The sequence below is a fragment of the Arachis hypogaea genome, chromosome 18 (assembly GCF_003086295.3).
Source record: "Arachis hypogaea cultivar Tifrunner chromosome 18, arahy.Tifrunner.gnm2.J5K5, whole genome shotgun sequence".
In the NCBI taxonomy this organism is placed as follows: Eukaryota; Viridiplantae; Streptophyta; class Magnoliopsida; order Fabales; family Fabaceae; genus Arachis; species Arachis hypogaea.
The window spans coordinates 12,811,975-12,884,063 of NC_092053.1; the positions used below are offsets into that span (position 1 = coordinate 12,811,975).

Here is a 72,089-nt window from a genome sequence, read left to right on the forward strand (position 1 = left end):
AAGGCTGTTTTGGGCGTTCAACGCCAGGTTTGGGTCCATTTCTGGCGTTGAACTCCAACTTTTAATCCTTTTCTGGCGCTGGACGCCAGAATTGGGCAGAGAACTGGCGTTGAACGCCAGTTTACATCGTCTATCCTTGAGAAAAGTATGGACTATTATATATTGTTGGAAAGCCCTGGATGTCTACTTTCCAACACAATTGGAACTGCGCCATTTCGAGTTCTGTAGCTCCAGAAAATCCACTTTGAGTGCAGGGAGGTCAGAATCCAACAGCCAGCAGTCCTTTTTCAGCCTGAATCAGATTTTTGCTCAGCTCCCTCAATTTCAGCCAGAAAAATACCTGAAATTACAGAAAAACATACAACTCATAGTAAAGTCCAGAAATATGAATTTTTCCTAAAAACTAATGGAAATAAACTAAAAACTAACTAGAATATACTAAAAACTATATGAAATTAACCCCAAAAAGCGTATAAAATATCCGCTCATCACCGTGTCATCCACCTTCTAGAAGCTTGTCTGACCCAAATACTTGAAGTCTTCGGGTCAAGTAAAGGTTCTTTATCGTCATCCTCAGGGGTCAGAACGATCTTCCCATCAACCACTATGTTGTCCTGGTTGAACATGGAGAGATCGACCCCGGGACAAGGACTTGGACTTGAGCCTTCAAGTTGTTAAACATTTCATCCATCCCCTCGATAACAGACTCTTCAAGTGTGGCATATCTTTCTTTGGCCTTCTCCAACTCTTCTTGAAGGTCAAGTTTCTCCCCATATACTCGGGTGTAACTCTCCTCCACTCTCTTCTTCACCCCCTCCGCCATAGTCGCGACCGCCTCTGCCTTCTTTACCCGAGACTGAGCTTTCTCTAAGTCGGACATCAGTCCGACTTTCTCCTCCTCCAACTCCCTCCTTATTTCCTTAAGTCTCTCCACCTCAGCTCGGGCAGCCACAAGAGAGCTATAAGTGACACTAAAGGGAGTCTTTTGTAATTCCTTGGCCAAAGACGTACACACTCCAGCTATTCGAATTCTATTCCGGGTTATGAGTTGGAGATGGCTCTGAATAGCCACATCATCCATACTAATACAGCTATGAGGGAGAATATTTCTCTCTCTCCAGGTAATTCCGTCAAATCTTTTATCGCAAATACTCTCCTCTTTGGCAGTTTTTTGCTTTTTAGGAGGAGGCTCTAAAAATGAAGGAGAAGGGAGAACAACTGCACTCTCTAGAAGAGAGTCAGGAGGAATCACCCGAACAGAAAAAGTGGGAATAAACTTCTTTTAAGATGAAAGACCCAAATCCGACTTCTTCGGCGAAGATCGGACAGAAGCAACCCCGACTTCTTTTTCCTGAATACCTCGGGCAATGATGGTCTTCTTGGTTTGGCGTAGTTGTTTCATCACTGCGGATTTGGGAGCCATTTTTTCTATAAAATAGAACTAAAAGAGCACGTTAAACAATAAATTACAACCGAGAGACATAAAGCTAAAGGTCGAAAAACTACCTAGCTCGAACCGAAACTGACTAGGGTCCCCTAAGAATCTTTTATTGTCCAAGTGAGGAGCCTAGCCTCAGCACTCTTTCAACATGTCCACCACACACTTTTCAACATCATCTAAGGTCTCTATATTATACTTAGCTATTATAGGTTTTTCCTCCGAGTACAGTAGAAAAGAAGGCTCATCATTTTCATCTAGATAGAAAGGCCGAACACCCTCTACATCTCGGACATTAAAGAAATAGTTTTTAAAGTCGTGGAAGGATTCATCAAAAATGAAAAAAACCTTTCTACCCTGAACAGTGCAAAAGAAAAACCAAGAAGACTTTCCTTTCGAAGACCCGAGTTTTTTCAAGACAAAAAGGTGAAAGAAAACCTTGAGAGAAGGTCAGACCTCGAGCTCTTGACATAAAAGCTGGTAAATTTTCAATAAAACCCAAGAATTTGGATGAAGTTGGGAAGGAGCGACATTACAAGTCCAGAGGATGTTCATTTCAAAATCGGAAAAGGAAGCTTAATTTCTAACTTTGTAAAGAAGCAATCATATGCATAGAAAAATGGGCGTTTTGAGTCGTCTAAAGGAGGGAAATACACTCTCTCCTCGGGGTCGGATTCCACTATCTCGTAATTCCTCTCATCCTCTCGATTCTCACATAACCTATTGTGTCTATAGAATACCTCTGTGTACCCTTTATCGACTATGGGGATAGAGAAAATGACAGGAGTATCTACCCACGTCAAAAGATTAGGAAGGATTTTTGTCGACATATTGAGAATGACAGATCAAGACATAAAAGCTACACCTACAAATACAAATACAAATAATCAATTCCTCACTAAAGAGACTGGACATCAGTAAAGGAAATCAGGAAAAAAAAAACAAATGCAAAATGCAATTTTAAAAACATCTTTTTCAAAACCAGAAAATGCAAAAATAGCATCTCTCCTGTACTAATAGCAGCGACACCATTGGGGGCAACACAAACACATTTAACAAGTTACAAAAGGCTACAGTCCCTCAAAACTCTAGAAACATAGTTCAAACACACCACAAATGACAAAAAGCAGTTTCAACAAGGAGTTCTTTATTTGTAGACAAAGCGGCAGCAGCAAACAATTTTTTCAAAAAAAACTTTAAAGATACAAACAAAACCAACAATACGAAGAACCTCTACTACTACCCATAAGGTCGCTTCAATACAAATAGATTCACAAAGACCAAAAAATAGTTACGCAAAAAGGAGCCAAGAGTCAAGGATACCAATCTTGTTGAAGAATTCGAAGAAGGAAAGGGGCACGTCAAGTAGCAAAGACACGGACGATCCTTTTCACTAAATGCTCTTTCGAACGAATCAAGATAAAGAAAATCTTGAAAAAACAAAAAATAGTTGCGAAAGAAACAAAGAAAGGAAGTGAGAAAGTTTTTTCAATGAAGGGAGCAAGGAAAACCTTTTTCAAAAATGGGAAAAGAAGAAGAAGAAGAGCTGAAGCATTTTTATAAGAGAGAAAGGACAAAATAGTCCTTTCATGCCCTTCTTTAAAGACGTGCTCAGATCTCAAGGAAACTGTCGCGAAATGTTCGCCCCTCATTAAAAGAGACAGCATTCAAATTTTCAAAAGTATGTCGAGTACTCGACCTCTTGAAGATGGCGTACCCGACGTCGAAACTGAAGCCACTAAATGCTTGAACTCGACCTCATATAAAGCTTGGATTCACACAGGGACACTGTTCATACCCTGGCCCAAATTCATAAAAGCCGGGTCCAATAAAGGTAAAAGGCCTAACCCAAAGAGGTGGTCTCTACCGTATACCCAACCTCTTTGAAGAGGTCAGACACAACAAAGGAAACTCAACTCTACTTGTCCAAACAAGTAACTACCTCTGCGAATCTCTCCAACTATCTCTATCTTCCCTGAAAGATAGATTCTAACAAACTCCTAAGATAAAGAGAACAGTTATCCATCAATAAAGGTGGAACTACTCCAACAAAGGTGGTTATCAACTCTACTATAAATGCACTGACACCCCTCAAGTATATTCATGTTCTAATATGCTAAAAACCTGCCTAAACCCCCCACCTTCTCACGAGGAACTCGGACAGCAGCACCTCGACACAAGAACAAATCAACCGATGCCTCATAAAAGGTTTAGACCTCACGTTCAGGTCCAAATCATCATTTCAAGGTAACCCTCGTAACAATAACTTTAACGTTTATATTCCCCCTAATACTCTTGTTAATGGGAAATAATGTTTACATATTTTTTAAAATATTTTTTATACATTTTTTTATAATATAAAAGATACTTCTTTTTTTTATTTTTATAAATTATTTTTAATATCAAAAGTAAAAAGTGTACAAGAAAATATACATGTATATTAATGCATAATAATATAGGTTCCTCCTTGCATTGCTTAATTATTAGGTTATGCACTCTAACAAAAAAAAAAAAGGTAAGAATATAATTCTTCTGTTTATTGTCTTGTATAAATAGTAGCCAGGAGAGTGAGCATGATTCTATAGCATGCACTCTCAGACCCTAAATTGAGCGTTTCCCATTTCAAATTCGTATATAACCTCTTGATCACATAACAATATACATATTATCATCATTGTTGCATGCATGGCAAATACGAATAGAGGACGAGTTTTTAAATTATGTGTAATTCTTATGTTGATGATCTCAACCATGTTGATGAGTCTGGAGGCTAGGAATCTGGAAGGGCAGCGCCTCTTGCATAATCTAAGGTTTGATCGAGCAAAGCATATGAAAACTCGGATTTCTTTTGGGGATAGGGTCTCACCCGGAGGACCAAACCCTAAGCATAATGAGTAGTGATGACCATGTCCATTATCCATACTTGTTTTTGCAGAGTAAATGTCTCCCTTTACTCTTTTTTCTTTCTTACTCATATTTTCTAATAAAATTGTACGTTCATCAAGAGAATGAATATATTAATGAGGGTGAAGAATTAGATACAATTATCTATATATGAAATTGATAGATGAAAATTGTTAAATAATTTAACATATTTAATTAAGTAGTTATTATCTAACAATTTTTAATTATTAATTTCATATAAAGATAATTAAATGTGAGTTTTTACCATTAGTTAGGTTTTTAATTTGCTCATTTATAACTTTTTGCATTGTGCCTTTTGATATCTTCTGCAATGAGATATATAATATAATATTATAATTATTTTTCGTATCTAATTTACCTGTTATGCAATTTATTGTATTATTTATCTGTTTTCATTTAGGTAGTATTTATTTTCAAATATTGAAATTGAGATTGAGGGACTAAAATTTAATATTGTGTTTGATAGTTAGAGACTATAATTAAATTTATTTTTGAGACACAAAATTTCAATTTTTTCGGTATCTCTAGAAAGTAGAGATAAAAGAGACTAAAATTTTAAAAGAGACAAAGATTGAAACTTTAAGGTTGTGTTTATTTTCTAATTAAGATCGAGAGACTGAAATTGAGTATTGTATTTGATGACCATAGATTAGAACTAAAATTTCAATCTTTTCGTACCTCCAGCAAGTAAAAACACACGGGACTAAAATTTTTAGAAACAGAAATTAAAACTTTAATAACATTTATTTTTCAAAATACTCTTGTCTAACATTTTAAATTTTCATTTTATTCTATCCCTACTCCCTTATTTTATGACCACACCTACTCCTACTAAACCAAATATTGAAATATGACTGTACACTTTATACCAAATATAATATAAAAATTTTTACTTCGGTTTTTGTCTCTTGGTCTATAATTCTCAGTCTTAATTTCTCTTCTAAACACTACCTAATGTATGTTCGTTGAGATATTTTATTATGAACACAGTCTCATATATTCTAATTTTTATAGTTCTTACCATTGTAATACAATAATAAATAAATAATAATAGAAATTTTACCCTAGATAGATATAAAGATTGCTAGTTTAATTTGTTGTGGTTTTTAATATTATTCGAGTTGCACTCTTTCACATTTATGTATTTTAACACTTTTGTGATAAGTGAAATGGTTTCATCAATTTTTTATTGTATGCTAATTAATTATTTTTAACAATTTTTTACTTCTCCATGGTTTCCATATATATATATACAAGGGATTGAAGATCCTAAGAAAATAGTAATAGGACATGCAGAGGCTATAATTCTTGAGACTTTATGGGATTGATAAGATGGTATTTTAATCATTTAATCAGAAATTATTTGTGTTTGAGAGACTCCTACTCGCTTAATGAAACACCAATCTAATTGAGTTGACCGAGTTAATTCACACACACTTCAAAAAAAAAAGAAAGAAATACAGTTATATAATTACTCATCTTCTAACCGGCCAGTTCACTTGCTTTCCACCTCAAATAATAAAATGCGACATTTTTTTTTTTTGATAATTTTGCAAAGATTTCGACACCAAAAAAGAGAATGACGAAGTCTGATAAGTACAACTATAAACAAAACATCACTATATATACTTACTAATTATCAAATAAACTATTTAATTAATCATCCTAATATTCAAAGCAATATCAAACTTAGAACATCCATTATCTCTTTAACATTGTCATTAAGATAAACATCGTTCCAATTGATGTACAGCCAAAAGAAAACACCTTAAGTTACACTTACACAGTTAAATCGCTAATTATAATTACACCAAAAAATAATTAAATGCGACCATTTTGAGACATGTTTCTAATACTCAACTTGCATTCGTGTTGAGTAAATGATAATCTAACATACACAACTAAGCAATTCTAATTAAATGACCGAATCTAAAGTGAGATCTACTTAATTTTCATCGATAGACTTAGTTGGTAGCTAGTGATGACTCAGTTTGATGAAAATTACTTATATTGAATACATTTAATTTTCTATAAAAGGGCGGCATTCAAATTTGGCCAGTTGTGCATTTGAGGATCTTGAAATTTTAACTTGATATATTTTTAGGCTTAGTCGGAAACAAATATTTAGGCTTAAATGTTTTTTTAAAGAATTAAAGATAAATTATAGAAGTTTAATATTTAAATTAATATAATTATATAACTTAAAAAGTATTTTATCAATATAATTTGTTTTAAAAATATGGATTACAAATATATTTTGAAATTAAATTGATATACTTCTAAAATTTCAAAATTTTGTATATATGCATATACTTTAAAGTAAATATATATTAAATAATTTTATACACACACACACCCAAATATTAAATTTAACCTAATTAAGTCCTTGTCAAGTTAAGTTTAAATTAAAAGATAAGAGGCAAACCCATCATTTATATGCCCTCACTATGTATACATACACTAACTAAGTAGTAAAGTAGCAATATTCTAGAGTTCACCACTTAGCTAGGAAATTTTAATTTGAAGTCCTATTGATGATGTCAAAGGCATATATAGGCAATAGTGGTGATTGTGTTTTAAAATTTAAACCATTTGCGGCGATTTAGTTAGGATACCCTTTAATGCAAGCCAAAGTACAAAGTCAAAATGGCGAAGAGAATTAAGGAATGGGCAAGGCCATGTCTTAGCACTAAAATCTTCTTTAAATTAATTAAAGAAAGTTATATATGGTGTTTGTGTGTAGTACAGTGCTTAATAAAGTTTGAAACTGTGAAGCCACATGCATAATCTAATATAATAGATTCTCGTAATTCTATATATGGTTTATATATATGTTCCCTGTATATACATGTGTCTCCATCTCACAACTTTGTAAAGCAACCTCGTAAATTTTAAATGAACATTATTCGAGGATGGTGGATGTAACAATGTCAATATACTTTGTAATAATAATGCTAAGAAACTATACTATATGTTGTTACTGTTTGATTTGATTGTTTATTAGTATAATAATAAGCAATTGTTCAATCTCTGATTCTCTCACTTTCTTAAAAACTATGGTAATAAAAAAGTGAAAAAGAAAAAAAAACTGAAATAATAATAAGTTAGGTGATGGGAAAATTCATCATCTGAAAGTCTCCTGTTGCATTGTTATGATTGGAAATCAAAATAAAACTCAACTTGCAATTTAGTTGTCTAAAGTCTAAACCCTTAACCCTAGTTTATTTGGCCCTTAATTAAGAGTTATCCAGATTGTATATCTCTAAATATCTTAATAATTCGATTAGTTTGAGAAATTGTGACGACTTATAACAAGTCATCACTGTTAGGTGTAGGTATTAAGACCTTAATTATTAACACCCATTTACAACAATGATCATCCTTTAATGACAGAAAAATGTCTTGCAAGATCCAAAACGACTAAGTGAATTCGGGACAAAGTATTAATGATCATCTTGGTTTTTCTTAATCATGTAGATCAATAATAATCAACGGTGTAAGTGCATATACCACTTGCTAGCTAGAAGCACAGGTACCAAGTGTGTGTGTTTTACATAGCCGTTAATTCAGGTCATGAAAACTGTTTATACACAATTTATTTTAGACCATTAGACTACAATTGATTTTATATTCTTGTATATTTATATATAAAAATGTGATTCAATGAGTACGGAATGCCAAATAAAATGTTAGTGCTGTTTAATTAATACGATGCAATTTTTTATCCAAAATGCTAATAATCATTATCTATATATCTATCTACTTAATATATTAAAATTGGGTTTTCCTCCAACTTATAATGGTGATGTGTCATTTTTTCGTGAATCCATTTTCTCTTCAAAATGATTGCACTATTTCTCTCTTTTAAATTTATTTTTAAAAAATATCTTTAATTGATATAATTATATTATAATTAGTATTTAATGAATGATACATAATTATACTAATTTAAAAGATAATATCTTTATTATAATTATACTAATCTCTTTTAAATTTATTTCAGAAAATTATCTTTATTATAATTATATAACAATATTATACTTAGCATTTAATGAATAATCCATAATTATACTAATTTAAAAGATATCTTTATTATAATTATATAAAATCAATAATTAATGTATTATTAACCTAATTATCAATCAAAAATATTTTTAACTATTTTAATTATATTGATTTTAATTATATTGATATAATTCTATTTCTTATTCATTATCCTAAAATTTTATTAGTGACAAGTTATTATCTTAATGGTGACCTATATAATAATAATAATAATAATAATAATAATAATAATAATAATAATAATAATAATAATAATAATAATAAAAAGATAAAAAATTATATTTTAGAGAAATATAAATTAGTTATTAATAACTGGTTATTAATAATGATAATTATATGATTAATTTTTAATAATCATTAAATATATTTAATATAAATAATCAAGTTTAATTAGTTAACAAATAAAAAGAAAGATTATTACATGATTGTAGAAGCAACAATAAATATATATATGATTATATATATAAATAACCGAATAAGGACAAATGTCTACTGAAAGTTTGAGTTCTGAAGTAGAAAAAAGGTCACCAGAAGAAGAAGATCTGGTGGCAAGGAGTACCAAAAAGGTCAAGATGGATGAATTCATACAAGAAGAGAATCAGATGGAGGACAAAGAACAGACCATAGAACCGGCTGAAGAGACTATGGAGGAGGGACACAGCGTGCCAGAAGAAGTAGGTGTTCAGGAGACCATTCCGGAACAAGCAACGAAGGCTTCCTATAAAGACAGACTGATAAGCAATGGTTTAGACAAACTGAATCCAGAAGAGATTGTGGACATGGTAGCAGAAGATTATCTTTCTGAGGAAGATCTGATGGAATCAGAGGAAGATGAAAAGACTCCCTTCAATCCTATGCCAAAAATCGAAGTTACGCTCGAAGAGTATGACGAATGGTGTAGACCATGGAAGCAATCACTCATAGTGAAACCTCTGGGAAAGAAGCTGAACCTACCTATTATGGAGAGATGGGTTAATAGAAAATGGTCCAAGAAGGGGGCAGTCCATGTCATGGACTTAGAAGGAGGATATTTTTTGATCCGCTTCTCGAACCAGGGAGACTATGCGCATGCCTTCTTTGAAGGACCATGGATGATTGCTGATCATTATCTCCTTATTCAGAGATGGAGACCTTTGTTCATCCCGAAGGAAAATGAGGTTCAAAAGGTAGCAGTTTGGGTACGTATCCCAAATCTCCCCGCAGAATTATACAATAGATATTTCTTATGGAAGGTGGGTAAATCTATTGGAACTATGCTGAAAGTAGATGAACACACTTCTATACATTCAAGAGGCAAGTTTGCAAGGATTTGTGTTGAGATCGATATTCGGAAAAAATTGGTGCCGTCCTTCTCAGCACTTGGGAAAGAATTCAACCTTGTGTACGAAGGACTACATCAAATCTGTTTTAATTGCGGTAAATACGGTCACCGAATAGAGGGCTGTCCGGATGAAAATAAAAAAGGGCAGAAGGAAACAAGGCTTGACCAACAGAACCGTCATGCAGCTGCCGGAGATCTTCCTGCTCAGAACACTTCCGAACAGATTCCAATTCCAAACCAGAAAGGGAAAGAAATTGTGATGGAGAAAAATCAGGGGGCTGGTCTTGAGGAGAAAGCCGTTGCTAATAATGAGCAATCTTCTAAGATTTTTACCAAAAATAAGGTAGCTGATACAAGTAAGAAGGTGGGGTCCTTTGGCCCGTGGATGATTGTGAAGAAGCCCCAAAGAAGAAATAAACAGAGATCTGGAGAATTTAATGAGGAGAAAAAGAAAGCAGTTAATGCAAACAGATTTGGCATACTAGTCGATGAAGAAAACAACCAGAAAACAAATATGGAAAAACAAGATATTGCCAATTTGGGCAAGAAAGAAGGTGGGAACCAAACAAGCAAGGAAGACCAGCAAGGAGGTAGGGTGGAAGCATCTCTGAAATTACAAGGTGCAGGAAATAAGAAAAATATGTTTAACAAAGCAAATAAAGGAAAAAATACTGAGAATAGCAGGAAGTTCTCTGCTGTCCAACCAAAATCTGGAAGAATAAAAGATGTCCAGCAACCTTTAGCACCCAAAGGGGAAAAAGAACACAACCATAAAGAGGGATCAAGGAAACAAGATAAAGAGCATCAGGAATACTGGAATCAGTTCAATAATCTATTGAAGGGCATTTACAAAAGCCATCAGCAAGGAAACCACATTGACTTCAACGAACCTTTCAACCCTCTTCTAAGCAATCTTATTGCCAAGACCATGGGTGGAGGCAGACCGGAAGGAGAAAGCAGTGGTACTCTCAAGGACAAACCACCAGAAATAAATCAGGATGAATATATGAACATGATTATGGATGGCAGACATGACAAGCAGCCAGTGCAAATTCCGGTTGGAGAAGACGAGGAAGAGGAATATAGTCCCAAGCCTATGGATGACTAAGTCTGTCTCTTTGGCCAGGGAGCTTCTATACTCTTTGATTTGTCTTTTTTTACTTTTTTTCTTTTATGACGAGGAATATTTTAATTTGGAACTGCAGAGGTGCCTCAGCTAAGGGGCTCAATTCTATGATTAAGGATCTAACATATAGATATCATAGCTGCTTTTGTGTCCTTCTTGAGACTCATGTTTCAGGCAGGAAAGCAGAAAATATTATAAAGAACTTAGGTTTTGATGATTGGTGTGTTAGCGAAGCTGAGGGTTTTTCTGGCGGAATTTGGTGCCTTTGGATGAAAGATAAGTGGACGATAAAACCAATTATAGTACATAAGCAGTTCATACACCTTGAAGTGCAATGGGATAAGGATCAACGATGGATGTTCACAGCTGTTTACGGCAGCCCACAGGTGGGAAGAAGAAGGGAGCTTTGGAAAGGATTGGAAGACATTGCTGGAACTATTGAAGGACCATGGTGTTTAGGGGGTGATTTTAACTCTGTCCTCACTTTAAATGACACAGGGAGTACATTTAATTTATCTCAAGACTCTAATATCTTTCTTAACTGTATTAACAGGTGTGATCTTAACGATTTAAGCTTCACTGGCCCACCCTTTACCTGGTAAAGGGGCAATGTCAAGAGAAGATTAGATCGGTGTTTAAGTAACCTGGATTTTTCTAACAGATTTTTGGAAGTGGGAGTAAGACATTTACCTAAGTTAAAATCTGACCACTTACCTATTCTTCTTGATTTTCAGATGGCGGAGCATGACCGAGGACCCAAACCTTTCAGATTTTTGGCACTTTGGGTGCTTCATAATGATTATAAGAATATGGTGGAGAGGAGCTGGAACAATAGGAACAATTTATTGCAAAATATTGCTGATGTTACAAATAACATGAAGGTCTGGAATAGGGAAGTTTTTGGACATATATTTCACAAAAAATAGCAGATTATAGCTAGATTGGAGGGAATCAGCAATAAACTCTCGTTCTCTAGCAATCTCTTTCTAGAGAAACTACAAAAAGATCTATGTAAAGAGTATGAGAGCATAGCAACACAGGAGGAAGCCTAATGGATGCAGATGTCTAGATGCACATATATCAAGTTTGGGGATAGAAATTCTAAATACTTTCATCAAAAAGCTAATGGAAGGAGGAAGAGGAATAAAGTGATTGCTTTGAAAAATGAAGAAGGGAATTGGGTGGATGATGTGGATTACTTAAAGAATTGGGGTGTTAATTTTTTCAAAGAGTTGTACTATGCAGAATCAGATGGAACTCCCTTCGCAGTCAGTGGCTGCTTTCCAACACTAGAAAGAAGAGATTATGAGAAAATTGAAAAGGAGGTGACCTTTGATGAAGTTAAAGATGCGGTTTTTAGCATGGGTAGCTGGAAGGCCCCAGGAAGCGATGGTCTCCCAGCCAAATTCTACCAACACTCTTGGAACATAGTGGCTGAATCCCTGGTAACTTGGGTTAAGATGATATTTAGGGATCCTAGTAACATTGATGAGGTCAACAAAACTCTCATCTCCATCATACCAAAGATTCCAACGCCTGAAAATTTTGGACACTTCAGACCCATCAGTCTCTGTAATGTTTGTTACAAAATTATTACGAAGATTGTGGCTTCAAGACTAAAGAGCTTCATGCCTACTCTCATCTCAAATACTCAAGCGAGTTTTATTCCTGGACGAGTGAGTGCAGATAATATCCTTGTGGTGCAAGAAGTGATTCACACAATGAGAAATAAAAATCATGGTAAAAGCTTTATGGCTATAAAAATAGATTTAGAGAAGGCATACGATAGATTGAGCTGGAGATTTATTACAGAGACTTTGGAGGAGGCTAGAGTTCCAAATACCATCATTTCGGTAGTCAAGCACTGCATTACATCTTCTACCATGAATCTTCTGTGGAATGGCTCGCCGTCAGAGACTTTTACCCCAATGAGGGGTATTAGACAGGGAGATCCCTTATCCCCATATCTTTTTGTTCTATGCATAGAAAGACTCTCTCATTTAATTAATAAATTAGTTGTAGAAAAAAAATGGGAACCTATTACCCTTTCACGTAATGGACCTAAAATCTCTCACCTTTGTTTTACAGATGACTTGGTACTCTTTGCTGAAGCAAACATCAAACAAGTACAAGTGATCAAGGATGCGCTTAAGAAGTTCTGTGAGAGCTCAGGACAAAAAATTAGTCTGAATAAATCTTGCGTCTTCTTCTCAAAGAACGTGAACCACAATATCAGAAACCATCTGAGTCAAGAGCTAGAAATCGCGCTTACAGCTAACTTGGGGAAATACCTTGGTGTTCCACTCATCCATGAAAGATGTAATCAACATCACTTCCAATTTATCATCGATCGCATGCAGGCTAAGCTCGCGTCTTGGAAAAGAAGGTCCTTATCTCTAGTAGGTAGGTGCACGTTGATTCAATCGGTGTTATCAACTATCCCAAGTTACTGTATGCAAACTATGAAGATTCCCACAGCAGTTTGCAACCGCATTGACAAAATTTGTAGAGACTTCCTCTGGGGCAGCAGTGAAGAGGGGAAAAGAATTCACCTTATAAACTGGGATAAGGTGTGCAGAACCAAGGAAAAGGGTGGGTTAGGAATTCGAAAAGCGCAGGAAACAAATAATCTTTTCCTAATGAAGCTTGCTTGGGGTCTAATCCATAACCGAGATGCTTTATGGGTTCAAGTAATGAGGACGAAATATGGGTGTGGAGAGGAGATTATTCCTAAAATCCGTCTCAAAACCAGCAACTCAAATGCTTGGAGTGGAATTGCAAGAGTCTGGGAGAACTTTCAACAGAATTTAATTTGGCGAATAGGAGATGGTAAGAAGATATCCTTTTGGAAGGATCACTAGATTCCAGGGATACACAGGTTAGAAGAGGTTGCTCTAAATAATCCTAGTGAGGAACAACTACAGAAGAGGGTTGCAGACTATGCTACTAGCCAAGGGGAATGGAACTGGGAGGCAATTCGAAGTGTGCTACCAGAAGAAATCATAGACCATATTCAAATAATTAAAGCACCCACTGATAGGATCGGGGATGACACAACAGGGTGGCTACAGACCCCTAATGGAGTTTTCACTATAAAATCAGCCTACGAGTTCTACTACAACGGCAACGAGGAAACGGATTTCTCATTCAAACAGTTGTGAAAAATTAAACTACCTCAGAGGTTAAAAGCTTTTACCTGGTTACTCAGCCATGAGGTGCTTCTGACAAATTCAAATAGAAAGAAAAGAGGCCTTACCGAGAATGACAGATGCCCGAGGTGTCACAGAGAGGAGGAGACCTTGCTCCATATATTACGAGACTGTCCTTTTGCTTGTAGTATCTGGAAGAGCATGGTAAATAGAGATTATCAGAATATTTTCTTTAACCAGGACTTTAAGGAATGGTTAGGAACAAACCTGAATTTAATCTCTCATATGCAAAATGGGACTTCTTGGACCATCCACTTTGTTACAACCTGCAATACTCTATGGAGGTGCAGGAATGAGCTTATCTTTGACAACCAGAACATGCAAAGTAATCAACTTTGTAATTTAATCACTAGATTATCAGAGAATTATGTCTCAGCCTTTGGCAATACAGAGGGTTCAATTAATAATATGAGACTTACGAAGGAAATTCAAGTTGGGTGGATACCTCCAGAGGAAGGGTGGGTCAAGCTGAACGTCGATGGTTCTGTGTACCAGCCAGGAAGCAGAGGAGCGTGTGGTGGTGTACTTAGAGACCTGAACGGAGATTTCATTGCAGGATTTTGCATGAATATAGGCTGCTGCAGCATAACAACGGCGGAACTCTGGGGGATGTATCTTGGGATCAAGCTTGCAGTTGAGATGGGTATTCCCAACCTGGAGGTGGAATCGGACTCTCACTGCGCTATCACCATTGTTGGGGTGCCTTCAGTTGAAACTCACGCAAACTCGTCTCTGGCTCGTTCGATCAAGGAGCTTGAAACCAGGTTGGAAAAGCTAAAAATCAGACATGTCTATAGAGAGTCAAACTTTTGTGCTGATTCAATGGCGAAGCTCGGACACACAATGGAAGAGGGAGTCACCGTTTTTAGGCATCCCCCGTCACTGTTGATGATGCATCTTCTGGCAGATATAAGGGGAATTAAATTCCCAAGAGTAATTATTGTTTAGCCTTCTTCTTGTCGTTGGGCCTGTGGCCCCTTTATTATCAAAAAAAATATATATATATATAAATAACCAATTTAATATTAATGATAATTCAATATATATATATATATATATATATATATATATATATTATCGTTATTATTCAATAATAATAATAATAATAATAATAATAATAATAATAATAATAATAATAATAATAATAATAATAATCTTTCCTTTTATTAAAACATTTCTCTAACTGAATTAATATAAATATTTAATGAAAATAAAGGATGGATTTTTGCCTTAAAGGATAATACAATCGAATATTCTTGAAGATTTTAAAGTTGTGAGTAAATAAGTGATATAATAGAGAAATGCTTCTGAATATATATTCTTCCTATATTAATATACGCATGCATGTTACCTCATTTTTTTCATAAATGGAAAACAACGTTTATCCGTTAAATTTGTTAGTTGCTCAACCGATTCATCTTATTTATTGTGATTCATATATAATCATAAAGAAATCTATGACGTAAAATAAAATAAAATAAAGTCAGTATCTACATTTTTTCTCAATATTTTTTATATTATAGTAAATATTAAATGTAAAAAAATAATATTGATTATTATCTATTTTATTTATTTACGTTCATAATTAAATTTAATATAATTATAGTAAGTCTCTATAATTATAGCAATTTATATCTGTTACATATATATAGCAATTATATTATATATATTTATATATCTTCTCATTTATATATACTTAGCAAGTATCTCTATTTATATAATTTTTTTCTAATTGTGGCAAGTATTTCCATTAAAAATTCGTACCGTGTATAATTAGTGTGTGTGTGTATATATATATGTCGTAATAGTGAATTGTTACAATTATTTATCATCTAAAAAATTCATACCTCAGATATACTTCTCTTTCTATTTATTATTTTTCATACCCAATGGTTACTAACTATGATTCTATCAACAGTATTACCTACGGTAGATTATGTAATGAAAAAAATGGAAAATAAAGGCAAGGATTATAAGGTTATGGAAAATTCTATCCAAATTTGACAAGAGTAAGATGGTTTATACCTATAGAAATGGTTCTCATAGATGATAAATGTAAAATCCGGTTAATTAATGGCTAATTAACTCATAAATTAAAATATATTCTAGAAAGTGAGAAATAAGGTTTTTATGGTTTAATATGATAGAGAAAATTAAAACGAGAATTTCGACACCAATTTTAAAGAAATCGGCCCAAGATTGGGCTGAATGGGTCAAACCGGACCAACCGAACCCAAGTTGGGCCAAGGACCCAGCCAAGCCTCATTCATTAACGAAGCTCAGCTCTCTCTCCCCTCAAAAGTCAAAACACAACAAACACGCTGAAATTAAGAAAGGGAAAAGGGGAGAAGTTCCAAAATCCTTATTCCACATTCAATTGATCATAATTTTTGATCCGGAGCTCCGATTGATGCACCATTTGTGGCCACACGACCGCGGCATCAAGCTCTACAAAATTCATATCATTATTCTTGAGTTAAGCCATAGATTCATCTTCGAATTCTCAGCCCTCATTTTCGAAATTTTAGTGAGTAAAGTATTGAGATTTTCGAGTTTAGATGTTATAGGCTCAAATTAACTTGAAGGGAAGACTTGTTCTTGCTTCTTTGATCCTTGGATAAGGTAAGACATCTCAAACCCTAGTGAAAATGTTAAATTTAAGGTATTGGATATTGAGTTATTGTGTTTTGGTGTGATATTGTGGCTTAGGCATTATATATATGTGTATTGGAGTTTAATTGGTGATTTTGGAAAGCTTGGGAAGAAGTTTTGTGCTTGAAAATCTGATTTTGGGAGTTTTGGGACATTGGAAGTTGAGGAAAAAGTGAATCCAAGAGTGTTCCGAGTGGAACGAAAATCGGCCAAGGTATGGTTTCGGTTTCCTGTATCTAAAATATAATGTGGTGTGAAAACGTAGGCTAATGACCCTAGGATAGGGCTTTGGAATGTTGATGTGGTTATTGAATAAGTTAGATTGAGTTAAATATGCATGAAGGATGGAATTTGAATTGAGTTAAATATGTATGAATGATGGTAGAAATGATTGTGAATGGTTGAATTGGTGGGTAAAGTATGTAATGTTGTATGTGATATGGATAAATTGAATATTTGTTTTGAAGTTGGTATATGAAATGTTGATGTTGATGTGAGATTTGGCTAAAATATGATGGAATTGGGGATTGATGATTGAAAGAGGTTTGGAAATGATTGATGATTGGAATGGTTGAGTTTTAGGTTGATTTTGTATGGATTGGTAAGAGTATGTTTTGAAAATAGGGAGTTTATGAGTTTTGGTGAAAATGGAATTTTGATAAACTTCAACGGATCATATCTTGAGTTATTGTTTTCGGAATTTGATGATTTTTATATTAATTGAAAGATAATTTCATAAGCTTTAAATGGTTTAAACTTGGTTGAAATCTGAATTTCGTGGAAGGAAATATGATCGTTGGAAGTTTGGGCAAAAAATCTGAATTCTATAACTTCTGCAGAATTTATGATTTTTGGGTTGTGTGCATATACACAGCCCTGTGCGCACACACACCCCGCGGAATTTTGAGCCTGTGCGTACGCACAGTCCTATGCGTGCACACACGCGAAAACAGGGCTGCTGTTGGGAGCGCTAGCACGCTCTGTGCACGCGCATGGCCAAGGGAGCCTTGCGAGCTGCGCGCACGCACACGTTGGGAATGGCTTGCTGTTGGTGGCGCTAGCACACCTTGTGCGCACACACAACCCTGGAGATTTTTCTTTCTGTGCGTACTCACACGTTTAAAAATGCTTCTGGGCGTGCGCACGCACACCCCTGTGCGTACGCACGCGACCCAGTCCCTTTCTAAAACTACTGTTTTTAAGTCTTTCACATTCCCAACAAGCTTGTAACCTTTCGAGATGTTATTTCACACTTATAAATCCCCAATTTTATCCCCTAAATGTTAAATTGATGTAAAATGCCTAGTAAATGAGAGTAAACTAGGAAATAGGATAACTTGTGGAGGAAGAAAAGGGGATGTTGTGATGAGTATGGTGAATGATGATGATATGAGGTGTTGAGGAGTATGGTGGAGTGCTGTATATGATATGAGCCAAAGGGCTGAGTATGATATGAGCCGAATGGCGGTGTGTGATGATGATTACGGCTATGAGATTATGATTTGTAAGCCAGATGGCTGAGATGAATGTTAATATATGGCTGTGATTTATATGCATATATGCTGAATTGTGATTATTGTGATTGTTGCACTCCAACTATCTGAGATACGAGTTTCCCTGGGTGAAAGCAGTGGCTAGCCACCACGTGCTCTAGGTGGAGACTCGATACTCTGCTGACCCTATGTCGTAAGTGTGGCCAGACACTGTGAAAGTTCCGGATGAGCTCGCCCCCGTAAATATACACAAGTAAGGGTGTTGGATATATGTATATATGATGTTTATGTTATGAGATAACTCGAGTTGGGGATGCACGACAGAGGGACAGTCCAATGGTTAGCTACCAGGACTTGTCGGGCTGGCTTTATAACCGACAAATGAGACTCATCAGCCACTAGGACAGGCATGCATCATATGCATTATATGTGATTTGACTGGATTGCCTAATTGACTGCATCATTATACTTGCTAATTGCCTAATTGTCTTATCTGCTTCCTACTTGTGCATTTCTTTGTTTGATATACTTGTGTTTGCATCTCAATTACTGTTGGTGGTTGGGAGGTTTGCAGGAATTGGAATGGGGATTTGTAGTTAGAATGGAGACCCTTAGTTAGTTACCTGTTTTTGTTTCTTATGGATTAGAATTGTTCATACGCTTTGATTATGATCTGGAAGTTCTATGATTGCCTTCGGCTTTCCCAGGACATTACATGTTAGATATTTGACACTGTTACCATGCTGAGAACCTCCGGTTCTCATCCATGCGGATTTTGTGGTTTTCAGATGTAAGACGAGAGGCTGCTCCTCGCTGAGGCATGCTGGAGACTTCCTTTTGGCGGAGATCCTTAGCCTTGGGGATTTTATTTTGATTATTATATACTTGTTTAGATACTTACATTTTTTACTGTATATGTATTTTGTATTAACTCCTCTTAGAGGTTATTTTGGAGAAACAGGTTTTGTATTTTGTCTTTTGGGTTCTTTTGGGATTACCTTATATATATGTATATATACTTATATGCTCAGGCCGGTTATTTTCGCAAGCCGAGTCCTGAGTCTTGATATATGTATTTTGGCACTCTTTTGTGTATCTCTTAGCGTCAACTTACTCTTTATCTGTTTCGTTTACGTTATTGATCGGAGTGTTGCGCGTTTTGATTTAACGGTTTTGATTTACCCCTTTTTCTTCAAAGGCTCCTAGTTACAAATCTTTTTACACTACTATACATACTAAATTTTATTTTTAGAGGTCGTAATACCTCGCCACCTCTGTTTTATGACTTAAGCATAAGACTCTGTGTGGTAGGGTGTTACAATAAGGTAAGTTGATTATCCTCCATGATTTTTTCAAGTGATGCTAGGTCCAGTTTATAAATATTTTTTGTTCATATTTTAAGTTTATTTAATAGAGTTATAAGTACTAATAGTCTTTATTTTTAATTTGTTTTACAGTGTGATAAAATTCATTGTTCAATCAAGCATTATTTGGCAAAAATGTTTAAGAATGATCTGATCGAGGGGAAGGTTTATATCTTCTCAGATTTTCTTATTGAGGAATCAAGCGCAATTTATCTTCCGACTGCACACGTGTGTAGAATAACTTTTAAGAAAGAGTCACGTATAGTAAATACGGTCGATGATCGTAAAATTCCTAACAATTATTTCAATTTTCTCGATCATGCTGATATATTGGGACAAACAAATGAAAAATCTAACTTATTTGATACGTAGTTAATTTGTATTATTATTCTTATTGTGTTATTTATTTATTTGTCCTTAATTTCATATTTTTAATTTATTTTTTTTCAATTAGATGTTATTAGACTCTTGACCAGAAAAGAACTTATATCATGGTCAAAAGCAAGAAAAAGTGGTCATTACATTGTAGTTGATCTCCATGATTTGCAGTATGTAAAGATTTAAAATTTCACAAATAGAATTATTTTGTAACAATTGTCTATTCATATGCAAAATATTTTATTTTTTATTATATATTATTATTTATTTCTCTTAATTTTTGCTTTTATTTAGAAATGAGGAAAAAATAAGATGCACACTGTGGGATCAATTTGCAACTCAATTACTCAATTATCTACGTAATCACCAAGCAACTGAATACATACTTATTATCCAATTTGCAAAATTCAACAAGGGCATTGATAAGCATATTGATTTAACCTTTTATTTAACATATTTATTTATATTATATTTATAATCATGTTATATTTTTTTTATGAATATTCTTTTAAAAAATACTATTAATATTAACATATAATGTATTAAATAAATATTTAATAAATAACTATAACCTATAAAAAAATAAAAATTAACGTAAATAGATTTTTTTTTTTACGGGACACAGTCCAAATTGACTCTATTTAGCTCAAAAACTCCCTAAGCCACTCAAGCCCAATCACAGACAGAGCAAATACTCCCTAACCTAACTATTCAGTGATTCAACTCCCTCACCTACCCTCAAGGTTGTCAAACTCGCGAGTCTAGGTAAACTCGTGGAGCTGACCTAGACTCGACTCGTACGAGTTTACCTGTTATAAATTTTTTAATATCAAAACACATAATATAGGCATTCAAACTTAACAATTTTAATATCAAAACACATAATAAATTAACATAATACTACAATTATAACAAGTATTCTAGACCACAAATTCAAATCCTTCACAAATATGCATCTAGTTCAACATAAAACACACAATCACACAATCAAAGCTTCATATAACACAACCGAAAAACAAAAGAAAATAACAAAGCAACAATTAAATGTTCTAATAAAGTAAAAGTCTAAAACTAAAATCCTCCAATATCTTCATCTTCCATGGCATCAACATCATCATCTTCACCATCTTCATCAGAAACATCATTTGTTTCAGACATTTTGTATTTTTATCCCTAAATCAACAAACCAAATAATTAATTTAGCAAAGTTATCCAGAGTTTCAGATTTCAGATTTCAATAAACTAAACTAAGCTAAACTAAACTAAACTAAACTAACATTTCAGATTTTCTAAATTCAGATTTCAAATTTCAATAAACTAAACTAACATTTCAGATTTTCTAAATTCATATTTCAGCAATCAATAAACTAAACTAAACTAATATTTCAGATTTCCTAAATTCAGATTTCAGTTTTCAATAAACTAAACTAAACTAAACTAACATTTCAGATTTCCTAAATTCAGATTTCAGCAATCAATAAACTAAACTAAACTAACATTTCAGATTTCCTAAATTCAGATTTCAGTTTTCAATAAACTAAACTAAACTAATATTTCAGAGTTTCAGTATTTCAGATATTCAGATTCATTAACAAAAAAACATCTAAGTAACTAACAGCCTAACTGTCTAAGTATCTAACACCAGAGCTTATTCAGTAATCCATATTTCATCATTCATTAACAAATATGTAACTATCAGATATTCAGATTCATTAATCCATATTTCGTCATTCATCACACCAGAATTCAAACTAAAAAATTTTAAAAAGTTAATTTCAGAATCAAAATGGCATAAATCATACCATTATACCAAAATTATTATTTAAATTTGTTCAAAAAATTACCTTGGAGAAGGAAGCTCAGGCAGAATCAAAGAAGAAGAGAGGCAGCTCAGGCAACTTGCAACCGGAACCCCTTGCCGAAGTGAAGCGAAATCGGCAGTGCAGAATTTCAGAACCGCAGAACAGAGACGTCAGGCAAGGAACGTAGACCAAACTCCAAAGGCGAGGAACAGCGTGCCGTGAAGCGTCCCGTCGAGTGCTCCGGCGTGGGAAAAAACGAGGCGTCGAGGAACTTTCAGCGCAGTCTTCAGCTTCACCGAGGAACTGAGGAGTGGACATGAACGATGGTGACGGCGCTGTACCAAGAGGAAGAAGATGGCGGTGGATCTGTCCAGCCTCCGGCATGGCGGCGCAGACAATGGTGGATGGCAGCGCAGACAATGGTGGGGAAGAATAATGGGCTTGGAGAAGACTAGAAGAGAGTGACTGAGTGAGGGCTTGGAGAAGAGAGTGTTCTGTATGTGTTAGTCGTTTGAGAATTGGGATTAGGGTTACATGAATGACGCCCTTTTCTCTTTTTTTTTTCGGTCCAAAACGACGCCGTTTTGGCGAAAATGGGCACCGAAATCAAACTCATTGACTCGCCCTCAAACTCACGAGTTTGACCGATTCTGTTCGAGTCTATCCAAGTCTACCCAGAAACGAGTTTGTGTCCGAGTTAACTCGATTCTACTACCTAAACTCATAAACTCATAAACTCGTACGAGTTAACTCGCGAGTCTGACAACAATGCCTACCCTCATAATTCTACCTTCTCCTCTTCCCTTGAAAAGTCACGTTGTTGGGGTAGCAATTCCCCTCACTTACTATTGGAAACCTAGCGGCTACTCAATTACCTAAAGAAGAAACCAGTCGTATGTGCTTGCCATCGTCGCCCCGTTCTAGAACCGCTGTCATTGCATCTTACCGCTTCATATCTGTGTGCGCCCTTTCGCCATTCTAGAACAGCTATTCGTTTGTTTTTTCTTTCTTCATCTTTTACTTTTATCCTCTTCTTCATTATGTTTTTGCCTCTGTTGATATACTGTTAGTTTTGGCTCATTTGAGAATAATTTGGTAAAGTGATCTTCGTTTTGAAAAGTCTAATATTATTATTGTTTATGTAATGCAAGCAAAAATGGGAGTCTCAAATACAACATACAACTCTGTGTTGATGATCAATGCTGATTTGGAAGAAGTTAAAAAATTCAGACAAAGGTTAGAATTTTTTTTGGTTTATTAAAGTTACAGTTATATTGTAAGTATAATTGTGTATGGTTGCATCTTCAAAATTGTAACGCAAATTTGGTTTTGTTTGATTAAAAGATAATGGCTATTGAGACAGGGGCACCAACACCGGTTGCACGAATTGAGTAAAGAGCTCCATATTCAGAGGAAGATGATTTTTTGAATAAGACTCCATACAAACCAATTTCTGAGATTAGGGATCTTATAGATATTTTAATATAACTTGATTACAGACAAAGATTTTCTTTTTCCAGATTTTTTTATGGAGTGTAATTATTTGGTGACACTGATTTAATTTATTAAACTATTAAATTTCAGAAAACAGTTTGTGTGACCATTGGAGTAATGAAGGATTTTTCTCTGGAAAAGTCTTGGTGGTACAAGAGTTGCAATGTTTGTCCTTTGGCTATGAGAGAAGAAGGAGATGGTTACAAATATTCTAGATGCAAAACTGAATCACAGAATTTTACTCCAAGGTGTGCATTATTTGTGAAATAAACCTTATTCCAGTGTTTACTAAATGAGATTCGCGATAATATATTTTTTTTCTTTATTTATAGGTATTCACTAAATTTGAAGGTTGCTGATGAAGAATCCTATGCATCATTCATCGTGTATGAAACTGTTGGTAGTGAGTATCTAAATATTTCTGTTGCAGAGCTGAGGACAAAACATATAATGAGGGTATTAAAAAAAATTTCATGTTTACATACTAATTATGAACATTATAACTCACGTCTTAATATTTTATTGTTGACACTTATTGTTCTTCAATTCAATTTAATATAGGGTGGAAACAGGATTGAATTTCCTGAAGAGTTAAGTAAATTCAAGAATAAAACATTCCTTTTCAAAGTTTATGTGAAGTTGGAGAACATCAATTCTTTCCAACTGGTTTCTATTACAGTCGTGAAGTTGTGTCACGATGAGGCCATAATCAATTCCTTCAAATAGAAGTACAGTATTGAACAGGTATTTTAGCTTTAAAGTAAGCACGGTATATATGTTACTTTTTATTATACTCATTGTGTTTTTAAAATTTCATTAGGATGCCTTCTTCCCTGCAAATTCTGATATGATAACACTTCTAGCCGATTATTCAGATATGAATAAGGTAAATATATTTACCAAAAAAAAATTTCGTCAATTTAATTTTTACAAAACTGTTTATCCAATTCATATCTGTGAAAAAAGGTATGTGACAACATTAACATTATTAAACCATTCAGGTATTGACAAAATATTGAATTAATTGGCGGGATATAATGTACATCTCTTATTAGCATTGATATGTTTACCCCTTATATTTAAATAATATAAAAATCCCTAATTTCAGATGTACTTTCCTTATAATTTCAATTTTATAGAACGTTGATTCACAGGTAGGTGACAACCAACCTGAAATTGAATCTTCCAAGTCTATCACACCCATCATGTATGGACAAAATTCAAGTTCTACTGGTAAAAATTATACAGTTAATGAAACTGGTGATGGAGGTGCTATGATTACATGGGACAAGCATAACTTAGTTGCAAACCCAGCTTAATTTTTTACAGATGAATCTACAGCTACTTCTGGTGGTGCTTCTGAGGTTGCTCAGAGTGAAAACTGGATTTCACAACCAACTCATGATGCTGGAGAAGATTACAATTTTTCAGCAACAAAGACGAGGAAGGTTGCCAAAGAATAGCTCATCAAGCAGTTTTCATAATTATTTCTAGGATGATAATGCAAGTATTTTTTTTAATTGACTATGTGCCCAACTATCTTATCCATGTGATAAGTTAAATCTCTTCCTTTTGATTTTGTTTAGTTACAAATTACTTATATGATAATTACACTGGGTAAAGTTTGGAGGCTTTTAAAACATAGCATTGGTATTATGGACATGTTACTTTATATCTTGCCTTCATTTTATTAAAGAAAAATTTGTTGATCTGCGACCTTGACCTAAAATGGGGGCAAGATTCCGAAGAATGAGTTATAATTTGTGGCATAACTGTAAGGTTTTGAAACTTACAAAAAATATGAGATTGTCATTGGGTGAAAACAACAACGTACAAGAACTCAGAAATTTTGCTGAATGGCTACTGAAAATTGGTGATGGTTTGGCTAATGATACAACAGATGGTGAATCGATCGTTCATATACCATCTGACATTTTGGTTAAGAACTCTGAGACAGCTTTGGATGATTTCATTGATTTTGTGTATCCAGATATGTTATCCAATTTATCCGTTGAAAATTATTTCAAGGATAGAGCAATTCTTGCACCAACTCTGGATTGTGTCACTGATGTCAACAACAAGATGACTGCAGGGTTACCTGGACAAGAAAGAGTCTACTTAAGTTCTGACTCTGTGTGTGCTAAGGAGGGAAATATGGAATTTGAATTAGATGCTTTCTCACCGGAGATTCTAAATGAAATAAATTGTTCAGGTCTACCGCCACACAAGTTGGTTGTGAAGGTTGGCACTCTTGTTATGTTGTTGCGGAATATAGACCAAACTAATGGTTTGTGCAATGGAACGAGAATGCAAGTTAGAAGAATGGGAAATCAAGTGATAGAATGTGAGACTTTAACCGGTAACAAAGATGGAAGTATTGTTCTTATCCCAAGACTGAATCTAATTCTAAATAATGAAATATTACCGGTCAGGTTTCAAAGAAGACAATTCTCAATTATTATGTCATTTGCAATGACAATAAATAAGTCTCAGGGACAAACTCTATCAAAAGTTGGAATATACCTTCCAAGGCCAGTTTTCACCCATGGTAAATTGTATGTTGTGTTATCAAGGGTAACGAGTAAAGATGGTCTGCGAGTGCTGTTGGAAGATCATGAGCAGTTGGAAGATAACTGCACGATGAATGTGGTATATAGAGAAGTTTTTGAGAGCCTATAATGAAAAGGTAATAACGAAATCTCTTACTTAAATTTATTTATTTATTAAAATTTATTACTATCTATTAAAAAACTTGACAAATTCTAGGTGCTAATAGATAATGCACTCTTATTGTATATTAATAGCTTGAAAATATTAAAATTATCATAAAAATTTGTATTTTATTCTCCTGATAAACAATTTTATAATTACGTTAATCATATAATTTTATATACTAACATTGATATAGTGTGATTTTAGGTATATATTTTGCAGACATCAAAGAATAGTATTGAGTTATTATTTAGTAGGTTTAAATTATTTATTGTTTATTGCAAAACTTTCTGCATTAGTATTCTCTATTAATTTGTTGTTCATTTTGAGCTGATATTGATATGTTTTTACTTCACAATAAACCAACATATAAAATTTTGTTGGTGGATTTAAGTAATACTATATTATTTATGGTCATATTGAGTATATATGTCTGATTTATTGAAGAAAGTAGATTACTAATATCGGTTAATAACTATTTTACAGTTAATACAATTAACACTATATTAAGAAAAAAAATTACATAACATGTTATTTTTTTATTAATTAAAAAATTATCATTAAAATTAATTTTAACACAATAACTTAAAATTATAATTTCAATCTTATCACGTGCATGGCACGGGTTATTATACTTGTATTATTCTACAACGGGTAATATTTTGGTGCTAAAAAAATGCTTATTTGACGTATTCTGGTGCTAGTATGCATACCTCTCTCTTCTCAATTTATTTAAAAAGTATTTTTTTTATCTTTATATTAAAATTAATATTTAATGCATGATTTTACTAATTATATATCAATCAGTAATATTTTTAATCATTCTAATTATATTAACTGATATAATTCTAATTCTTAATTATTATACAATAATTTTTAATCAATCATAATTAGTGGCAAGTTGATACACACGTTAAAATGGTGACAAATTAATAATAATAATAATAATAATAATAATAATAATAATAATAATAATAATAATAATAATAATAATAATAATAATAATAATAATAAAGGTCTAAACGGTACACACATTATATTTTAAAAAAATAAAACATATTTTAAAAAGGATTAAGATATCAATAATAAAAAATAAAAAATAAAACATAAATTTGTACTTCTAATTGCTATAAATATAATACTCACGTACGTTGGTAGTGATAAATTGATATTAATATCAATAATTAATTTCTATAATTATTTTTGTACTACTAAAGGTTATATATAAAAAAAATTTTCATGGGTCTAGATCTGAGAGTTAAAGTATTTTTTTTACTTTGTTATTCTTCCTTGACTACTTCATAGAATAAGAATGTATTCTTCGTTTTTCATCAAAATTTATCTTTTTAAGGTACAAGTCATAGTTTTTTTATGGTATTTTTTATGTATTCATTCTATTATATTATTATTTTAATAATTTGATAATTGTTCTCACTCAAACTTATTCTTTTCGTCTAATATTTTAGTATGATTATCTTTTGTCGCAATCATTTACAATGCATCACATCTATTAATAAATACCATCTCGAGTTGTATTCACTTATTCGAGTTCTAATTATATGGACGTAAGCATTCAACGAAAGAACAGTGAACTCTATGTTACTGAAGAATGGTTGGATCTACTCATATATTATGACTAACCTAATCAAATGTGGGTAAAGTTAGTTTTCTTGGGAGGAGCTCGATTTTTGATTGAGCAATTTCTTCCAATGAGCTTTATAGGCCCAGTTCAAGTTTCATCCCTCCATGCTTTCTACGTCTACTTGAAATTCTTCGAAGTGGAGCATATAATGATATCGAATTTTCTCAATTTAGGTTCAGTTTTGGTAAATTCATGTCAAGTTTGGAGATACAATTTCAAATATTGATACTGTATTTAAATTTTCTTCTTTTAAGCTTTTCATAATAAAAATAATTTTATAACATATTATGATTTTTTTCCAGAAACTACCGACCTTCTGGTGCATCAACGTAATGCCATTGAGGGGATAAAGGTCAATTTAGTTTCTCGGTATGATAATTCTATACCTTTCCGCATCGCATAGATAGCGGATGATGAAGTTATTTAACAATAGGATGATTTGATTTTGCACGAATTCTAAATGTTCGAGCTTATGACGTTTTGGTTAGTTGTCGTTATAAGAATGACTTTAATCCATATATGTCTAAGGTCTAGAATAGCTTAAATATTATTTAAATAATTTAGTTCTAATATTAGTATTTAATTAAATTAGTTTTTAAGAAAAAATAAAATAGTTGAGTTAAAAAATCTGACAATCATTATCATTATTATATTATTCTATAACGGGTAGTATTATGACCTAATAATGCTGACGTGGCGCATTCTGGTAGCAGTATGCATAATTCTCTTTCCTCAACTTATTTTAGAAAAGTATCTTCTTTGTCATTATATGAAAATTAACTTTTAATGAATAAATATACTAATTGTCAATCATTTTTATTCTTAATCATACATAATTAGCATTTATATGATATTTATATTAATAGCACTTTTTTCTTCTTAAATTATTTTAGGAAAGTATCTCTTTCATAATTATATAAAAATTAACATTTAATAAATAATTCTACTAAGAGTAAATAATCATTTCCGACCATGAAAAACTTCAGGCACTTACAAAACTAACCATGGATAATTTAAATAAGCGTTGTACCCATGAATGATTATATCTGTTTGATAGTTTTAACCAAACGATAGTCTAAGTAGCTTCGTTAATTTTTAATCGTACATGGCTGTTGGTTAGTAATGTCATCCAAACATTTCTTTCTCTTCAAAGACTGCCATTCTTCTTTTCATCTTCTCATCAAAATCCTAAGCCCCAATTTATAAAGGTAAAACTAGACAAATTTGGAGAGAGACCATAAATAGCTTCGAAGAAAAAATGTCAAGCGTCCAATGTTGAATTCACAAGCATCGAATGCGAGTTTTAGTGTCGCCGAAAACTCACTTTGGAAGAGAAAGAAGGAGAAGAAGGTCGATGGGAGGTGCTTTTGTGGGTTGAATGTAGTGTTGATAGAATCTAACACATTGACAAATCCTGAAAGAAGCTTCATTCGTTGTTCATTATGGGCAGTAAGTAAAAAAATTATTTACTAAATATTTGTTAGAAACTGTAATTTTTATTTTAAAAGTTGCCCAATAATGATGCATATTATTTGGTTTGTTTATTGTAGAATCAAGATTGCAAATATTTTGCTTGGGTAGATGAGATTGATGGTGGATGGAAAGATTTAGCTAGAGCTTTAATTGGATTGAACAATGATTGCACGTTTTCTACTCATGATGCAGTGCAAAATGTAACTAGAATAGAAGATGACCATGCAGCCAAATTAAAATTGTTTATAAAGATGGAGAAGCTTAAAGGAGAAATTAAAAGTATGAGAGTGTGGGTTATGTGTATTGTTGTTTGTCTGTTGTTGTGTTTCATTTGCACTATGTACCCATTCTTAAAGAGTTGAAGTATGCAAATTTGAGTAAAATTGAGTAACAATGTTGGTCTAATGTTTAGGATTCATTAACTTAAAACCGAAGGTTTGATCTCTTATAATTGTATTTGTATTTGTGTTGGATGTAATGAAACGAAGTTGTTGTTATCTTAATTCTTGTTTTATTGAGTATGAAGTGTTAATTTTACTGCCATGAGAAGGTTTATTTTTTGGTTAAAAACTCTCAAAATATATAAGGAAGTTTTGGTTCAAGCTTCTCACTTTTATGTCAATGAATAAACTTAAAGATTGATAAGAATATGACACTCGTTGTATATAATAGACAAAACACAACTAGAATACTCTCAAATAAAGTTTTAACATTAAGCTAATATTAATACCAACAAGCCAATGGGCATACATCAATTTGACAGTTACAACTAAGTTGACTATAACCACATAAGTATGAATATCAGCATCATGACAGTGGTTCACACATCAAGACCCTAATACCAAAAGATCAAAATAAGTACCAAAATGGTGTAACAATATATGGTCTATACATCCATAGTAATTATGAAAACCACAAAAAAAAAAATCTAAATCTTGTTGTTCTAATCTATGTTCAAAATAGGAGACAAATCTAATTCCAATATGAGCAGGGTCCTAATTAGGGGTGGAATTGTTACTGCCACTTGATGTTCCATTTGTTGGTATCCTTAATCCTGGGGTTGACATAAATTGTACGAACCTTGTAGCAGTTTCAACACTAGCACCTATCATGGTTTCTTAGCTCACACTAGGCCTTATTGATGGGTTGCTCATTGAAGGAAGCCTGATGTCGTTTAGGAGAGTTGGTGGCGGCCTCTTTGGGTTACTTTCGGGGGCTTCTTGCTGTTAGGTGGCCTAATGTGTGTTGGAGGTCTAATTGGAGCTGGCCTTATTGCTGCTAATTGTCCTGGAGGTTGCATTATTGGAGGTGGAATAATTGGTGCCACCTGTTCACAAAGAATCTAAAATTTAGGCAATAAGAATTGTGTAATTTAAATCACAGTAATCCAACCAAGATGCTAAATTGTGTAACTTTGCATTGGGGTGTGTTGAAAATGCAATACCTTCTCTGTGGGCTGTTGTGCCGGTGCTGGGATCTGTTCTGGCTCTGCTGCAGGTGCATTCTGTCCTGGTGCGGCAGCTAGTGCTGTTGTTTCTACAGTATAACATGTGTAGTTGCCATCTACACACAAATTGAACTACATAGTTATTCAAAACAGAAGAAATAAATAAAAAAATTTTATATTAAATTCACAAATAGAAATAGTAAGAGCCATAAATTTTCTCCATGTACATCATCATCTTATAAAATAAAATAATGTAATCCAAAAGTTGAATAATTTTTCAGATTTTCTAACCAATGAACCAAAGCCAATAAACAATGTTTATAACTTTTTTTGTTCATGAACACTACTTTGTACTAACTACCTAGAACTTAGAATTAACTCAGAATTTCTAATCAACGAGCTAAAGGCCAAATCGTGAACTTTTTTTTCTACTACATTCCCACCATTTTTCTTGGTTCCCTTCAAATCCCTATTCACCAATTCAAGAATGCAGTTTTTATTTTTGGATATGGCTTAATCCACATTCAACACAAACAGCAAAAAAAAAAAGGAATAAGAAAATATAAAACAGAGTCTCAAAGAAAATTATCAAAAGAAAAAATCAGAAGACAGTCACAACACAAAAAAAAAAATGGTTTAAGAACCATCAAAAGAATTGCAAACAGTGACAACACAAACCCTAACTCTATAATCCCAAAGCAACACTGCACCACTACATTGGAATGCATGAATCATACCATAATATTCAAACATCCAAGTATTGTGAAAGTGCTTACCTTTCAGAATCGAATCACTAACGTCTAAAGCTTGGTCTTCCTCCTCCGCGAAGATGCTACCACAGATCAAGAAGAACTTGCGACCGCAAGCGACGTCCAAACGCCCACACAATGAACAATTTTATGACACTGATCAGCGATTGCGAATCGCCACTGTCTTCGTCACTTTTTTCTTCGCGCGAAACTCACATTGACTCTCACTCTTCTAACTTTTTTTTTTGGAGTAAATAGCCAAAATCGTTCCATTTTGGTCCTCGAAAGATAAAGATAATCAAAATCGTCCCCAAAAGATACACGATTGATTGGTCACGTTAGTCCTTCCGTCAGTTGGATGATGATGTGTCACGTTAAGTGCCACGTGGCATATCATAATGTGGAGGGTTAATGCCATGTGTCACAAGATGATTGGTTGACGTGTCAGATCAGTGACACGTGGCATGCCACGTGGCACTTGACATGTAAAAAAGTTATTTATAATCAAAATAGTCCTTGAAAGTTCAGACGTAAGTCATTTTCATCCCTAAAATTTTAAAAATTAATCAAATTAGTCCTTATATAATTTTTTTTATTTTTTCTTGATAATATTAAATTTAAAATATTTTTTGATACTACTAATTTTAATAGAAATTTAATTGACAATAAAAAATTAGTAATTGTATCTTTTCTTCTTAAAAGTTTTTTCAATAAAAATATCTCTGTCCTTTAATTCTTGTCAAAATCTCTCTTATTCTTTTCTATTCAAAAACATTTTTCTTACATTATTACATTTTGTTGGAATATATATATATACACTCAAAATTGAAATGTAGGTATTTGTTAATCTAAACAAAGTTATATGCTCAAAATCAAAATTTATGTATGTTAACCTAAATGAAAGTAATACCGTAATGAAAAAAAAAAGATGTATAAATTTTTATTAACTTTGTTTAGGTTAACATATATAAATTTTTATTTTGAGCATATAACTTTGTTTAGGTTAACAAATACATACATTTCAATTTTGAGTGTGTATATATATATATATATATATATATATATTCCAGCAAAATGTAATAATGTAAGAAAAAAGTTTTAGAATAGAAAAGAATAAGAGAGATTTTGACAACAATTAAAGGAGAGAGATAATTTTATTGAACAAATTTTTAAGAAGAAAAGATACAATTACTAATTTTTTATTGTCAATTACATTTATATTAAAATTAGTAGTATCAAAAAATATTTTAAATTTAATATTATCAAGAAAAATAAAAAATATATATAAGGACTAATTTGATTAATTTTTTAAATTTTAGGAATGAAAATGACTTACGTCTGAACTTTTAAGGACTATTTTAATTATAAATGACTTTTTTACATATCAAGTGCCATGTGGCATGCCACGTGTCACTGACCTGACACGTGGCATTAGCCCTCCACGTCATCATATGCCACGTGGCACTTAACGTGACACGTCATCATCCAACTGATGGAAGGACTAACGTGACCAATCGTGTCTCTTTTGGGGACGATTTTGTTTATCTTTATCTTTCGAGGACCAAAATAGAGATCGGGGTATCTTTCAGGACGATTTTGGCTATTTACTCTTTTTTTTGGTGATTACTCTTCTAATGTTTGAAAGAAAGAAGGGTAGGGATAACTAAACGTTATTTGATGGGTATTTTTTTTTTTTTTTTGGGATTAAAAATAGAGAGATTTGAATTTGCAATCTCTTAGATGAATATGAATATGGGAAGATTATTTCATTTGAATTATAACTCATTGACTATTTGATGGGTAATTTACTTATTAATATTTTAGTTTTTAAAATAAAAATAATTATTACCACGTATAAGAGTAATAGCCACATAGGATTAAAAATTAATAGAATTACTGAGAGACGAATGTTTGATTAAATTACCAAACAGATATAATTATTTATGGCCATAACATTTATTTAAATTATTCATGGTTAATTTTATTAGTATTGAAATCTTTTAACAGAAATAGTTATTTATGTTTATACTAATTGTTAATCATACATAATTAGTATTTATATGATATTTATGTTAAAGACACTTCTTTCTTCTCAACTTATTTTAGAAAAATATCTTCTTTATAATTATATAAAAATTAATATTTAATAAATAATTATTCTAATTGTCAATAATTAATTAAAATATAATTATCAATCATACATAATTATCATTTATATGATATTTATGTTAACAGTACCTCTCTTTTCAGTTTATTTTTTGAAAATACATTTTTTATAATTATATGAAAATAATATTTAATGAATAATTATACTAATTATCAATCATTTTAATTATCAATCATTCTAAGGTTAAGTATAATTTTGTTCCCTAACGTATAAGTCGAAAATTTTGTTCGTCCTCAACCATTTTTTTACATACAAAATTGTCCCAAGATTTAACTTAGTTTTCAAATTGTCCTTCGGACCAAAATACTTCTCTCTTTCTTCACTAAAATACTCAGTTTCTATTCTTCTTCTCCATCACAGCAGCATCTCTTCTTCTTTTTCTTCTTCTTCAACAACAACAATAATGAAGTAGAAATAATACAATAAATATAAAAAAATAGAAACAGAAATAGAAGCAGAATCAGAAACAAAAACAAAATTAAAAACAGAAGCAGAAATATAATTAAAAACATAAATAAAAACAGAAACATAAGCAGAATCAGAAGCATAAAATTAAAAACAGAAGAAAAAAATAGAAATAGAAGAACAACAGATTAACAAAATCAGAATTAGAAATAATGTGATTAACAATGGATTAAAAAAATCATAATCAGAATTAGAATTAGAAACAACAGATCAACAAAATCAGAATCGAAAACAATGTTATTAGTAATATGATTAACAAAATCAGAAATAGAAACAGAATTGGAACCCTAAGGACTAACAGCGACGTGGAGCAGTCACCGTCAAGCACTGTGAAGGAGACGAGAGAGCGCGAGCGAAAAAGGGAGAACATATCGGAGAAGGAGAAGGGGCCGTTGCGCCATTGCCGAGCTTTTGACGCCATCGTTGAGTTCACCAAGAAGAAAGATGACGAAGACAATGAGTTCAGGAGAAAGAAATTGGGGAAGAAGATCACGCGCAGAGTGGGAGCTGCCTCCATTTTCCCTTCTTCTTCTTCTTCTTCTTCTCCATTCTTTCTCCCTCTCATCCATTCTCTTTCTCTTTTTTTTTTTATATTTTTTTGTTAGAGATAATTTGTTCATAAATTATAACATTTTGGTAAAAAGAAAGATTTTAAAACTAAATTAAACCTTAGGGACGATTTTGTATACCAAAGAAGGTTAGGTACGAAAAAAATTGTCGACCTATATCTTAGGGACCAAAATCGTACTTAACCCTTCTAATTATACTAATTATCAATCATACATAATTAACATTTACGTGATATTTATATTTAATAGCTTTGTTATGTATGTGTGTATTAATAACAGATAAATTGATATTGATATCAATTTCAATAATTAATTTTCTGTGACTAAAGGTATATATAGTGCCACATATAAGGTTCATGAGTCTAAGTTTTAGAGACAAAATATTTTATTTAAGTTTTTAACTTTTTATTCTTCCTTGACTACTTTATAGAATAAGAATGTATTTTTCGTTTTTCATTGAAATTATCTTTTTAAGGTACAAGTTATAATTTTTTCATCTAACCTTACATCGGTTTTCTTTTGCAGCATCATTTGTAATGCACCACATCCATCAAATACTACCCCGGGTTGTATTCACTTATCAATGTTCTAATTACATGGATGTAAGAGTTTAACGAAGGGATAATGAACTCTATTTTACTAAAGAATGGTTAGAACTACTCATATATTATGACCAATCCAATGGAATATGGGTAAAGTTAGTTTTCTTAGGAGGAGCTCGATTTTTTATCGAGCAATTGCTTTCAAAAAACTTTATAGGCCAAGTTCAAATTCTATCTCTTTATGCTTTCTATGTCTGCAGAAAATCTTCGAAGTGGAGCATATAATGAAATTAAATTTCTTCAATTTAGGTTCAGTTTTTAAAGAATTATGTCGGCCTTGGAAATGCAATTTCAAAGATTAGTATTGTGTTTAAATATTCTTTTTTAAAATTTTTTGTAATGAAAATATTTTTATATTACATTGTGATTTTTTTCAGAAATTACCACCTTCCTGGTACGTCAATGTAATGCCATTGATGGGAATAAATGCCAATTTAGTTTCTTGGCGTGCTTATTCTATATCTTGCTGCATTATATAAATAGTGGATGATGAAATTTATTTAACGAAAGGATGGTCTGAATTTGTACGAATTCTAAATGTTTAAGGTAGGTATGACATTATTTCAATTGGTTGTAGTTTTGAGATTGACTAAAATCTATTTATCTATTTGTGTCTAAGGTCTAAAATAGCTAAATATATTATTTAAATAATTTAGTTCTAATATTAACATTTAATTAGATTAGTTTTAGAGAATTTTAAATTGTTACCTCAATTTATATATTATGGCTATTATTTTTGGATATATTATTTTCTAATTTTGTTAATATAATTTTTTTTATAAATTTATTTTTATTGGCTCCCAGTATAACTCAGAAAAAATCTAATAGTTAAGTTAAAAAATATTACTAATAGTAAATTGTACTTTTAAATTATTAGTCTAACAAAAATTAAATCCTACAAAATAGTATTAGTGGTACTAAAAATTTTTATTGACATAATAAAATATTTATACAGAATAATTTAAAATATGACAAATATTTTAATCAATTATGTGAAGTTATTGTAAACAAATAATAAATAATGCTTTTATTCAGGGACAGACCTAGATTAGGGGTGGTAACGGGGCGGGTAGGGACGGGTTTTTGCTCTACCCGACCCCGCCCCGCCGTACAACAACCCGTATAGAACCTGCCCCGTTTCTATCTGCGGGTAGTAAAACGTTGAACCCTAACCCGTCCCTGTGGGTACCCGCCCCACCCCTACCTGCCCCTATAATTATTAAAATCCAATATATAAAATTAAATTTCAAAATTTATATAACCATTATCACATACATAACATAAATTAAAGTAAAAATTTAAATATGATACAATATTATTAATCATTTATTAATTATTTTACATATATTATACATATTATATATTAAAATCATATATATTATATATATAGTGGGGCGGGTATTACCTAAACTCGACCCCATCCCGCCCCTCCTAAAAATCCGTCCCGCTAAAAACTCGCCTCGGTGCGGAGTGGGTACCCGCGGGTTCGGATGGTATTGCCATCCCTAACCTAGATATATGGGAAGGGGGCACTTGCTCCTACTAAAATTTAAAAAAAAAAATTTATATAAATATATATATTTGTTCTTAATATAATTATGCTTTTTACCCCCACAAAAATTTATAAAATTTTGTTTTGAGATTTATGTTAAAAATAATTTTTATTAAATTTAATAGGTAACAATATTTATTTTGTTAAATTTTATTTAATATAAAAATAAAAAATAAATTAATTAATTAACTCAATAAAAAATTAATGAATAATGTTAATATAATTTTTAAAATTAATTAATTAGTTAATTACCAAACTAAAATTCAGTGTTCTAAATATAAGTAAAATTATCAATATTTTTTTCTTCAAAAAGTAGTTGAAATAAGAAAAAATAAAATTTATCTATTAATTAATATTTTTTATTTTAAAATTATATAATACATTTTAATTTTTTCTCTTAAATAATGTTGCTTGAAACAACTATTTTAGATTAAAAGTATTTTATGTCATAAATATTATAACAAATAAATTTTTTAATCCAATGGGTGATAATTAATATTTGAAAATTATAATGAGTAGTAGAACAATTATTAAAAAGCATAGAAGTTAATTTTGATATGTTAAAATATATAATTTTTTTACATAATAGTCATTTAATTACATTTATTCTTTTAGATAGTTATTTATGTGATGAATGTAAAAAGTTATTTTTTTAATTACAATACATAATTAAATAGATGCATAAAATTTTTAATTTGACAGTTTATCAAAATTAAATTAAAAAATATATATAAAAATTTTAATTATTTAATAAAAAAGATAAAAATAATTATAAATTAAATTTCTATTATTTTATATAAACATACTTTTAGATACATATTTAGTTTTTTTTTGTATTTATATATAAATCTAGTTTCAAATTATAAATACTAGTGTATCAATAAGCACTAACGTGCTAACTAATTCACTCTTTTTATTATTAAAGTGTATAAAAGTAAATAAAAGTAAAATTAGTTAGAATAACAAGTTATTTAAAATTTAATTAAGATGTTTTAAGTTTAAGTTTTAAAATAAAAAAAAATATTTTTTAATATATAATAAATAGTATTTTAAAAATAAAAGTATTCATGAACTCTTTTTAATTTTTATATCTCTATTATATTTTTAGTATAATTAACAATGCTCAATAACATTTATTTTGGTATAGATATTTTGTCCCACTTCTAAAATTTTCTGGATCTGACACTAATTTTACTTGTGTATAATTTTAAATTATTAATACACAAAAATAATTCTGTAAAATATTAATAGTTACAGTAAAAAAATTTTTATTCTATAAGAAAATACCCATCAAGTTAAAATTTAGTTGTCTACGAATATATATTTATATATATAAAAAAATCATAAGTATAAAATATATTAAATTAATAGCTACAATTAGTGACTATAATAAATATAGGATTATATTAATTATCAATCATTTTAAATATTAATTTATCATTAATTAATTTTTTATTATTATTTTAAAACAGATAAAACCTATCATTATTATTATTATTAAATAGATTTACAATTATAATTGACAATATTTTACGTAATTATAATACTCTCCTCCATCATCATTATCATTATCATCATCATCATTCGTATAAATAGATTATTATTTAAAAGAAAATGATTATATATTAATTAAATTATTCACAAATCATGCATTATCAAAATTATTTATTTTATTATACATTCTTAAAGTGACAATTAATTTATCTAATTTTTTATTCGACACAATCAATTAGTGTACAAATCTATATGTTCAATAATAATTTATAAAGATTATTGGGATTCAATCATAACTTTTTTGACAAAGTGAAAGATTTGTTTAATATTAATAAAAAATAATGTATAATAATACAAATATATAGATATTGTATTTAATCAATTGGTATTTTTTATTGTTAATCGTGTTTTTTTTAGTTGGATAAAAATTTTAATATAAATAATATTTAAATTTTATTTGATACAGAATTAAAAATGTAATTTATGAATATACAATGATTAATGTTGCAGATATAAATTAAAGTTTTGGATATTTATAAAAAAATATTTACTCATATTTCTCATAAAAATTAAGACATTAATTTATTACATATTACATTTTTTTCTTTAATTAATCCCATTATTTTGTGAATTTTTTTGTTTTATACTTTTATTTAGCGTTTGCATAAATAAAAAAATATGATATTAAATATATCGAATAATATTTTTTTATTAAATAAACTTTAGATATAAATAAAAAATCAATATTTTTCATGCATCACATGTACATTCACTAATTAATAACTAATCATTAAAGTAATTTTAAGAAGATGAATGTTAGAAGACCAATAATATTTATTATTTTAGGTCATTTATTTGCCATTAATATTTAAAAGAGTAGTCTAAAAATTTATTGTTGAATTAATAGACTAAAAAAATTGGGTTGATAACTAAAAATAATAATAAAAAATATTAAATTCAACTTAGTTAGGTTGATCTAGTGATTAGCTTACTAGTCTGTTTAAATATTAATAATCTGTCAAAGATAGTGTGGATAACAATAAATTCTACTGAGTATTTCTGTTTTTAAGAATTTGGTTCTTGGACATGTTTTAAACATTAAATTAAAAGTCGACTTTTTGTCCGTAGATTGGACAACCTCCAATCCTAGGTACCCCAATAGATTGGACAACTCCCAATCCTAGATACACAACACACCCACACACTCCTCACATATTTTATCACATTTTTTCTTAATTGCATTCTCTAGGGTTTGAACTCTAGACCTTGAAATGGGGAGGAGGAGAAATGCCATTAGAACCAAGCTCATTAGCATAATTACATTTTATAAATAAACTAGATTGAACTAATTTAACTTGTAAATGTTCTTTCTTTTTTTTTTTTAGTGGTGAGGGCACCATATAATAAAATAACCAAAAAAGTACGGACCTGAAACAAAAGAAAAAGAAAAGCACATATTGGGCTTTGATTGAAGATCATTTAATGGCCCAAAAGAAACCGTCCAATAGGAGTGATAGTAGTTGGTTATGACAGTTTGAGAGGAAAGGAAGTTGGTTAATGTGATGAATGATGCGTCTGAGAATCCTCCAAGGGATGCAGGTCTCAGCCCCACACTGTTGTCACTGTTTCCCTCTCTCTCATTTCCAACGCACTTCCTTTTCTTCGTGCAAGGTTACACCTTGGACTGGTCTCCAAGCATGGAGGGAAAGCCCTCTCAATCACGACCGTACCTGGGGACCACGCGGCCCGATACCCGACCCCGACCCCGACCCTCTCTTCCACCCCGCATTTCGGGAAGCGACTACCTTAGCTGAGCTTGGTTCCGTTGTTCTCTCAACCACCGATCCTGTGGCCAAGTCTCAACTCTCTCACTTGGCTTACTCCACGTGGCGCCTCCACAACCTCCCTCTTGGCCGTTCCCAACCACCACCTAAACCCGCCAGACCCCGAAATCCTAAATTGGTTCGCTTCCCATCTTTCTCTCTATATTGCATGCTACCTGTTTGTTTTAATTCCCCTGTTAGCTTTCTCGGTGCAAATTTACTTTCATTATTAGACCATGTTAAGTGTTAGCTGCTTTCATGATTATTCAACAGTATAGCGAATTACTACAAGCATTTGTGCTTCTTTGTGATGATGTGTGCATTATGAAGTTCTTCTTCCTTTGATTTAAGGTTTCCCCTAAGGAAATTCCTGCTCCCAAGGATTCAGGCTTGCCTCTGAATGCTTACATGCTTCATAATCTTGCCCATGTGGAGCTCAATGCTATTGATTTGGCTTGGGATACTGTAGTTCGGTTTTCTCCCTATAGTGATATTCTAGGGGAGGGGTTCTTTGCTGACTTTGCTCATGTTGCTGATGACGAGAGTCGTCATTTCGCATGGTGTTCACAGAGGCTTGCCGAGCTGGGTTTTAAGTAAGGGCTTGTAGTTGTTTGTTGTTACTTCATTTTGTTGTCTATGACTCTATTCTCATTGATTATGCTGATTTTCTGTTCTCATTTTTTACATTTAAACTAGATATGGAGATATGCCAGCTCACAATTTGCTTTGGAGAGAATGTGAGAAATCATCTGACAATGTCGCTGCACGTTTGGCAGTGATCCCACTAGTCCAGGTACCTTTTTTGCCACCTCAATCTTCCTCTAACGTGAAATATTTCTAGCATTTCGTTGGTACTATTTGATGAAAAACTACTTAATAAATTTCATAATGCAGCCTTTTTCACAAATCTATCCTCTTTGTTAATGTGTATCATGCCTCTATTGTAAAATATGTGACGGGAAGTCTGCCACGAGCCGGTTTAAAATTAAATTCCATGGTACACTACATTTTTTCTACTGGCCACTACTTTCATGTGCAAGTTGCTTAAACATCACCAATACAAACATTTGTTTTTGGCTCATATATTGATTCAAATTGTAGAAGCACAAATGACTTATGAAGTTATGAGCTTCATAAATATTTGTCTTAGTCTAGAGGATTTGTGCTATTCAAACTATGATAGTAACCACAGATTACAGGCAAGATAAATCAAGATATACGTGTATTGATAGCACTCAGAAGACTGATATCAATGCAATATCAGTTTAAGAAGGAGAAAGCAGTATGAGTATGATGATTGACATGAATTGACCATCATTCTTTTCCACTAATGGTTTGCATTTTGCTTATTGAATTTTATAAGTAACTTTTCACTAGCCTTTCTTAGAAAGGCTTCAGGTTTCATAAGTTACCTTGAAGTGATTTCTCTGTGTCACATAATACAGGGATAGAAGAAAAGCTATGCATTATGATTCTGATTTTATAAATCATAAGTGTATGTTTATTGAATCGTAGGAGGCCAGAGGACTTGATGCCGGGCCACGCCTAGTGCAAAAACTGGTTGGCTTTGGAGATAACAGGACTTCTAAAATTGTAGCAAGAATTGCTGATGAGGAAGTTGCACATGTAGCAGTTGGTGTATACTGGTTTGTTTCTGTCTGTGAAAAATTGGGCTGTGCCCCAGACTCCACATTTAAAGGTTGGGAAGCCTGTCTAATTTCACCGTGTGTGCTTACTTGGATAGATATTAACGACACAGAAGCTTCAACATCATCTTTTTGTGTAACCATGCAGACTTGCTAAAGGAATACAATGTGGAACTAAAGGGTCCCTTCAACTATAAAGCTCGTGCGGAAGCTGGCATTCCCCGTGATTGGTAAGAACCTGCAGATTTTTGTAGTTGTTTTTTGACCATTAAGATGATTGGCTTTCTGTTTTTTTTTTTTTTTTTTTTTGGGGGGGGGGGGGGGGGTCAGCTGATTGGCTTTCTGTTTGAATCCTGAAACCCATGGTTTGGGCCGAAGCTGAAACCATGGTTTAGAATATCCAATCGAAAAATCGAACATACTATTTGAGTTATGTTAGTCTAATTAGACTCTAAAAACTAGCTTTAAGAGGTGTGAATTTCCTAGTACTTATAAATACTATATCTATTGTGAATTACGATTTATGACCTATCCTTAAACAATATAACACCTCTAATACACACTCTATGCTTTCAATGTTCATGGCTTAAGTGGGCATAGAATATAGCTTAAATTTTCCTGTCTAGGTATGATGCATCTACAACTACAAGCGATCAGGACAAAAACGATGAAGATGGCAAGAAAAAGCAGCTGTCAGCTGTAAGTAACATCCATCTTTGGCTATTCCTATCCTCTTGGCTTAATGTTGATGCAGCAGGACTTATTGTCACAGGTTTATGAGAGGCTGGCTTCCATCATTGCTATGGAAAGTGAGAATTCAAGTTTGAATAGGCCACCTCAATAGTAATCTTGGCACAATATAAAATGAACTATTTCTTTCTTCAGCCGCCAAGATGTGTTGGAACTAGCTACTAAGCCGCCAACAGTGTCATATAATTTATGCACTTTAACTGATGAACTTCCATGATGCAATTCTTTCATCAGCAAACATTGTTTGACTGATATTCCACGTGTCCATCCATGTTCGATGAGAATTGAGAAAGCATAAGCAAATGGGGGAACAGGATTATGATTTCACTTTGTTTATGTTCCGTTACACCAGTTAGATTATGATGTAAATACACAATTTTATAAAGGTCTTGGTTGTTGGAGCAACATCTTAGTGGAGAATGAAGTCAATGAATAACACTAAGTCCGTATTATTTGTTTTCTGAGTGCCGTGTGCATCCAAAGGTCCTTATTCTTTTGTTACAGCTTTGGTTAATTTTAGACGTGAGGAGGCAAAGACTATATAAACTCCCATAATCTTAAAAAAACACAATTTAATATTGGACTTTATGAAAAGGGTTTATACTTATATGCTTGTATAATTGGCAGGTAATAGAACAAGCCCTGGGTGGCTATTCTAATTGCAAAAAGATTTGTACACACAAATTATTGAGAAAAGGACCAAAAGAGAATCTCTTAAAAGCCAATATGAGCTGCACAAAATTCTTGTAGCTATCAAGTGAAACGTGTCAAATACGCGACAAAAAGAAAAAACAATTATGAATGAATTGTTAACAATTTATCAAAAAATAAATATAAAATGTACGCTATAAAATTCAGGGATCCGAATAGGTTTCCAGAGACAGGGAAATATTGTACCCGAGGGTAACAGATTTCCGGAAAATTTATCACTTTCCTTTCCTGGCAAATTTGCTGTACTAGCCACATCATTTGACTCCAATTTGCTTTTACTTGAAGCCAGAAATAAACGTGTCTCTCTTTTCTTCCCAAGCAAAACATAAATTGTCTAGCTACTGAGCTACACCTACACCTACACCTACACCTACTTATTTTCTCAGACATCAGAGAAAAGAAAAGAACATCATAGTAGAGAACAAATAAAAAAAATGTGCAACAGCGATGGCGAGTGCAGGCCCTTGGGGTTTCTATTGGGTCTCCCCTTTGCCTTTCTCTGCCTCCTCATCTCAATCGTTGGTCTTGTTATTTGGATCGTTGGGTAAGATATTCCTCTTTCTGTCTCTCTAAAGTTCTTCACTTTGATCAATTTTCAATTATCATACAATTTTTGTTTTTCTTAAAATAGAAAATTGATGACATGGGTTTGTGTGATTTCTTTATATGTGAAATGGGTTTGGATCTAATTGCATGATTATGCTATCAAAAACGAAACTTCAATTGATGCTGAATAGCTGATATGTATTTGTATATGTACATGTGTGTGGTGCAGATTGTTGTTGACATGCATATGTCCGTGCTGCTTGTGTGTGACGATTATAGTGGAGCTTGCTTTGGAATTGATCAAGGCTCCACTGCATGTTATGGAGTGGTTCACCTCTCAGATTCCCTGTTAAGTGAACAAAGTTTTAGATTTGTTTTTTGATTCTGTGTTGGTTTCACTTTCCCCCTTTATCTTCTTTTCTGTATTTTGGGTATGAGAGTTTGAAACTCCATGTTACTACTGATTTATTGTTAATCTGCGTGGTATCTTGTTCCTGTAAATTGACCAGTTCGTTCTTGGTAGATTTTTTTTCTGCATATTTATATTAATGAATTGAGATTATTGTTTTGGAAGAACTTGATCACTATTGCCTATTTACTGTACTATATTAGGAATTTGAATTAGATTTGTAATTTGGAACTGAAAACAAAGTTGTGAAAGTTGAAGAACCTCTAATGGATTTGATTGTGTCAACAATTATAGAAGATAAAGATGACTGGAAAGATTGCCATTTTTTCTACATCATGAGAGTCCATTGTCAACAACTCAACTATGTTGTGCCGAGTGGTGCCATCACAGAACTTTGTCTCATGACTAAGAATTACACAAAAGAGTCTCGTTGTTGTTTTGGCACTTTTATTTTAGTACATGGCACTTTGTCTTTTACCTTTTCTCTTTTAACAAATGATAAATAAACTAAAGGATAAGCTGGAACCATTGACCTTTCCATAATTTAAATGTAAATACTAAATACATGACCCTTCCTCCTTCCTTCCCTGCCAGTAAGGCAACTAGATTAGTTAAAATTGGCTTGGGAAAATTTGTACGAGGTTGGTTTATTTTTTTTCTTTTAGGAAAACTATTAAAAGTACCTATAAAGTTTATGAAGACTAATACAAATACCCATAAACTAAGAAAATTAATGTTGTACCTATGGAAGATGGTTTCGTACGATAAAAGTATTTAATTTTAATTTTTTGTTGATTTTTTAATAAAATTTTCAAACTACCTCCACCCTCAACTTCAACTCACTTTTTCAACCTTCCATAACCCAACCTACACATTTAAAACCCTTGTCATGGAGTCCAAAACTACTCCTATAACAACCCAAGCCGAAATCAATGGTGGTGGTGGTGGTGGAGGATCTCGACCAGTTTCTGGTAGAGAAATCTAATATAATGAGCTCTTTTCCATTTTTTTTACCATTTTCACACAAAGAAAGTCTCCCAAATTAAGAAAAAAAAAGAGAAAATATCTGAAACGATTTAAAACTGTTCCTTTATAGTTCTTTCTCTGATTTTTCATCAGTATTAGTTAATTCTGTTGTTAATCTTAGCACTGCAATCTTCTGTTGCATTACTATCGAGAGCTCCCACCATAAAGGTTCATTTCGTCTATTTTTGAAAGCGCAACATCACCATTCAATTTAGTGTCGGCACCACAGCCATCGTCGGAAAGAAGCTCCGTCGCCTGCCGCACGTCTTCAGCTGCGTCCTGGAACTCTTGTTCGGTCCGACGCTGATGTTCCCATCAAGGAGGTCTCCAATTACTTTCGCTTTGTCACTGAGACTAAAGAGGTTGGAAGCGGCGGCAGCGGCGACACCAAGGTACAGGAGGGTGCCAGCGAGGGAGACTTGTGTGAGAGAGTGGATGATGCTCTATGGGGAGCTAGAGGTCTTCGAGGTGGCCGAAGAAGAGTATGGAGACGATGAAGAGGGAGTAAAAAATGAAGGCTGTGAATGCGATGGGAAAGGCCATGAGAAGGAGGGATTTGAGTGTGGTGGAGGAGGAGGAATTTGAGTGCGATGGAGAAGGTCAGGGAAAAACCGATGGAACTATGAGGAGAAAATAAGGGATTTGTGGCGGTGGAGTTGAGGTTGAGGGTGAGAGTAGTTTGGAAATTTTATAAAAAAATCAACAAAAAAATTAGGGTTTGAATATTTTTGTCGTATGAAACCCATCTTTCATTAATACGTTAATTTCTCTAGTTTATGGGTACTTTTGTTGGTATTAATAAACTTCATGAGTACTTTTAATTTTTTTTTAGGAACCGATTAAATACTCCTTACAACTCTTGGAGCATCAAATTCCACAAACAAAATAGTAAAAAAGTTGTATTTTATGTGTTTTTATCATTATTATTGTGTTGGGCTAGTATACTAAAAACAAATGTTTTTATGCGGTAAAAAAATCTAAATCATTGTCAAATCATATTACATTACTTTATTTTGAATTGATATTAGATTAGGATTTTTTATTTTAATAAATAAAATAATTATAATAATTACTGAAATAAATAAATTAAAAAGTTATTACCAAAATAAATAATCTTCTCTTATCTTGTTTACACTGTAAATGGGATAATTTTGCACGTATCTCATTTACAGTATAAACGAGATACGTGCAAATCTATCTCGTTTACACTGTAAACGAGATAAAGATGGAAGATGTCTGTATCACCGAGGTTGCTCAATATTAAACTCTTCAACTCCGATAACATACTTACATGCTGAGTTCACAACAGTATCGGATTCTCACACTCAAATATCACCCTGTTGTCGTCATTTTCCATACAATAATTGGAGTAAACAAACATAACTATGTACACACTATTACTGACCATTGTGGCATTGTTTTTGTGAGAAAAACGGGATAGAAAGAGATATGAAATGTGTGTGGAGAATACCAAGGGTTACACATCTTATAGCGGCTAAAAATTTGTCCCATTTTATCTCGTTTACACTGTAAATGAGATACGTGCAAAATTATCTCGTTTACAGTGTCAATAAAATAAGAGAGTGTTATTTATTTCGATAATAATTTTTTAATTTATTTATTTCAATAACTATTATAATTATTTTATTTATTAAAATAAAAAATTCTATTAAATTATTACAGTGTAAATAAAATAAGAGTGTTATTTATTTCGATAATAATTTTTTAATTTATTTATTTCAATAACTATTATAATTATTTTATTTATTAAAATAAAAAATTCTATTAGATTATCATAAAATTATAAAAAAATAAAAATTTAAAAAATAAAAAGACAAAAATATTTTTTTAGAATTAATATTAAAAATTAAAATATCTTTTAAAAGTAACTGAAAATTTAATTTAATTTTCAAAAAGAGTAAAATAAGTTTGTAATAAATTTTAAAAAGACAAAAATACTCTTTTAAGATTAGAGTTATTCAATTATTTTAAAGATTAAAAATTTATATATATTGAGTTTAAAAAGATAAAAGTACTTTTTTTTTTAAGAGTAACGTTAAAAGTTAAAAGTCTACAATATCTATTTAGTATTATTAGTCTTTAAATGCTTTAAAAATTAGAAATTTGTCCTAAATATTTTAAAAAATGAAAATATACTATTTAAGATTAATTTTGAAATGACCAAAATATCTTTTTAAGATCATTGTTGTTTAATTAAATTATAATGTTAAAATTTAAATTTGATTTTAAAAAGATGACGATACATTTTTAGATAATTTTAAAATGACAAAAATACTTGTTATCTAATCAAGGTTGTTTTATTAATTTAAAAGAAAAAAAAATGTATTTGATTTTAATAGATTCAAATACATTATTTAATATTCATTGTAAGGTTAAATTACTTGGTTAGTTTTTATAATTTCACTAAATTTGTAATTAAGTATAAAAGCTTTCAATTGAATTCTTACACTATTTTAAATCTATCTTGTAATTAGGTATTTTCTGTGCCAAACTCAATAAAGTTAAATCCAATCGATCTGACCTAATTATATTAAATTTTGTACCTGACAAGTATCGAATCAAATGAGATTTTACTGATTATACTCGCATTAATTGGTTTGATTATCGAATTTAAGAATCCACGAACTTGAACTGACCTGATTACCTTACATATTAAAAAAAATAAAAATATATAATTTATATAATTTTTTTCTAATCCTAATCTCACTTCAACCATCATTCACCTTTTTTAGTCTTTTTTTTTTCGTGGTAGAATTTTTTCCTTTTTTTTCCTATTTTTTAGAAATTTAATTCTAATTCGCTAATTAAAAGTGTTCACAGGTATGGTAACCCAATTACCCGTCCAAAATTAATCTAATTCGATTATATTGGTTTTTTATCCAAAAAATAATCAGATAAGATCACCCTAAACTTGACCTTAATTAGTTCAGGTATTAATTTTGGAGTCATAGAACTGAACCAACTCGATTACCCAATTAATTTAACATTAATTAGAATAAGTAAATAAAATATTTTTAAATAATATATACACAATTTTATTTCCCAAGGTATTTCAAATAATAATAGTTATTTAAATTTGAATTATTACTTTCTTTTATTATTATATTACATATTTATAGTATTTAGACAACTTTTTAAATTTTTTTAATTTCAGTTTTAGTAGGATACTACCCAATTACCGAAAACCAATCTAACCTGAGTTTAATCGGTTCGGATCAGTTTAAGTCCACTTACAAAAAAAATTTAAATATAAACCAATTAAATTTAACTGGTATGATTTTTTTTTCTAAAATCCGAACCAATCTAACATGTGAACACCCCTATCGCTAATGGTAAATTTAGAGGTTGATTGAGCAATTAACATAAAAATTTGGGTAAAATTTTTGAGATATTAATTTAAAATATTATTCTATAACTACAAGAATATGATAATTTTGTTTGTAATATATCTCAATTAAAAAGTATGTTATTTAATGTAGCTAATTTTTAAATTCTAAATACATAATCCCATAGTGGTTCATTGGACTTGATTTGAAATCAGATTCAAATTAACTTACAACACTTGAATTCATGAGGAATATGATGTAATAATGTGGAGTATTCATGAGATAATTAAAAATTCTACCTTTTTTTAATCCTAATTTTAGAGATTTTTATTTTGTTCTTTTTGAATTTTTACTTAATTCTCTATTTATTGATATAAATTCGTATCAAATACTTAAATACTTTTGTATTTTTTTTAAGGACCAAAATACTTTTTGTCAAAGTTAGTGACTGATTTATATAGATGAACAACTAGTCAAATAACAAATAATATCATAATTAGTAATAAAATTTAATGTCTAGATAATTTTACTGAATTAAATCCTAAACTTAATAGCTCTTTAGATTAATGTCAAACTAACAAATTTTATCTCAAATTACTTGTTAATTGAAAAAAAAAAAATAAAATTGTTAACTTCTTCTAACTATTTGATATCCCATAATATGCTAAATTAGTAAAGAATATCTCAGATCAAAATTAATTATAATGAATAGACAAAATAAAAAATGTTAGTAATAATATATTGACAAAAAATATAATTATTTATGAAATTAAATTTATTTATTATAATTTATCAAGTTAATCAAAATATAATTTTAGTTATTATCGCTAATGTTATTATAGGTATTGTTTCATCCTGGTACTGGGGTGGTCGAGTTTCAGCAATTTCGAGCAGGCGACTGTTTGAGAGGAAGAGCTATACGTCGGCCAGGATCGAACACCGCGGCGGGAATACCTGAAAAAGATACTCCGACGCTTAAGTTAGTGATAATCTCGAGTGAGAGTAATTAAGTAAATATGAAGACTGAGAATGGAACCTGATCCTTAGCCGAGTATATTAGTTCGGCTTTATAGAAGCTGTTTTACCCGTTTACTGTGGATAAGTCCGAGTTTGTAGGTTGGTTATGGTATTCTGTTTTGGTGATTAGGTTTGTTAAGCACGTTTCTTATTTTCAAATGAGCGAGGCCGATCTTATCTGTTCACGTGCCGAACTTTTCGGGCGGTCGAGGATAGTGGTGACGTATCATAGCCCCCAAGCTTGCCTTGGTTTGGATAGGACGAAGGCGAGCTTTCAAACCAGGGATACCGCAATCCTTGGTCACTGAGTTGTTGCCGTGTATGTTCCTTATAACCCCCAAGCTCGGCTTGGTTCTGTGCAGAATTCAAAACGTTTTTGTAGTAGTGGTTTCGTTCTGCGCGCCATCATGACATGATTGATGTGAAACTGTCCCGTTTTTTTAGGCACCCCTGTCCGTTGGATTTAGTAGTGATTTTAATGCTTCTCTCTTTTTTGACAATCTGGAGTAAATGCAAAGGTTTGGTAACCGTTTGCTTTATAGGAGTTATCTTTTGCTATACTTCTTTTCTTTCAAACTGCTGGGTTTTGGAAAAGTTTATTTTCTCTTCCTATCTGAAAATGAGTAAGCAAGGTCAGTTTTGATTCTTCCTGCCTTTCTTCTTTGTTTTCTTGCTTTTTCTTTCCTTGCCCTTGATGGAGAACTGTAATGTGAGTGATTGGTGCTCGTATTGTGGCCATTGGTAGGGCATAGGAGCTTGCTTTGGGCCGGGAGGAGAATGAGGCTTCCTGTGTTGAGGAGTTGTCTGGCATCATCCAGGAAAAGGAGAAAAAGATTGCTAAGCTCTCTTCTTCCATGGAGAAGAAAGAGCTGGAATTGGCTAATGAGAGGAAACTGCACAAGACATCTTTTAAAAAGCTAAAGGTTATGGGGTCCGAGAATGATTAGCTTTCTGCTCGGATCAAAGAATTGGAAAGTGGAATCTACGAGGCTTTTGCTCAAGGTTTTGAGCGTGTCGTTTCTCAGGTCAAGGTACTTTACCCGGAAGCCGATCCTTCGAGGCTTAATGTTATGAAGGTGGTCGTGAATGGTCAGCTTGTGGATGACGAGGCTGCTGCTGGACGTGATAGTGAGGAGTCCAGCATTGGTGATAAGGCAGATTAGGCCTTTATTTATGCTTTATTTTGTAAGCTCTGTATATGGTACTTTGGCCTTTAGAACTTGTATTTAACTTGTTTGTTTTTGGATAATTCCGAGTATTGTTCTCGGTTGTGCTCTTTCTGGTTTCCGAGTATAGAGCTCGGTTTGATGGTGACTGTTTAGCCTTTTATAAGATATAATATTTTGACAAAGTTATGATAGTAGTTTTGTTTTGCAATAGCAATGGCGTTTACGTATTGAAGATGGTCATCGATGGCCATTTTTTGGATGATGAGATTATCAATAAGGAGAGCGGTAGCTCTAATATAGGAGGTAGGGCGGAGTGAGCCCTTAGGGTTCGTTGAGAAAACTTGATTTGCTTTTGTTTGTTTGATTTTTCCGAATATTATGCTCGGCGTGTGTATTTTGGTTTCCGAGTATGAAGCTCGGATTATTTTGAATGTTTATTGACTGAAATATATGCCAATTATAGTTGCTGAGTATGAAGCTCAGATTATTTTGAATGTTTATTGACTGAAATATATGCCAGTTATAGTTGCCGAGTATGAAGCTCGGATTATTTTAGCTGTTGTTGACTGAAATATATGCTAACTGCTATGATAACATAAATGTTTTGCTTGTAATATGTGACATTTGTACAAAGATTTGTGGCGTCCGGCCTCATTAAAACCCTCTCCGAGTAAAACCCATGTGTTTTGGGAAAAAACCTTCGAAGGGGAAAAAGAGTACCATCATTCGCGGATTTACAGCATGTGTCATGATTGATATTCCCTCGGTGAGGAGACATTCCATGTTCCTGGAAGTTGATCTCCTTTAAGAGTTTCTAGTTTGTAAGCCCCCTTTCCGAGATTCTGGAGGACTCAGAAAGGTCCCTCCCAATTTGGTGCTAATTTGTCATGTGCTGGAGGTTTCTGAGCTTCTTCTGCTCGCCTGAGTACGAGGTCTCCTTTAGTGAAGGACCTATGAACTACTCTTTTGTTGTGTCTTCGCTCTATGAACTGCTTCCTGGCTCGTTGCTTTATGGCTGAGATGTCTCTTTCCTCTTCCACAAGATCCAGCTCGGCTATTCGAGCTTGCAAGTTGTTCGATTGATCATAAAGGTCAGCCCTTAGCGTTGGGACGCTGACCTCTACTGGGATCAGTGCTTCTGCACCATATACCAGCTTGAAAGGGGTTTCTCCTGTAGCAGATTGAATGCTGGTATTGTAGCTCCATAAGATTTCTGGAATGAGGTCGGCCCACTCTCCTTTAGCCTCGCCGAGATTTTTCTTTAATCCCTACAAGATAATTCTGTTAGCTTATTCAACTTGCCCGTTGGTTTGCGGGTGCTCGACTGAGCTGAAATGATGTTTAATGTTGAAATTTGTTAGGAAGGCAGCGAGTTTATGGTTCGTAAATTGTCTCCCGTTATCCGAGATTATCTCTCTTGGGATACTGTATCTACATATAATGTTCTTCCATAAGAAAGATCGCACTTTCTCTGCTGTTATATGTGCTAGTGGTTATGCTTCTATCCACTTAGAGAAATAGTCTATTGATACTAAAAGGAACTTTACCTGGCCTGGCACTTTCGGAAAAGGTCCGAGGATATCCAATCCCCACCTATCGAAAGGCCAGCTTACCTCTATGGTGTGGAGTTCCTCGGCCGGGATCTCTGAGAGGGTGGTGTGCTTTTGACAATTATCACATGCCTTGACTTTCAAAATGCAGTCCCTTTTTATCATCGGCCAATAGTATCTTGTTCGCAATATCTTTGCGGCCAATGCTCGGCCGCCGATATGGTTTCCACAAACCCCTTCGTGTGTTTCTGCCATAACATCTTCGGCTTCCTCATTGCTGATGCATTTGAGGAGTGGTTGGGAGTGTCCTCGCCTGTACAGGGTATTTCCGAGTACTGTATAGAAACTTGCTCTTCTTCGGAAGAGCGGCAAGTTCGGCTCCTCGTTTGGTATGGCACCTGTGTTGATGTAATTGAGAAAAGGTGTTCTCCAATCTGGTACCTGCATGATACTTAAGATTGTGTCCTGCTCAAAGCTCGGCTTGTTGAGTGTTAGTTGGGACAGGGCCGGTGTGTTTTCCGCCTGCCTTGTTGTGGCTAACTTGGATAACACATCGGCACTGGTGTTTTGTTCTCAATTTACATGAATAATATCAAATTTACTGAACTTTGAGATGAGATCCTTTGTTATGAGCCAATATTTCTCTAACAAAGGATCTTTTACCTGGTACTCGCATTTGATTTGGTGTACCACCAGTGATGAGTCACAGTAAACTGTTATCTGAGGTATCCTGAGTTGTTGGGCGAGCTTTAGTCCTGCTAGCAGAGCTTCATACTCTGCTTGGTTGTTGCTTGCATTACGGAATTGTAGTGATTGCTCGGCTATCACTTTCTCCCCTTCTTTTAGCAATAGCCCAGCTCTGCTTTCTTCTCTGTTTGATGCTCCATCTATATGTATACTCCAATTGGTTGCTGTGTGTTGTGTTTCATTAGTCATTTCCGATACGAAGTCGGCAAGTACTTGTGACTTGAGAGTTTTTCTCGACTCATACTGAATGTCGAACTCGGAGAGTTCGATTGACCACTTTATTAACCGTCCGGCAAGCTCGGGTCTGGTTAATATCTGCCTTAGGGGTTGGTCTCTTCGTACTATGATTGTGTGGCTTTGAAAGTAATGTCGCAGTCGTCTTGCCGTGGTGATTAGTGCCAGCGCTAGCTGCTCTATCTTCGGGTACCTTGTTTCTGTTGGTTGTAGTACCTTACTAATGAAGTATACTGAGTTTTGCTTTTTTCCTGTTTCTATCACTAGGACCGAGCTTATGGCATGGTTAGATACTGATAAATACAAATACAACGGCTTACCTGCCTCTGGTCTCTAGAGTATTGGAGGTGATGTTTAGAGCTGTTTGAGTTCCATAAAGGAGTTTTCACATTCCTCCGTCCATATGAATTTTTTGCCCTTAGAGAATGTCTGGAAGAAATGATAAGATCGGTTTGCCACTGCGGGTAGGAAACGTGATAGGGCTGCTATTCTTCCTGCTAATTGCTGGACTTCTTTTACTGTCTTTGGACTTGTCATGCTCAGCACTGCATTGCATTTCTTTGGGTTGGCTTCTATACCTCGTGAGGTTAGTATGAAGCCAAGGAATTTCTCTCCTTGGACTCCAAAAGCACATTTGTCCGGGTTGAGCCTCATGTTATATGCTTGGAGTTGGTTGAAAAATTCTACCAAGTCATCACAGTGTGACCCTTGTGCAGTCGTTTTTGCTACCATATCATCTACATAGACTTCCATATTCCGGCCTATCTGCTGTTGGAATACTTTGTCTATTAATCTTTGATATGTCGCACCTACATTTTTTAAGCCAAAAGGCATTACCTTGTAACAAAAATTTCCATCTTCTGTTATAAAAGCTGTTTTGCTTTGGTCTTCTGGGTGCATCAAAATCTGGTTATAACCAGAGTATGCATCCATGAAACTCAAGGCTTTGAAACCAGAGGCGTTATCAACTAACTTATCAATGCAAGGTAATTGATATGCATCTTTAGGGCAAGCTTTGTTTAGATTTGTAAAGTCGACGCACATGCACCATTTACCTGAACTTTTCCTTACCATTACCACGTTTGATAGCCATGTGGTGAAGTGGATTTCTCTAATAAAACCTGCGTTGAGGAGCTTCTTGGTCTCTTCAAGTGCTGCTTGTTTTTTCTCTTCTCCGAGGTTTCTTTTCTTCTGTGCCACTGGTCGGACTGTTTTGTCGATTGCTAATTTGTGGCAGATGACTTCTGGACTTATTCCCGGCATGTCGTCCGGTGTCCATGCGAATAGGTCGGCGTTCTGGCGCAGTATGTGTATAAGTCTTGCTCGTTCTTTTCCTTCTAGTGCTTCTCCAATGTATGTGTATTGCTTTTCATCTGCTGTTAATGTTATTTGGTGAAGGTTGTCCATTAGTCAAGGTCTTTCGCCGAGGTCTTCTCTCGGGTCGAGATCGGCTAACATCGTGGCCTCGGCCGAGCTATTTCCTTCGTCTGGACTTGTTTTAGATTGGCATTGTAGCACTGCCGAGCTTCTTGGTGATCAGCGTATACTGTTGCTATTCTGTGTTCCTGCACTGAAAACTTAACACACAGGTGTAACATGGACACTACCGCTTTGAATATATTCAAGGCAGGTCTCCCAATTATAATATTATAAGGGCTATAACAGTCTACTATTAGGTACTGGATATCAATAGACTTCGACATAGGGATCTCTCCCATTGTGGTCGTTAGCCATATGTGTCCCATGATGGGGACCCTCTCTCCGGAGAACCCAATTAGCTCTCCCGAGGAGGGTTGTATTAGTTTTTCTGACAATTTCATCTTTTTAAAGGTAGAATTAAACAAAACATTAGCGCTACTACCTGGGTCTAGCAGTGTTTTTCTTACCAACAGCTCTCCAACCTGTATGGAGATCACTACTGGATCGTCGAGGTTAGGGCTTGCTGATTTGAAGTCTGATTGATTGAAGGATATTGTGACATCTGGGTCCTCCTTCTTCTTTGGCTGCACTGTTCCTTCGATTGCCAGCATCGCCTTATAGCTTCATTTTTTGGCTGAGTTTGTTTCACCTCCGCCTGCGTATCCTCCTGATATGTGGCTGATGATTCCTCTTGGCGGATCAGGAGTTGCGTGTTCTTTTTTGTTCTTATCTATCACTGCTTGTTTGTGTTCGTTCCTGTCCGAGTTTGCCCCCTGGCTTTTCGACCTTCGACATATTTGTCTAAGAGCCCTTGTCGTGCCAGTCTTTCGAGCAGGTCTTTTGCAACGATGCATTCATCCGTGGTATGGCTGAACTTCTGGTGGAAGGCGCAATGCTTGCTTCTATCTACGAATCGTTGGTCTTGGTAGTTCCCTGCTCGAGCTGGTGGCTTTACAATTTTGGCATTCAGAATCTCTTTGATGATGTTTTCTCTCTTGGTATTGAATCTGGTGTATGTGTTGTATTTTGGTGTGAGCTTGAAGGGCCTCTTTTTATCCTTGTTGCCTGGTGATCTGAAAGTTTTTTCTTCGTCCTTCCGTTGTGATTGTCTGTCCGGCTTTTGGGCCTCGCGGAGTTCTTCAATCTCCATTTGACCTGCAGCCTTTTCTCGGAACTCCTCCAATGTTTTTGGTTTTGTTATCGCAATGGTTTTCCAGAACTTGCCTAGTCGGAGGCCAGCTTTGAGGGCGTGTAAGTGGACAGCCGGATCTAAGTCTTGGATCTCCATAGTAGCCTCGGCAAACATGGTCATGTAGTCCTTTAAGCTCTTGTGTTGGCCTTACTTGATCGTGCCCAGGTAATCTGATCCATGGACATATATTCTCGATGCAGCAAAGTAGTCAATAAAGGATCTCACCAGTTCCTCAAAGGAGGAAATTGAACCTGCAGACAGTTTAGAAAACCACAGTAATGCAGCGCCATCAAGATAAGTGGGAAAAGCTCGGTAAAGCATTGGTTCGTTATTAGCGCGCCGTTAAAGAACATCATGGATTGGAATTTCTTCACGTGAGCTCGGGGGTCACCAAACCCCTTATAAGGTTCCAGTGCCGTGGGTAACACAAATTTTTTTGGCATCTGGAACTTAGTGATCTCTTTAGAAAAGGGATTTTTGAGGGTGAGCTTCTCCTTAGGTGGAGTGATGTTCAGGGGATTTGTGTTGCCCTGCCACTACAACAATTTCTTAAGATAGCGATGGTTATTCTGCGGCGGTTTTGTGAAATCGCCGTGAAAAGACAAGCGGCGGCACATATAGCGGTGATTAGAGGTTGGGGTTGCAATCAGGCCGACATTTAGTGGCGGTTTTGTTAAAACCGTCGCTATATTGCTGTCAGGTTTACATTTAGCGGCGCTTTTCTTCAAACCGCGCTATATTGCCGGTCCGGTTTGCATTTCGTGGCGTCTTTTCGAAAACCGCCGCGATATGTCCGCCGATGACTTCTTGTTAGGCATTTTGCGGCGATTACGTTTAAACTGCCGTAACCGCCGCAAAATACTTGTTACCACATATTGCATTGTTCTCTTTAGAAATAACCATCTGGGTATAATCTAGTTAAGTGAAGACTACTATCTGAAGCTACATATGTTTAAATCATTGTTACTTAAACTCGTAACACTTTTTCTACATTCATTTTACGATAAAAAATTCACAAGTTACTTGTAACCTTTATATGTTAACTCATGTGAACAAATTTACCACTAAGATTTTCTTGATTACATTATTGGCATTTAAAAATTGCATTCATTCATGGATGTAAAAGAAGAAAATAAAATCAAATTCTGATATTTATGAAGTTAAAATAAATTTCTAGAGAGCATAAATCAAAGTTACTCCTCTTTGAAGTTTTGCCTTACTAAACCTAAACCAAGAATAAACATGTACAACTGCGACCCAAATAGTTAAACTAAGGAAATCAGCGTAACTGTTATAATAAAAGATCAAAATTTCCCTCCAACATCGTATTGACCTGGCGAAAAATACTTTGTTATGAATCTATGGGCTTCACGTTTCAGAGAATCTGATATTTCATCTCCATACCATGGCATCTTATTCAGATCAAAGCACTTTTTCTTAACATGTATATCATCTTGTTTATCTTGTTGGTCTTCTAAAGTTTCATCCTCTTCATCCGGAACCTTATTCAGATCAAACTGCATGGATCTATCGATTGCGACAGAGGATACATCATCTAAAATGTCTTCTGAATCAGACTCTTCTCCGTCTAGACTGTCAGGAACTATTTCTCCAGAATATTCAAGTACGACTGAAAATATCAACATGCACATAACAGAATGAGTATACATAGAAGGAATTGAGAACTCTGGAGTCATTAAATACTGACTTAGAAAAACAACCAAACTACAAGATGCTAAGACAATTTTAAAACTAAACACAACTTTTCGACAATTACCATCACCCTTGTTTGTAGTTTGGGAAATTTTCTTAAACAGAAACTCTGTAGCAATTGTTGTGCTTGCAGAGGATGACGAAAAGTCTTCATTTTTCATCGATCCTGTTCCACCGTCATGTTATGTTCACTATTGTTTTCAAAACGTATCACTAGTGAAATTATATTGCGTAATACATAGTAAGATTATAAAAAATGCAACCCTAAGAAAAACAACAACTGTAGAAGGAATAAAGATTTAACGTAAACTAACTTTTCCGTATTAAAATCGTTGAAAGAACCAAAAAGTCTGCTTTAACTCATGAGAATTCACAATAACACAAATATTTAACTAAAAAAAAACTACACAAGTATAAAGTAACCAAAGAAAACAACGTACAACGCTGAGTTTATTTAACTTAGTTTATGACAGAAAGATCATTTTTAAATTACATTAAAATGCTTCATACAAAGCATTACGCGACATCATCGAAATTATCTGAGGGATTTTCTATGAGGTCTTCCATATCTTCCTCCCTTGTCAACAGTAAATCTCCAATGTCACCTTCCGCTGACATGTTCAACCCTGACTGTGGAGAAAAACCAACTTCAGCTTCTTCATTCTCTTCTCCCATGTCATACAAATCCCTTGGTTTCACATGAACTATAACACTCCATTCCTTATCTACTTCATCCTCCACATAGTATACAAGCTGAGCTTCCAATATGTACGGTTCATCTTCTTCACGATTACCAGTGTGTATTGGACGAGAGAAATTAACGCTAGTAAGCCCCAAATGGTATTGTTTGATGCCTCTACTGGTAGTGGTATCAGCCCAAACACATTTAAACAATACCACTGTGAAGGAACAGCTGTAATTCAATTCAATTATATCTATAATTTTTCTGTAATACGGAACACCACCAACAGCCACTCTATTGTCACGCATGCTTGCATAACTTCTTGTATTAGATGATACATATACTCCACTATTTTGTGTTTTCATCCCATTTTCCTTTGTTAAAGTTCTAAACTTGTACCCGTTAACATTGTACGCCCCAAAATGTCTGGCCTGAATCATGGGACCGCACGCAAGCAACTGCAGGTCTTTCGATTGAAGCGTACTTTCCATAAGAACCTGGAACCACATAACATTCATGCTTTATTTTAAAATCAGTTTTCATATAATACTAATTCCAGACTAAAAAAACATTGGTCAGGTTAGTATTCTGTCAACCTGATGATTGAACCACTGAGAAAATTCTGCATGGACGACACTATCTATTTTAGCTTGCGACCTTGTCTGATGACACAAGCTTCGCTTTGTCTTTTCCTTAAATGTACTTTATTGGAGAGAAGAAAATTAGTCCAACTAGTCCCTGGGAGAAAAGAGTCTGGTGTTTTAGAAATATATGCGTATACTTACTTAAGGAACGGAACTACGGCATCACAGTTGACTAGCGCATGACGATGAGCTTGATGTTTTTTCATTGGAGTGAGTTCGAAATGCGAAACAACCCCTAATGCTTTTCCATAGCTGAGAACATACTTTTCCCTGAATTATGAAGAATGTCGACGGGCTCATCATCAACTCGCCCTGGTCGGTTAATTTTAGTCTCAATATTATCCAAATACCTAAAACAGAAAGTCAGGATTTCCTCAGATAAATAGCCTTCTGCAATTGAGCCTTCCGGTTGTGCCGGATTACGAACATATTGCTTCAGACATCCTAAATACCTTTTATATAAATACAATAAAACGCTCAGTATATATACAATTAATTGATGTGAATGTACTAAAGGGGTTTATCAGCAAGCTAACCTTTCTATTGGATACATCCACCTATAATGTACAGGTCCACCAAGAGTAACCTCATCAACGAGATGCACGATGAGGTGAACCATGACGGTGAAGAAGGATGAAGGAAAAATCATTTCCATCTGACACATTCTTTGCACAACATGATTCTGAAGTTTAGCAAGCTGCATAGGGTTTATGGCTTTCCCACAAAGTTCTCGAAAAAATGATGACAAATTTACAATCACATTGGACACCGGACTCGGAAGTGCATTCTTCACCAAAATTGGGAGTAATTGTTCCATCAAAATATGACAGTCATGACTTTTCAACCCAAATAATTTGCGCTGTCGTAAATCAACACAACGAGCAACATTGCTAGAGTAACCATCTGGAAAGACCACATTCTGCAAAGTCTTCAGGAATACATCCCTCTGTGAATTCGACATCGCAAATATTGTAGAAGGATATTTACCACCTTCCCCCGGCCATAATTCAGGCCTTATACCCATGCATTATAAATCTCTGCGAGCTTTAAGATTGTCTTTTGATTTGCCGCTATCGTTTAAGATAGTGAAGACCACATTGTCACACACATTTTTTTCTATATGCATCACATCGAGGTTATGACGCAACATCTGGTCCTTCCAGTATGGGAGGTCAAAGAAAACACTCTTCTTCTTCCAATGTGAGTCATCTTCATCCGCATCCTGACCATTGCGTCTTTTTTTGGATGTTACAGTTGAATTCTTCCCAAATGAAACGTGCACATTAGACTGTTGCCTCAATACATCTGTTCTGGATAACTTCTTTGGCGGATCTCTACCTTCAACCTGCCCGTCAAATCTATTCCGGTCTAGTCTGTATTTGTGTCCCTGATTAAAAAAGCGTCTATGGCCCATGAAACACTATTTTTGACTGTCTTTCAGCCGATGTGGCTTAGCAGCCAAGTTACACGTAGGACAGGCTAACCCACTGTGCGTATTCCAGCTAGATAGGTTCCCCAATCCTGGAAAGTCGCTGATAATCCACATCAGTGCCACACACATCTTGAAAGTGTTTCCCTCCTTGGCATCATAGGTTTCAACCCCATCCCATAATTGCTTCAACTCATCTATCAAAGGCTGCAAATAAACATCTATGTCATTACCTGGCATTTTCGGCCCAGGAATAAGCATGGATAGAATCAAAGATGTCTGCTTCATGCAAAGTCAGGGTGGTAGATTATACGGAATAAGAATCACAGGCCAGATGGAGTACTTTGTGCTCATATTCCCAAAGGGATTAAATCCATCACTCGCCAAGGCTAGGCGAACATTACGCGGATCTGCGGAAAAATTAGTATACTTTGCATCAAACTTTTTCCATGCTTCAGCGTCCTTTGGATGCCTAAAGAAACCATCGTTATTAGAGGCCTGTTTATGCCATAACATATCACTCGATGTCTTGCTGCACATGAATAACCGCTGCAGTCGTGGTATGAGGGGAAGGTAACGAAGAGTCTTGGCTGCTATAGGTTTTCTTTTTCTCTTTACTGGTACGTTGAGCCAAATAATAGAGCCCTTTTTAGTCTTCTGCTTCCATCTTGAACACCCACATTTCTTACACCTAGTCAGGTTCTCATCATCACTTCGGTACAACATATAGTCATTTGGACAAGCATCTATCTTGGCGTATTCAATACCCAGCTTTCTTATTGTCTTCCTGGCTTCATACACTGTCTTTGGAAGTTTTGCTTGTTCGAATGCGTCCCGCAGTAAGTCAAGAATCATTGTCATTGCCTTGTCACTCACACAGCACATACACTTGATATGATAAAGCTTCACTAAAAACGATAATTTGGAGTACTTTAAGCATCCGGGATATAACTCCTGCTCTCCATCTGACAGTAGATCATTAAAATCCCGCGCCGCGCGACTTGGAACTTCATATAAGCTCGGTAACACGTCTTCATCATCTTCTGCATGTTCGATTGTTGTGATGTCTTCACTCCCATGTTGTATCGTGAAATTGAATGCATCGTTGACCATTTGGTGCATTTGATTCACTTGGGATATCAAATTATTGTATCTATTTTCTAGTTTTTTGCCATATACCAACAACTACTTTTGCTCTTATGTCAATATTACTACTTGTCGTATATTTGATTTTTTCATGTATATATACAGTTATAAACTTTTTTTTAATAATCAAATTAAACTACTAAAAATGTGAAGAAAGTACACAGAAATCTATCATATCATCCAAACACTATAAATAAATAGTTCAATATATGTCTAAAGTATATTATCTAACTTTAATTCTTATTCTCATAAACCACTAATTAATTAACCCATCCTAGGAAGATTACTTCTTAGTTCTTACAACTTTGATCAAAACATACATTTAAGAGTTGGAAACAAATCTTTTGATCCCAACACTAGATGAATTGCCATAGAAGAAAGTTGAAAGAGCAAAAGATTGATGGTTTAGAGGTTATAAAAACTCTCGTCGTGAGTATAGTTACTAAACCAAGCAATCAACCTTTCTTACAAACGTGTTGGTTGTCACAAGTAACAAACCCCTTTAAAAATTGTTAACCGAGTATTCAAACCTCGGGTCGTCTTCTCAAGGAACTGCGAGGAAGTGTGTTCTTATTATTGGCTATAAAGGTTGTAATCGGAGTTTAGAAGGTGAGAAGCAAGTAATTTAAATGACGAGTGAATTAAATGGCAAGTAAAAATAAATAATAACTGTAAAACAACTTTTGGCAAGATAAGGGAAATTAGAAGTTCAACTTAGTTACCCTTCTCAACAATAATGAAAGTTGTATCTTAATTCCACTTGGTCAACCTTTACCGGAGCAAAGGAAAGTCAAGGGACTAATTTAATTGACCTTTGAATCCTAATTATTTCCTAAGAAAAGGTTGGGATTGTTTAAGTTCAACTTAATTAGCAAGATAACGATTATCAATTATGTTGAGTTTAATAACTGTTGAGTTACTGAATTCTTAACTAAAACCAAAAGGGGAAAAAGTAAATTGCTGAAATAATAAAAGTGTCCTTAGATGGGAAGCAATGGCAACTTAAATCAAGAGAACAATCATAAACTGAAAATACCTCAAATTATCATTAATTCAATTAGAAATCTGTAACATGGAATAATTCTTAGATCAATTTATAATAATAATCAATTCAAATGTTGGAATAAATAAATAGAAGTAATACTAAAAGAACATTAAACCTGGATCCAGAGTTACTTTTAAAACAAGAAGAAATCCTAAATCCTAAAAGAGAGAGAGAGAGAAGATCTCCCTCTCAACTAAATCTAAATCATTGAAAGGTGAAAATATGCGAGCTCCCTTTTGAATGGAAGCATTCCCACACTTTATAACCTCTGGTCTATGCTGTCTGTACTTGGATCTGGGCCAAAAAGGGCTTCAGAATTCGCTGGGGGCGTATTCTGTAATTTCTGGTGCGCGGCCTCTGTCACGCATCCGCGTGGGTCACGCGGTCGCGTCATTCGGAGCTTTTCCTTGCCACGCGGTCGCGTCAGTCATACGACCGCGTCATGTGTATTCTGCTTGAGGCGCGCGGTCGCGTCAGGCATGCGGCCGCGTCGCTGCTGATTCGTGCTTGGCACGCGATCGCGTCATCCATGCGATCGCGTGGATACCAGTTTCTTTAAAGCTCCGTTTTGCTTCCTCCTTCCATTCTAGTATGTTTCCTTTTTCCATCCTTTTAAGTCATTCTGCCTTTAGAAAATCTGAAACTACTCAACACACTAATCACGGCATCGAATGGAAATAAAGGTAATTAAAATAATTAATTTTTAAAGCTTAGAAAACATGTTTTTCATTATATGACATAATAAGGAAGGGAAAGTAAAACTATGCAATTAATGTGAATAAGTAGGTGAAGAGTTGAATAAATCACTCTAATTAAGCACAAAAGAACTCATGAAATATGGGTTTATCAACCTCCCCACACTTAAACACTAGCATGTCCTCATGCTAAATTCAAGGTAAATAATTAAGGTTAAAGTGATGGAGTGTTATGAAATGCAACCTATGCTAAATGCATCTACCTAATGAGTCATGCAATTCTAATTCATCCACTCATATATAAAGTTTACATGTAGCTAGGTTAATTCACATTCTCAAGGGGTTATGTATATATATATATATATATAGCCAACCCTTAAATAATAAAGTACTTTAGCAAATGAGATGGGAAATAAAACATTGTACAAATTTGCAAAACAATTAGTAAATTTTGAGCACAGATATATGTTGATGAGTTATTGAACCCTCACTGGATTTTGTGTTTACTCTCTAGTCACTCAGTGTTTATTGGGTTTATTCACTCTATTTTTCTTTTTATTCTTAATTTCTACAGCTTTGTTTTTCATCTAACCAATCAACAATTATAGAATATAGTCATACCAAAAAGTCCTGAGGTCTTAATTAAGGTTGTAATGTGGTCAAGGTAAAGGTAAGGATTTATGTATAGGGTTAAGTGAGCTAATAAGTGAATCCTTAATTAGACTAAGATCTCACCTAACATACATATTCAGCAAGATAAAACTTCTTTACCTATTTTTCCATAATTTCCCACTTATTGTTACATGCTCATGTTTCACTTTTTATCATTTTTTTTATCCCATGTGCATTGTTTTTATTTTGCATTGGGGAATTTCTTTTGTATCCCCTTTTATTTAAATGCTGAAAAAAATTAACTTTTTTTTTAATGCACATGATAATTGAATCATTTAGATTTTCTCATGAGCATGCTTCCCAAATTTTATTTTATTCCTTTTAACTTCTCTACCTTTTGTTTCTATCATCCATGTTCCCAAAAGGTTTCCCACATTTAACTCTATTTATAATTTTCTATCTTAAGCTAACCAAGGATTCACTTGGAATTTTATTTTGTTTTTCTACTTAAGGCTAGTAATTTGGCTAAATAGAATAAAGGGGTTTTGAAAGGCTCAAGGGGGCTAACAAGGGTAATGTAAAAGGTAGGCTAATTTAGGGTGAGTGAGCTAAAATCAAATGATGGCCTCAATCATTCTCTTGGTATGTATCTATTCTATATTCTATAATTGGACATATAGATTAAAGCAAATTAAAGAACATCAGAATAAAAAAAATGTGACACACAGAAATGAAATTATGGTTTGAATGCAACCATACAATTTAAGCTCAAGACTCACAGGCTGTGTGTTCTCTAACTCAAGCATCATATATCATTCATATATTGTATGCAGGTTTAGTTAAAAATTCCCATTATTCTCTTGAAAAAATTATTTAGGGTAGCTTTTAAAGTTTTAATGTTCCTCCTTGATGAAATGTTGTCAACTAACATGTAATGCTATATATACAAGGTGTGGGTTGTTTTGATTCTGTTAAAGTTTCTAGTTTACTTCCTTTTTATATTTTTCTATTTAAACTATACTATCTTATGCTAAAAAAGGGTAAATTATACTAATTAATCCACTAATAAATCAGAATTGCAAACTAAACTAAATAACTAAAATAAACTAAATGGATAAAGTATGAACTAAAGATGCAAAATGCAGCACATAGAGTAAAATACACAAGTAGCAATGTATAAGTACTCAGAAAATAACAATAAAAGAAAAAGAGAAAAATACAGAAAAATATCCAAAATAAAAGAAAAAGTATATAGTGGTTCACCAAAATAAACGCCAGAGATGGCGACCTCCCCACACTTAAAATGAAGCATCGTCCTCGATGCTCAATCAAGCCTGGTGTGAAGGAGTGTCATCAATGGTAGGGATGGTAGCTGGGGTCTCCGTGGTGGTGGTGGGCTGAGGGTCTGGCTGCTGTGGAGGTGGGACGGACTGGAGCGGGATCTCCGGATCTGCAGCCTCAATCTGGGGCATGACCTCCTGATGCGGGGCGTCTGCTCTGTGGTTGCCTGCTGAGGAGTCTCTGCCTGGGAATGAGGCTCCTCCTCGTGCTCATCCTCTGATGGCTCTGAAGGGGTGTTGGGCTCGGAGGGGATGTCGGCGCCCTGTCTGATCATCAGCTTCAGATGGGAATAGCGTCGCCTGCTGCGGCACTCTAATCTCTCATACCGGCGCCTGTTACGGTGCTCCATCTGATCAAGCTGGCGGAATAGACGGTGCACGAGGCGATAGACCGGCTCAGAGGCGGGTGGAGGTGCAGTGGTGGCAGTAGGGGCAGCTGGGGCAGCTGTGGATGAAGAGGGTCCAGCAGACGGAGGGGCTGTCTCATCAGTAGCAGTGACAGGTGATGGTCTGTAGCCCAAAGCAAGGAAGTTCCTGCTATGCGGGATGATCTTCCTGCAGTCCGCTGCTGGTGGTCTCTCATCGGCATCCTCCCAAGGCACATCAGCCTGACGGCCTAGCCGTGTAACCAGGTAAGGAAAGGGGAGAGTGCCTCGTACGTGGGCCCTGGCCATATAATGCCGGATAAAACGAGGTAAGTATATGTCCTTACCCTCCAGCACACACCAAAGGAGGGTGATCATGGTAGCCGGGATCTCCGTCTTGTGAGTACTCGGCATCACAAAATTACTCAAGATCTGATGCCATAGCCGAGCCTCATCATTTAAGTACACTCTCTTGATCCCTCTAGGCATAGTAGTGTTCTGACCCATCTCCCAAGGAACAGCAGGGTCGAGAGCTATCCGTGCCTTTACGGCATCCCAGTCAAACTGCATCTGGCCCATGTCCTCCTCAGCCTGTGCAAAACCATCTAGCTGATCGGACTTGGTTGGGAGCTGGAGAATGGTCTCTATGGCTTCCTCTGTGACCAGAATTTGCTTTCCCCTTAGGTTCACTGCATCTAGGGTAGTAAGGTAGTAGTTGCAATAGAATTCCCGGACCCAAGATGCATTGACCTCTGTCAGTGGTCTCTCCAGAAAGTACCAGCCTCTTTGCTTGATTTGCTCAGTAGTGTACTGCTGGAGGGCTTCTGGAACCTTCAAGGTACGTTCCAGGTATAGATTTCTGGAGTTTGCAAAAGCCGAGTACTTCAGTTCACAGTACCGGTTTGCAAATTTTATAGGATCATTTGCAGGAAGCAGCTGGTTAGCTTTCTCCTGCGGTGTGAAGTTCTTCTCCTGCCATGAGGTATCGTGCATTAGAGAAATGATGGACTGGGAGGAATCTCCTCTCTTGCGCTTGCCAGTGGCCTTGCCTTTACTTTTCCTGTGTGAGGCAGACATCCTGAAAAACAGAAAATCAGGAATGGATAAAAAAAATAGGAAAACAAATAGGCAATTAAACAAAGGAAACTCAAAGCGGTAGGGGAGAAATAGAATAAGGAAAATGAGTAATTGAAATGTGATTGAATTTATGTTAAATGGAAAAAAATAAGCAATATGCCATGGTTAGAAAGTTAGAGGAAAGTGAAAATAATCAGAAAAGAGACCAAAAGGGTTGGTATGGGTAGGATTTGAAAAAGAAATTAGTAATTTAAAATCAGTGAGTTAGGAAGGTAAGTGGCATAGAAAATTTCCATGTAACAAGGATTCACAGGTAAGAATAGAAGTACTCATAATTGAACAAACAGTTTATGAACCAGGAAATCAAAAAGGATGAGAAAGTCTGCCATAGCATGCATGTAAAGGTTTGGATAAAGCAAAGTAAAACAGATTTCAGAAATGCCAAACCAAAACATGAATGAAAATAATTTAAAAAAATTTGGGTAGCATTCCGGCTAAAATTGGATTGTCCCGGAAAATAAACAGCAATTTAATCAGTTCATATGAATTAAAAAAAATCAAGCCGCATGTACATAGATATAAAATAAACATAAAAACTCAATGTAAACAGCAGCAACATACAAGAAAGCAGCATATGAATCATGATTATAGCAGCAACAGATTTGCACATAGGGTAAAACAGAAGTAAGAACAGTGCAAGTAAACAGACCTAGATCCACTAACCACAGCCTAAGCTACCTAACATCCTAAAAATCCACTACAACATGCAAGTCTAACTATCCTAATTATGAACATAAACGGAATAAAAAAATACAGAAAAGTGACGAACAGATAAAAAAATGGTTGCGTGTTGCGGAACCTGGTAAGCGGAAGGGGTGGAACAGGGAAGAAGGTGGCTGCGGCGGCGTCCGGCACGGTGGTGGTGCACGGCGACGCGGTGGTGGCGGCGGAGGGGGTTGGTGTCGGAGAAAGGGTTTAGGTGGTGGGTGGTGGTTGGAGGGAGAGGATAGGGGTGGGAGGTTGTGGTTGGGGTTGCTGGCTGAAGGGGTGGGGAGCGGTGGATGGCCGGCGGTGGTGGGCGGTGGTGGCGGCGAGCAACGGTGGAAAGGGAAGGAGAGAGTAGGGGAGGGGGTGGTACGGCGGCGGTGGCGGGTCGCCGGCGGCGTCTGGGTGATGGTGCGATGGCGGCTGGAAGGTGGTGGGTGGTGGTTGGAGGGAGAGGAGGCAGAGAAGGGGAAGAGGGTTGGGGGTGAGGGCTGCGCGACTGATAGGGTTTGCGGGCTGGGGGTTATATTTTCGAATCCACGCGGCCGCGTGGGGCACGCGGTCGCGTGGTTGGGACGAGAATGGGAGTGACGCGATCGCGTGGGGTGCGTGATCGCATGCGAGGGGGAAAGAAGGGTGACGCGATCGCATGGGTCGCGCGATCGCATCGCTGGAAGTCATGCTAAACGCACGACTCAAGCGCCGTTTTAGCACAACTCTCTGTCTCCTTTTGGGACGATGTGCAATCCATGCGACGCGATCGCGTCGCTCACGCGGTCGTGTGGGATTGGTATTGGGTAAGTGACGCGATCGCATGGGGCATGCGATCGCGTGGGCCAATTTGTGCGAAACGCACAAGGGCCGCACGATTCCAGCCCAACTTTCTGTTCATTGGATCCTTACGCCGATATATATATCACGCGGCCGCGTGGGTCACGCAGTCGCATGGGTGGTGTTTTTCGCGATATGACGCGATCGCATGGGGCATGCGGTCGCGTCGTGCAACCACTTTTTTTTTATGCATGAAAAGTGCAGAATGCAATGACTATCATGGATGCTTATGCATGATTCCAGGTTTAATAAATTAAAATTAAAAAGGAAAAATTAAAAGCAATTAACAAGAAATAAATTGAAAAAGAAGCGACCATACCATGGTGGGTTGTCTCCCACCTAGCACTTTTAGTTAAAGTCCTTAAGTTGGACATTGGAAGAGTATCCTGTTATGGTGGCTTGTGTTTAAATTCGTCCAAAAATCTCCACCAGTGCTTGGAATGCCAATAGCCTCCGGGGTCCCAAACTAGGCATGTAAAGCTTCTGCGCAGCTTTAAACAGATATCCAGCCTCCCGGGATGACGAATGTCAGAACATAATCCATGATCCCAAGCTGTGTTTTTAGATCCGCCTCCGTTTTGATTTGTAAGTTTCCATTCGGGCGGGTTAAAGAGTAGAATCTCACCGTGGCGACCAAATGTCCTCCGTGATCCATGCAATTGAGCACGATACCAATCCGTGTACTTCGAGGTGAAGCGTGGAACCTTATTGAACCTGGTGCACCAGCTCTGAATACGAGCCATTTCCCTCTTACTCTTAAAGTCGCAGAGAGCTCTAAGCTGGCCATCTGTTTCAAGCAAACCATATTCAAGTGAATAAGTAAAATTATAAGTTAAGGATTGTACCCACTTGAAGCTTGTATTGGGTGGCAATGGCCTTGGGATAGGTGTATTTGGTGGTTCTGCAAGTTCCGTTTCCTTGTGCTCTTCTGTGAATTCTTCCACTTCCTTGCAAAGATCTTCGATTGTATCTGTATTCTGGTCAAAGTCTTCTGCGTCTTCCTCATCACTTGAGTCATAGATTGGAGGTTGAGAGAAATCTACCTCCGCATCATCTTCATATTCACTTGGGGAAGATTCTTCGATCTCAGAGAATTCACTTGCGGACGCAAGTTCATCACTAGGAGCACTAGACTTGTGACTATCATCATCAAGGAAATTTGCTTCTTGGATTATTCCGTCTGATTCTTCGTAAATGACTTGCCTTGGAGATTGTACGGTATCCTCCTTAGCATCAACTGTAGTGTCTTGGACGGAGTTTTCCTCAATTCTGTATTCCCAAGGAAGTTCAGCATCACCTAGATCTTCAACCAACTCTTCTTTTTGAATAATGACAGCTTCTTCCACTTGTTCTAGTACGAATTCATTTTCTGTCTTGTCCATTGGAGTCTCTAGCATTTCTTTCATGCTACGCTCTTCATTGGGCTGTCCACATGGAGCTATGGTTGATCCTTGTATATTTGAGCGCCTAGTGGCCCATTAGTGCTTGCTCCAGTTGTTGAATGGTTGTTTGAAATTTAATCATTTTTTCTTTCAGGCGATCCTTTGCTTCGCGGTTTGACAGACTTGGACATGATACAAAGGAAAGTGGTGATGATTGGGAACGATTAGATTGGTATTGGGGTAAGGAAGGATCATATGATGGCGAATGGTGAAGAGAAGCTTGTGAGTGTGGTGGTTCGAGGTTATGTTGAAAGGATGGTTCATATGCACGGGGTGGGGTTTGTTGGTAGTTACAAGGTTGTCCACCTTGTCTTACAGCTGGGTATGCACGGTAGAATGGTCTTTGTCCAGGATATCTCGGAGGGTGTTGCCGCCAAAAAGGTTGATTAGATCCTCTTGGTTCCATCCATCCTTGATTGGTCTGACCTTGATGCACATTCCTGCTATAACTTCTATTTCCTTTAACAGTATTAGAACCAAACTCAAAGCGAGAGGGGTGAGAGTTCATAGTAGCAAATAAAGAGAAAAAGGAAAAAAAAACAACAATAATTAAACAAGCAAAAGAAAAATATTTACAATAACCAATAATAAAGCACACGTTAGCAGTTCCCCGGCAACGGCGCCATTTTGAAAGAGCAGAAGATTGATGGTTTAGAGGTTATAAAAACTCTCGTCGTGAGTATAGTTACTAAACCAAGCAATCAACCTTTCTTACAAACGTGTTGGTTGTCACAAGTAACAAACCCCTTTAAAAATTGTTAACTGAGTATTCAAACCTCGGGTCGTCTTCTCAAGGAACTGCGAGGAAGTGTGTTCTTATTATTGGCTATAAAGGTTGTAATCGGGGTTTAGAAGGTGAGAAGCAAGTAATTTAAATGACGAGTGAATTAAATGGCAAGTAAAAATAAATAATAACTGTAAAACAACTTTTGGCAAGATAAGGGAAATTAGAAGTCCAACTTAGTTACCCTTCTCAACAATAATGAAAGTTGTATCTTAATTCCACTTGGTCAACCTTTACCGGAGCAAAGGAAAGTCAAGGGACTAATTTAATTGACCTTTGAATCCTAATTACTTCCTAAGAAAAGGTTGGGATTGTTTAAGTTCAACTTAATTAGCAAGATAACGATTATCAATTATGTTGAGTTTAATAACTGTTGAGTTACTGAATTCTTAACCAAAACCAAAAGGGGAAAAAGTAAATTGCTGAAATAATAAAAGTGTCCTTAGATGGGAAGCAATGGCAACTTAAATCAAGAGAACAATCATAAACTGAAAATACCTCAAATTATCATTAATTCAATTAGAAATCTGTAACATGGAATAATTCTTAGATCAATTTATAATAATAATCAATTCAAATGTTGGAATAAATAAATAGAAGTAATACTAAAAGAACATTAAACCTGGATCCAGAGTTACTCTTAAAACAAGAAGAAATCCTAAATCCTAAAAGAGAGAGAGAGAAGATCTCCCTCTCAACTAAATCTAAATCATTGAAAGGTGAAAATATGCGAGCTCCCTTTTGAATGGAAGCATTCCCACACTTTATAACCTCTGGTCTATGCTGCTGTACTTGGATCTGGGCCAAAAAGGGCTTCAGAATTCGCTGGGGGCGTATTCTGTAATTTCTGGTGCGTGGCCTCTGTCACGCGTCCGCGTGGGTCACGCGGTCGCGTCATTCGGAGCTTTTCCTTGCCACGCGGTCGCGTCAGTCATGCGACCGCGTCATGTGTATTCTGCTTGAGGCGCGCGGTTGCGTCAGGCATGCGGCCGCGTCGCTGCTGATTCGTGCTTGGCACGCGATCACGTCATCCATGCGATCGCGTGGATACCAGTTTCTTTAAAGCTCCATTTTGCTTCCTCCTTCCATTCTAGTATGTTTCCTTTTTTCATCCTTTTAAGTCATTCTGCCTTTAGAAAATCTGAAACTACTCAACACACTAATCACGGCATCGAATGGAAATAAAGGTAATTAAAATAATTAATTTTTAAAGCTTAGAAAACATGTTTTTCATTATATGACATAATAAGGAAGGGAAAGTAAAACTATGCAATTAATGTGAATAAGTAGGTGAAGAGTTGAATAAATCACTCTAATTAAGCACAAAAGAACTCATGAAATATGGGTTTATCAAAAGTGCAAACCCAATGTATGTCCAAACACATATACATGTACCACGGAGACTGACTGAAGACTGATTAAACACATATACATTTTTTTTATTTTATTAAGTTTGATTAATTTTGGTTAATTAGTTGATTAATTTCCAGGTTCTTTGTGATTTAAGACCAAGAGAATTATACTAAGAGAAATCAGCTACTAAGAATAAGGGTTAGGGTAGTTAGAAGCTCAATCAATTATTATATATAAAGTGAAATTATGAAGCTGTATTCGTTGAGTTTGTGTTGCTGGATTTGTGCTTGATTGAATGCTAATCAAACACTTGAGGCTGAGATTAAATGATGAAAAGTGATAAGAGAACCAAGGATATGAAAGATTAAGCTTAAGGATAGTTGAGAATCAATAAAATACACCAAAGTTGTTTCTGCAGAATTAAGCTTAAATGAAGAGAAC

At 34.6% G+C, this 72,089-nt stretch overlaps 6 protein-coding genes and 2 long non-coding RNA genes across 9 annotated transcripts; 5 read left to right on the top strand and 3 right to left on the bottom strand.

The window, feature by feature from the left end:
- Positions 1-10,982: 10,982 nt before the first annotated feature.
- On the top strand, positions 10,983-11,927 carry LOC114925766 (uncharacterized). The gene is made up of 3 exons (XM_029294875.1): positions 10,983-11,428; positions 11,537-11,756; positions 11,805-11,927. The coding sequence occupies exons 1-3, from the start codon at positions 10,983-10,985 to the stop codon at positions 11,925-11,927; spliced, it is 789 nt and encodes a 262-aa protein (XP_029150708.1).
- A 13,068-nt stretch (positions 11,928-24,995) lies between these two features.
- Positions 24,996-25,946, top strand: LOC140181244 (uncharacterized). The gene has a single exon (XM_072224769.1). The coding sequence runs from the start codon at positions 24,996-24,998 to the stop codon at positions 25,944-25,946; it is 951 nt and encodes a 316-aa protein (XP_072080870.1).
- A 2,747-nt stretch (positions 25,947-28,693) lies between these two features.
- Positions 28,694-29,612, top strand: LOC112772097 (uncharacterized). The gene is made up of 2 exons (XR_011876393.1): positions 28,694-29,070; positions 29,172-29,612. It is a non-coding gene; the product is annotated as an uncharacterized lncRNA (long non-coding RNA).
- A 171-nt stretch (positions 29,613-29,783) lies between these two features.
- LOC112773232 (uncharacterized) lies at positions 29,784-31,556 on the bottom strand. Its single transcript, XR_003187847.3, has 3 exons — positions 31,318-31,556; positions 30,539-30,657; positions 29,784-30,421 (listed from the first exon to the last, which is right to left on the bottom strand). It is a non-coding gene; the product is annotated as an uncharacterized lncRNA (long non-coding RNA).
- An 8,090-nt stretch (positions 31,557-39,646) lies between these two features.
- Positions 39,647-42,819, top strand: LOC112771210 (uncharacterized). 2 transcript variants are annotated; one of them, XR_011876610.1, is made up of 7 exons: positions 39,647-40,101; positions 40,314-40,555; positions 40,659-40,755; positions 41,478-41,661; positions 41,757-41,838; positions 42,200-42,307; positions 42,381-42,819. XR_011876610.1 is itself a non-coding variant. In XM_025815871.3 (7 exons), exons 1-7 carry the CDS (start codon positions 39,706-39,708, stop codon positions 42,450-42,452), a joined length of 1,146 nt encoding a protein of 381 aa, XP_025671656.1. In that variant the 5' UTR covers positions 39,673-39,705; the 3' UTR covers positions 42,453-42,819. The 2 variants fall into 2 exon arrangements, 1 of the variants encoding a protein (XP_025671656.1); XM_025815871.3 differs by having other exon boundaries at positions 39,673-40,101; positions 42,235-42,307.
- A 535-nt stretch (positions 42,820-43,354) lies between these two features.
- On the top strand, positions 43,355-44,188 carry LOC112771211 (signaling peptide TAXIMIN 1). The gene is made up of 2 exons (XM_025815873.3): positions 43,355-43,613; positions 43,845-44,188. Exons 1-2 carry the CDS (start codon positions 43,504-43,506, stop codon positions 43,966-43,968), a joined length of 234 nt encoding a protein of 77 aa, XP_025671658.1. The 5' UTR covers positions 43,355-43,503; the 3' UTR covers positions 43,969-44,188.
- A 7,246-nt stretch (positions 44,189-51,434) lies between these two features.
- Positions 51,435-53,069, bottom strand: LOC140181245 (uncharacterized). The gene is made up of 3 exons (XM_072224770.1): positions 52,716-53,069; positions 52,131-52,574; positions 51,435-51,851 (listed from the first exon to the last, which is right to left on the bottom strand). Exons 1-3 carry the CDS (start codon positions 53,067-53,069, stop codon positions 51,435-51,437), a joined length of 1,215 nt encoding a protein of 404 aa, XP_072080871.1.
- A 1,496-nt stretch (positions 53,070-54,565) lies between these two features.
- LOC140181246 (uncharacterized) lies at positions 54,566-55,144 on the bottom strand. The gene has a single exon (XM_072224771.1). The coding sequence runs from the start codon at positions 55,142-55,144 to the stop codon at positions 54,566-54,568; it is 579 nt and encodes a 192-aa protein (XP_072080872.1).
- Between the last annotated feature and the right edge of the window lie 16,945 nt (positions 55,145-72,089).

Coding starts and splice junctions, on each gene's coding strand:
- LOC140181246 (XM_072224771.1), bottom strand. CDS start 55,144: ATGCTGGCAATCGAAGGAACAGTGCAGCCAAAGAAGAAGGAGGACCCA.
- LOC114925766 (XM_029294875.1), top strand. CDS start 10,983: ATGATTAAGGATCTAACATATAGATATCATAGCTGCTTTTGTGTCCTT. Junction 11,429..11,536: donor TTTCTTAACTGTATTAACAG/GTGTGATCTTAA, acceptor TTTTTCTAACAG/ATTTTTGGAAGTGGGAGTAA. Junction 11,757..11,804: donor ATGTTACAAATAACATGAAG/GTCTGGAATAGG, acceptor AAAAAATAGCAG/ATTATAGCTAGATTGGAGGG.
- LOC140181244 (XM_072224769.1), top strand. CDS start 24,996: ATGGGGGCAAGATTCCGAAGAATGAGTTATAATTTGTGGCATAACTGT.
- LOC112771211 (XM_025815873.3), top strand. CDS start 43,504: ATGTGCAACAGCGATGGCGAGTGCAGGCCCTTGGGGTTTCTATTGGGT. Junction 43,614..43,844: donor CTTGTTATTTGGATCGTTGG/GTAAGATATTCC, acceptor TGTGTGGTGCAG/ATTGTTGTTGACATGCATAT.
- LOC140181245 (XM_072224770.1), bottom strand. CDS start 53,069: ATGACTAATGAAACACAACACACAGCAACCAATTGGAGTATACATATA. Junction 52,575..52,715: donor GTAAATTTGATATTATTCAT/GTAAATTGAGAA, acceptor AGTATCATGCAG/GTACCAGATTGGAGAACACC. Junction 51,852..52,130: donor TTCCGAAAGTGCCAGGCCAG/GTAAAGTTCCTT, acceptor ATTATCTTGTAG/GGATTAAAGAAAAATCTCGG.
- LOC112771210 (XM_025815871.3), top strand. CDS start 39,706: ATGATGCGTCTGAGAATCCTCCAAGGGATGCAGGTCTCAGCCCCACAC. Junction 40,756..41,477: donor CAGTGATCCCACTAGTCCAG/GTACCTTTTTTG, acceptor ATTGAATCGTAG/GAGGCCAGAGGACTTGATGC. Junction 41,662..41,756: donor CCCAGACTCCACATTTAAAG/GTTGGGAAGCCT, acceptor GTAACCATGCAG/ACTTGCTAAAGGAATACAAT.